Source organism: Panthera tigris, chromosome A1, assembly GCF_018350195.1.
Source record: "Panthera tigris isolate Pti1 chromosome A1, P.tigris_Pti1_mat1.1, whole genome shotgun sequence".
Lineage (NCBI taxonomy): Eukaryota > Metazoa > Chordata > Mammalia > Carnivora > Felidae > Panthera > Panthera tigris.
The window spans coordinates 187483067-187555155 of NC_056660.1; the positions used below are offsets into that span (position 1 = coordinate 187483067).

General features: G+C 43.3%; 1 protein-coding gene across 1 annotated transcript; it reads right to left on the minus strand.

Moving 5' to 3' along the window:
• Window positions 1–30424: 30424 nt before the first annotated feature.
• On the minus strand, window positions 30425–30679 carry LOC107179194 (40S ribosomal protein S27-like). Its single transcript, XM_015535495.2, has one exon. The coding sequence runs from the start codon at window positions 30677–30679 to the stop codon at window positions 30425–30427; it is 255 nt and encodes an 84-aa protein (XP_015390981.2).
• Window positions 30680–72089: the final 41410 nt, after the last annotated feature.

Below are 72089 nucleotides of genomic sequence, written 5' to 3' on the forward strand. Positions count from 1 at the left end.
TCGGTGGCACATAGCAAATGCTTAACAAATAGGAGATATTTTTATAATTATTATTGTCTGAGCTCAGTTTCATCCGAATTACACTAAATTTTTGGAGACTTCCCTCATATTCCTGGACAGTGCTGGGCACAGAGTAGGTACTCCTTAACCACATACTGAATAAAATAAAGATTCTCTGATTCTATCAGAGATCTAGAGCTGGAGGAGAGAGAGGACTTCTGTGCCTGGCTTCTGGGTTTGAGATCATAATTGTAGCTGATGGGGGTGGGAAGATAGGACGCATTATAAAACCTCTCACACCAGAGCCCACATGAAGACACTAAATCCATAGTATTGACAGACTGTTAACTCACTTCCCCCAGGCGCCCAGAGAACACCCAGCAGATGGAAATGTACCCAAGAGACAGCAGCCATGGTATTTTCCCCACATCACCAGGCATGAGGCCAGAAGTGGATTTGGCCACAGCACACAAAGGGATCAATCATCTGTAAATAAGTCGCCTATGTAGTCTCAGAGATGATTCTTCATCTCTAAACGCTGAGTCATCGCCACAGGAGCTGACGTGTAAAATCTCTATGGCTTCTGGGTTTGGGATCCAACCTTGCTTTTGCAAGTTGCTCTCCAACCCAAAGGCCCTGTCTTCCTCCAAGTTGGACAGCATTTGGGAGCTCTCCATCACAGACCGTCTTCAGGAGGGGGCACGGGTGGATTTCAAGAGCTACAGTCATTCACCTTCTCTTGGGAAGGCAGAAAAATTATTCGAGAGGGTTATCATGGCCGCAGCGGACGGGGGGTGTGGAGGATGGCTTGTTTCTTGAGGGCATCCTGATGGAGCTGTGTGACTCAGGCTCAATTAATCTCTCTGAGACTTAGTTGCCTCCATCAGTGAAATAGGAATGGTAAACAGTGCCTATTTTATAAACCTATGGAGATTCACCCATGTAAGGCGAAAGTAACTTAATTTGTTCCCAGTGGAATCATATCACCATGCACCCCTCCTTCTCAGCAGTTAGTAATAGCTCCTTACAATAGCTAACTTTTATTGAGTACTATGTCCCACGCATGCTCTCATTCACTCCCCCACAAACCCTATTACTATTCCCATGAGATGACAGAACTGAGACACAGAGACGTGAAGTTACTTGCCTAAGGTCACGAAGCTAAGAATTGGCAGAGCTGGGATTTACCCCTGGATCATCTGACTGCAGAGCTTGGGCTAATGCCTTGCACCTCTTCTAGAAAATACCTATATTTTAACAAAGATAACGTTTTCACCTAAATAAACAGTGGACATTTCAGATTGTACACCCAACTGGTGAGAGAGACAGCTGGGGACGACAGGGTCTGTACTACACCTCACCCATGATTCTATTACCTCGGTTTGAGAGCTGACTACCTAAAACAGGGAACGGAAAATTAACCTCGCTCATCATTTCTCCCTTCCCAGACATCCTTCCTCAATCTTAAATGAGGAGCTGTAATCTATTTGGTCTGTTAAGAGACTTTTCAGGGTCTCAGAGCTTAGGGAACTGAGATAAAAGGGCAAGAGGCCCCCAACTCTACAGACACCATCACCCGTGCTTTGTTTTTTAAGAAAGCACTATGTATCCCACCCCTACTCGGTACCAGGGCCTGGTCTCAGTACGTGGCACGCTTTATCACTACCCCTCACAAAAGTTTATGAACTAGCAACTAAAACCCCATTTCACAGACGAGCAAGTGAAGTCAGAGCAGTCACGTGGGCTCTCAAGACAGACCACCGGTAAGAGATAGGTGAGGGGTCTGGTCCAGGGCTGCCTGTCTCCAAAGCCAGGACTCCCACGTCACCACACTGTGACCCCAGAAAGCTTCCTTGGGTCTACAAACCTGCTCCTTGCTCCAGAAGGTTTCATTAGTCTGTCTGTTACCGGGTGGCAGCTGAAACTGCCAGGCTGGATAAGAGGCTGTCGAGCTTGGCAGGAGATGGAAGTGGCACATAAAACAAAAGCCTCTTTGGAGACAGAAAGGAGATGCAACCCAGGATGCCAGCTAACATATATTAGGGGTATAATGCGACTCAGGTGGTAAGCGAACTTTTATCACACCCAGGAGGAGTGGAACTAAAAAGGTTCACGGGCCAGGATTCCTACCTCGGATGTCCACCGCAGTTTTGAAGAATGTTCTTATACCACCCCTCAGAAAGGTCACCTCACAGGCCAGCACCACAGAAACCCTTCCACACATGGAAGATTTTGACGTAGTAATATCTTGAGCTAGAAGCCACGGAGATTTAAAAGAAAAAAAGTCCGGGAACAGATTCTGACACCTAACTCTGAGGCAATTTGGGGCCTATTGAATCAAAATTGGCCTCAGCATCACATACTGGGAGAATTATAATCTGAAATAACATTTCCGGAGGGCATTTTAGCAATATGGATCAAAGAGCTTAAAAATATGCATGGCCTTTTATCCAGCCATTCTGCTTCTAGCAGCATATCCTGAGGAAACAATCAGAGATTTGCACAAATGAGTTTATAACAGTATTAGTTTTCAAAGAATAAATAATAATGAAACGATCTACATGTCCAGCAATCAGGGGTGGGTTAGATTGACTCACAGTGGTGAAGTAGGCAGATGCCAGTTCAAAGCTCATGACTTTGCCTCAAGATCCTGCTTTTCCTCTAGTGCTCCCCTGCAGTGACACCCTCATCCATGCCAGTGTATCAGGTAGAAATCTGGGGGTGCTCCTGGATGCCTCTCTTCTTCCCTCCCCTAGCCAATCAGCCCCCAAGTCCCGTCCCACACAAGTCCTAAGAAGATCTCATATCCATCTATTCTCTCTTGTTCCCGTGGCGTAACCCTAGTCCAAACCACCACCCCTTCTCTCCCAATTACTCTGAGGCTTCCTGAATCCACCCATAGTCCCCTTCTAATCTGCTCTCCCTACCATGTCCAGAGTTCTCCTTCTAAAAGGAGAACTGATTGGGTTTCTTCCCTGCTCTCCTGCAAATTCTTCCCATTGCAGTTATAATAAAACAAGTTTATCTCATCCCCAGCTGTAAGACCCAAAGCTGGGGTCTGCAAACTTTTCTATAAAGGGTAGGTAGAGGGAGATAGTGAGCTTTCTGTAAAGGGAGATAGTAACATAAATGTTTAAGGTTTGCGAACCAAACATATGTCTCTGCAGCAACTACTCATTTCTGACACTGTAGTGTGAAAACAACCATAGACATTACATAGATGATTGGACATGGCTGTGCTCCAATAAAACGTTATTAAAAAAAAGCAGGTGGTATGCTGGATTTGACCCATGGGTTGTAGTTTGTTGACACTTACCCTATAGGTTCTGACCCTATTTCCCTCTGCAACCTCCACAAATCTCTCATCTAGTCACTGTCCCCTCATCAGGACCTCAGGCAAGCTGTTCCCTCTACTGGGAGTCTTCCCTTTCTCTGTTCCCTGACTGCTCCCCGCCCCCCCCCTCCCCCCACTATCCCCTTGGTCCAACACATACCCCCTTTTCTGGCCAGCGATTTCTTACCATCCTGACTTCAGTTTCGAAGTTCTTTCCTTAGGTGCACTTCCTGATGCACTCAAGCTAGGGTAGGACCCCTATTCTCTCAACAGACTCAGTATGCCCTTTGTTGACTTTGCCAAGTTTGACATGAAATCCTTCTAAGTGCAGTTGTGTGTTTATGTGTCATTTCTGCTAGACCCAAAGTTTCATGAGATAAAGGATTATGCATTTGACCACAACTGTATTCCTGGTGCCTAGCAAGCTGCCCATACACACAGACAGCAATAAATATTTGTGGAAATGTTGACTGAATAAATGATCACACAACTAGGGGAAAAAATCTGCACAGATCTATACTGAAATATTAGGAGATAAGTGTATAGGTGATTTTTGTTTTCTTCCTACACATTCCTCCATTTCTTGAATTTTTCTCAAAGAGCATATATTACTAGTATATTTAGAAAAATAATCAATGTCGAAAGAGGGGAGGGAAGAGAAAGTGAAAGAGAGAAAGAGAGAGAGTTTGTGCCTGTCTCAGCCTATTCATAGTAATGCCATAGGCTATGAGTACCTAGGCGCACTCACCTGGACCCCAGTGAGCTTCCCCCAGATAGATACTTCCCCTTTCCAAGCCAATGTTACATGAGTGGACCAACCCATATGGTTCTTATTATGGTTGCAAGATGCCCTTCAGCAACAACCATCAAATAATTTTGAAAAAATAAAAGTTTATACTTACAAGACCCAGAAATTATACAGCACACCTGGGGCCACACATCAAGGTTGCAAGTAGAGAGACAGACAGAGAAAAGAGAGAGAATCTTGGCACAGAGGTTGGGGATTCTGCTTTTATTGGGTCGAAGATGGGGGCCTAGTGTTTCACACTCTTTGTTGGTGAACTGAAAATACAAGACTGGAATTTAAAGTATGGGAAGAGAAATGACAAGAAGCCCAATGATCAGCTGCTGAAATCAACTAGGACCTTTAAAACAAAGGGGTCTCAGATGGGGAGGTGGCTTGACTCTTTCTCTAGTCCTGTGGCTGGCAATGTGTTTATTGGAGATAGCTGTCTTACAAGAGAGGGAGTGAGGCAAACCATAAGAGTCTCTTAAATACTGAAAACAAACTGAGGGTTGATGGGGGGTGGGTGAGAGGGGAAAGTGGGTGATGGGCATGGAGGACAGCACTTGTTGGGATGAGCACTGGGTTGTATGGAAACCAATTTGACAATAAATTATATTTAATATAAAAAATAAAAACATAAAGAAGATGTGGTGTATATATTAAAAAAATTAAAAAGTATTTGCTGCTCTTCTGAAATTCAAACAAACAAACAAAAAAGAAGTGGATGCCCCTTTGAAATGGATGCCTCAGCAAGCAAAGCTTAAGTCGGGTACTTGCATCCCAAAAAAGGAAAACAAAACAAAACAAAACAAAACAAAACAAGATCCAACCCAACTGTCAGGGCTACAGAGAGAGAGACAGACAGAAAGAAAGCGAGAGACCCGGCTTCTGGCTTCTAATAACCTGGAAGACTAGCCCGTTATTGGTAGATGCTACGTTTTGGACCATCATTTTTCCTCTGCTTGTTCAGAGTTGCCTAATAAATAGCTCCATGTTGCTCTTGTTGCCTTTACCTGGCCATTCCTCATGCTCTCCAGGTGTCCCCATAAGGTCCAGGAGTGCCTGTATACCTAGACAATGATTTGAGTCAAACCACTGCTTCCAGAAGTGCCCACAGCACATGAACAGCAGTGTCGACACACCTGTGTGGTCTAATTAGCCTTCCAGGGCCTTCCAACTCCAAATTTAGGAAGGGGTTAAAAACCATGTGAGATCATAAGCACCAGTGGCTTTGCAGCACAGAAACTGTCCATGCAGATGGAACGTGTGACAGCAAACTTTTTCATTTCACTCACCAGTGGCTGAGCTTCAAACATCTGGTCATTTCCATGCCAGGCTAGTCTCCAAGTAGTACTTGGGGGCAATAGGCCACATGGCCACCATGTTCCTATTCATTCATCCAGTAATTCCCTCCACACTGACGAGAAAGCCAATAAAGATGAGACTAATTATTATCTCCAAAAGAGAGAGCATTTTGGTCACCATCTGAAAGAATCTGTGGATGGAATAAAGAGAGGGTTACTAATTGACAAAAATGTATGGATTATGTAAAGTGTGGTGGGGCTACAGAGAAGTAAAGGGTCCATCTCTGCCCTTGACGCAGAAAGTTTCCAGACTAGTCAGATATTCAAAATAGTCACATAGAAAGAAAACAACAGTACAAGGTGAAATAAATACCAGCCATAATTGTCAAACAAGTGATAGTGACAATAAGCGACATGCAAGTCACTTCCACCAGTTCTCGCAAAGTCAAGGCCATTGCTTCACATTCTTAAGTTTCATGGCACAGCAGAATGCTACTGGCCCCAAGAAAAATCCTAGCTCAAAATGACTTAAGTAATAAAGGAAATATCACTTCATATTTGACAAAGTCAAGAGGTAAGGTAGGCATTGGTTGTTTAGCAGCTCATGAAGTCGCCCCAGAATCGTGCTTTTTTCCATCTTTTCGCTCTGCCATCAGTGATTGTTTCAATCTCAGATTTGGAATTAAAATGGCTGCAGCGATTACAGGCATGACATTGAGATGTAACAATCCCTTCTTGTGGTTTTCTATTAGGAATGAGAAAACTTTCCTCGGAAACCCTCCAAAAGATTCCCCTAATGTACCCTTGGCTAGAGTTGAATCATGTCCTCCATGAGACAATCCTGGCAAAGGGACAGAGATGAGCCATCGTTGGAGCTGGGGATAGGGTCAGCTTCTCCTGAACTGGTTATGTGGGGGATGGCTTTTGTTAGGAAGAAGGGTAAACGAATGCTGAGCAGGCTACTGATAACGTCTACCATTCGTGGTTAATTCTAAAGATAAGAAACATTTTACCCCTGCAGAACCTGACATTGCAATTACCTTCCCAGATTCATCTCACTACTCCACACCTTCATCACACACGCACACACACATACACACACACACACACACACACACACACTCACACTCTAGGCTAGTCAGACTCCAATTCTCTCAGTTCTTCAAAAGCAACGTGCTTTCTCATACCACTCTGGAATTTTTTCTGCTTCTCAGCTCTGGGCTAATTACACATCTCTATTTACCCAGAGAAGCCGTGGTTTATACCTATTGTCTTGGCATAACTACCAATAGTGGCCTCTTCATTCTTGAAAATGTTCCAACTTGGATAAAAGCATGAACAATATGAAGCAGAACAGTGTTTGGGGGATCAGGTGTGGAAGGTCAAGGAGTCAGAGGAGTCTTGGATGAGTCTCAGGCATCTGATTCGAGAGACTGGGTAGGTGGCAGTGCCAGCCATCAAAACAGGGAATCAAGAAGGAGATGCTTTGGAGGAACATGTTAAGGAATGAAGTTTATAGGGCTACAGAGAGTTCAAACACAATAAGGAACAGAGAGAGTTTATTGACATCCGGAATTCACTGGCTACCTTTCCTAGAGCATTCAGAGAATAGCACAGAATCATCTAATTTTAAGGTAGAGGAGAATGTTATTGATGACCTAGTTTTTAATGGGAAAACAGAGTCTTCACAAGATTAATTAAGGCTCCATGGACAAAAACCTGGACAAAAATCCCTGACACTTGACTCATCATTCATGGAATGGTCTACCATATTATGCTGTCTCTTTTTGTGTGCTGAAACTGTAGAGATGAGTGAAAATGGGAAGGATGTGGGATCAACACAAATCCGTCTTCATCTGTCTAGAAAAATAAGACTACCCTGTGCCTCCACTATTGCCACCTTGGTTGTGGCCACAATCACACTTAGCTTGGACTGCAGCAGTACCCTCCTCCTGATCGCCCCACTGCCTCCAGTTCATTTTCTTCACATCAGCAAGTACATCACATTGCTTCTCTACTTAAAACCCATCAGATAATTACCAAAGCGGTTCAAAGGGAGAAAGGAACGGCTGCTGTAATAACTGGATAATCATCTGAGAAAAAAAGACTCTAACCCCTGTGTGGTCAAAAATATAATTTAAGGTGAGTCGTAAATCTAAACATGAAAACTAAAACTACACTGATTCTAGAAGAAAACTTGGGAAAGTAATTCACAACCTGGGCCCCGGCAAAGATTATTAAGTACAAAACAAAAAGCAGCAACCGCTAAAGAAAAAAGATCAAATGGGCTTCATCAAAATTAAAAACTTAATTTTCATCAAAAGACACAATTAAGAAAATGAAATAAACAAGTCATAAACTGGGAGGAAATGGTTTGATAGATGTGTGGGCATGTTGGTGTGTATGTGTCTATCTACATGTGTGTTCATTTATATATGAAATCAATACCAAAGGCAAAAATCCCCATTTAAGAAACTTCACAAAAAGAAGGCTTATGAATGACCAAAAAAGCAAATGAAAGGTGCTCTAAATCATTAGTCATAAAGACAAGGCAAGTTAAAATTACAGTGAGATACCACTTCGTATCCCGTGAGAATGGCTACGATTGAGAAAGACAGACTGAGAATGTTGACAAGTTTGTGGAGGAAGTAGAACTCTGATGCATGGCTATTTGGAGGACAAAATCCACGACTCCTCTGAAGTACTGGAGGAGTTCCTTACAAAGTTAAATACACACCTTTAAAAAAAGAAAAAGAAGACTGGAAGATTTGCACCATACAATTTCAAGACTTAACTACAACACTGTAGTAACCAAACTGTGACAATGATGTATGGATAGACATATAGAACAAGGGGACAGAAAAAGACCCACAATACATGATAAATTGATTTTTTGACAAAGGTGTCAAGGTAATTCAATGAGGGAGAAGATAACCTTTTTAAAAAACGGTGCAAGAACAAGTGAATATGCATATACAAAACAAATGAAACTTGACTCTTGTTTCACATCATTTATAAAAGGGAACTCAAAAATTGACCATAAATCTAAACCTAAGACTAAAATTATAAAACTTCTAGGGGTGCCTGGGTGGCTCGGCAGTTAAGCATCTGACTTTGGCTCAGATCATGATCTCACGGTCTGTGCATTGGAGCCCAGTGTCTGGCTCTGGGCTGACAGCTCAGAGCCTGGAGCCTACTTTGGATTCTGTGTCTTCCACTCTCTCTGCCCCTCCCCTGCTCATGCTCTGCCTCTTTCAAAAATAAATAAACAAAAAAAAAATTTTTTTTAAATAAAACTTCTACAATAAAATCTTGTGATCTTGGGTTCAGGAAGGATATCTTAGAAAGGACACAAAATATGAATCATAAAAGAAAAAAATTAGAAACTTGGACTTCATCAAAATAGAAAATCGCTTCTTGTCTTTTTTTAGTGTTTATTTACTTATTTCGAGAGAGAGAGGGAAAGAGAGAGGGAGAGAGAGACAGAGAGAGAGAACAAGTGTAAGTAGGGGAGTGGCAGACAGGGAGAGGGAGAATTCCATGCAGGCTCTGGCTGTCAGCGCAGAGCCCAATGCAGGGCTTGATCTTATGAGCCACGAGATCATGACCTGAGCTAAAATCAAGAGTTGGATGCTTAACCAAACGAGCCACCCAGGCACCCCAAGAAAATTGCTTTTTGAAAGATACTGTTACAAAATTGAAAACATATGCTGCAGACTGGGAAAAAATGTTGGCTAAACATGTATTTGATGAAGGATTTGTATACATAATATATAAAGAATTCTCAAAACTCACAGGAAAATAACTTAACTTTTTAAAAATGTATAAAGGTTTGAGCAGACATTTCATCAAACAGTATAAGACTGGCACATAAGCACTTGAAAAGATGCTCAATGTTATTAGTCATTATGGAAATGCAGATTAGAACCAAATGAGGAAAATGGCAGAGTAAGGATCTTTGAGAATTCTTTCCTCAATACAAGCAATGAAAAAACTGGCAAAAATGGTTAGAATCAACTTTTTCAGAACTCTGCAAATTAACCAGTCTTGCAGCAATGTGGGGAGCATTTGTTCAAGAAAAACAGATAAATCTCAGAAAGAACACAAGTTCTGTGGTATTCTAATTTGCCCTGGTCTCATCCCTACTCTCCAGCTCCAGAGTAGTTTTGAAAACCAGCAGCCCTGAATCATAGTAAAAACCAGCAATCTGGTAGCCACCAGAGGGGTTGGAGCTACTTCAAAGCCCCATTCCCAAAGAAATGTCATTATATGATATGTCTAATGATTCCCTGGAGGATCTCATTTGCTATCTGTATTTATTTGACCTGAGTCAGAACTCACTCATGCCTCTGTGTGTGTGTGGGGGGGGGGGGGGGGAGTAGATTTGCCAAAAATAGTTACAGGCAATTGCTTAATTCTATGACTGTCTGATTCCATGAATTGTCCATGATTCCATGACAGTTGGGGCAAGTAACGAACTAACCAAAAAGCTTAAAAGGGAAATTAAGTATGAGATGCCCATAAAGCCTTGGAAAGCTTTGACATATCCCTGAGAATCTAAAAGGCCACGAACATACATGGGGCTGTGTACAGGCACAGGAAAGGCCTGAGAAAACCCTATGCCCGATTGACCTTGAGGCTCTGTGCAAGCAGGAAGTGAAGGATAAGGTCGACATGTCAACTGCCTGGCTGAGCGTTCAAGGCATGTTCCCACATTAATGCAGAACCCTTTGCAAAGACTGGGACTCATATTGGTTCTAAGTGTTTTAAGGAAAACTGTCTAATTATCAGATGATCAGTAAGCTATAAGCAATAACCATAGTGGCCACACTCAACAAAGAATACAAATTTTATAGGAATATGTCAGAAAAGTCACCAAGCAAACTAACAGCAAGAACTACAACAACCAGCAATGACAACACACCCTAAGAGGGGAGAGAACCTGACTTCCAGAGTTGCTACATTATATCATTTAAAATATCCAGTTTTCAACAAAAAATTAGGAGACATGTAAAGAAATAAGAAAGTATGACCCATACGCAGAAGAAAAAACAAAAAGCAAAAAGCAATCAGTGGAAACTCTCTGAGAAAGCACAGACATTGGGCTTTGTAAGCAAAGAATCTAAATTAGTTATTTTAAATATGTTCAAAGAAATAAAGTATACCAGGTCTAAAGAACTAAAGGAAATGATGAGAACAATGTCTCACCAAACACAGAATATCAATAAAAAGATAGAAATTATATAAAAGAGTCAAACAGGAATTATGACATCAAAAAGTACAATGACAAGTGAAATGTCACCAGAGGGAGGGGCTCCACAGCATATTTGAACAGGCTGGAGAACGCATTAGCAAATATGAAGGTAGGTCAATTGAGATGATCTAATCTGAAGAATATGAAGAAAAAGGAATGAAGAAAAATTAACAGAGCCTCAGAGACCTGTAGAACACCGCCCAGTATGCATAATTAGAGTCCCATAAGGAGGGTGGTCATGGTAAGGGGCAGAAAGAATATTGGAAGAAATATTGGTCAGAAACTTCCCAAATTTGAGGGAAAGAATCAACTGACACATCCAAAATGCTCAACAAACCCCAGGTAGGAAAAACTCAAGGAGAGCCATGCCTAGACATACCATAACCAAACTGTCAAAATCAAAACCAAACAACATTCTCCTACACCCTAACGAGAATGGCTAAAATGAAAAAGGGCATGAGGTCACCAGAACCCTTATGCATTTCTGGTGGAAATGCAAAATGGCACTGTTACTTTAGAATATATTTTTTTACTCTCATATACATTAAACACACACTTACCACATAACTCAGCAACTCCACTCTATGTCCCCAAGAGAAATAAAAACACTAGGACCTCATGAAGACTTACATTTGAATGTTTACGGTAGCTTTTTAAACTAACAGCTCCAAACTGTAAAAAAACAAAAGAACAAAAACAAAAAAACAACAAAAAACCTAAGTGTCCATCAACTGATGAGTGAATAAACAAATTGTGGCATATCCATTCCATAAAATACTACTCAGCAATACACAGAAATGAACTAGTTATGCATACATCGACATGGAGCTCATGCTCAAAAGCATTCAGCTAAGTGACAGAAATGAGACATAAAATATTACATAACATGATTTAATTAATGTATGAAAGTCTAAAAAAAGGCAAAACTGTGGTGACAGAGAACAGATCAATGGTTGCCAAGGAAAATGTATGAGGAACTCATTGACTCCAAAGGGACATGAGGGAATTTCAGAAGATAATATAAATGCTCTTTGTTATGCTTATGATGATGTTTTACAGACCATATATATTTGTTAAAACTCATCAAGTAATTTATTTAAGATAGGTGATTTTTATTACATGTAAATTATACCTCCACAAAACAAATTAATTCAAAACATAGAAGAAAAAGTAATCATATACCTACCTATGGGTCACCTGTGTAGCTCGGTTGAGCATCTGACTACTGATTTTGGCTCACGTCATGATCCAGGGTCATGGGATCGAGCCCTGTGTCAGCTTTGAGCTGAGCATGGAGATTGCTTAAGATTTTCTCTTTTTCTCCTTCTGCCCCTCTCCCCCAGCTCCTCCATGCTCTCTCTCTCTCTCTCTCTCTCTCTCTCTCTCTCTAAAACAAAGAAACAAAGAAACAAAGAAAATACTTACCTATAACTCAGCAATTTCACTCCCGTTATTTACTCAAAAGAAGTGAAAATATATGTCATCAAGGAGACTTGTACAGAAATGTGTATGGCAGTTTTATTTATAAAAGTCAAAACACAAAAGCAAAAAGTCCCTCAACAAGAGAATGGATGAGCCAATTGTGGTATATTCATACAATTAAATGATACTTAAAAGGAATCAGTAACTTGGATGAATCTCAAAAATATTATGGTGAGCAAAAAGCTAGATTCGAAACAATATATATTGCATGATTTCATTTGTATGAAGTTAAGAATAAGCAAAACAAATATATGGTGATAGAAAGCAGAAGACTGGTATTATTTCTTAGGGGTGGTAATTGACTCAAAGGGAACATAAGGAAACTTTCTTGGGGGGAATTGAAATATTCTACATCATGACTAGGGAATTTGTTACAGGGTATACTCACTTGTTACTTTTGGTAGAATGCTACACTTGAGCTTTGTGCATTTCAGCATGTATAAATTTTACAAACTTCAAAGGATTCTCATTGCATTTAGGATAAAATTCAGACTCCTTTATGAGGCCTTTAAAATACCCGCCCACTTCTCCAATTTACCTTATTCCACACTTTCCGTTCCTCCCCTTCTTCCAGGCATATGAGCTTCCTTTAGGATGTCAAGCCTAACCTAGTAATCTGGGCCTTTGCACATGCTGTCCTTTTGCCTGGATACTCTCCTCTGCCCCTTCACTTGTCCCAGCCATTCTCATACTTCAGGTCTCAGATAAATGCCACCTCCTCCAAGAAGCTTTCCTTGACTACACCTAAAAGTGGACCTCCTTGGTTGTTTGCCTCTGTCCCTAGTGGTTGCACTCACAGTATTTATTAACAATTCCTCATATTTTGTGGTCTAGTTACCTCTTTTTGCCACCCACAGAGCTGTAAGTCCCCAGCTCTGTCAACAGTGTTCCGTGTTTTGTTTTCCACTGTCTAGGGAAGTGGGGATGGAAGTTGTTTTTATTTAAAAGCAACACCTATCACTTTTTTCTCCAAACCTGTCTCAAGCACTTTTTCATCCCTGTCAGTCCTGACTTTCCAAATTAAATTAAAAATTCCTAAGGGTAGGCATCAGATTTATTTATTTCCAAGGGGGACTCCCTAGACACTCACTTGGTTTGATGTAGCTTCTGCTGCAAAAGCCTTACTTGCCCTCTGTTCAGCTCACCTGCTACTATGTCAGAATATCAGGATCCCCAATGTTAGAGATCTTTGTTGGGTCAAGATAAAAATATCTCTAGGAGGCCCCTGTGGAAATAGGAATACATTCTTTGGAGTGGACAAAATGTTGTCATGTAGGTATCATTAATAATAGCCCTCCTTTACTCTTAAAAGTGTCCCAGTTTGGACATGAAATTCTATAGCCATCCTACCCAGCAGGAAACCTCACTGACACAGCGGCATGGAGGAGAGGTAAGCTGTGGTGGGGGCCGAGGGACAGGTGGCTGGCAGATGAGACAGACAGGTGCATAAAGTTGATAGGAGGTGCCAGATGTGCAAGAAGGAGGAGGAATGGTGAACAGTGGGCGATGAAAGGGGTCCCAGAAAGGGAAAGGAGAGGTCAAGACACGTTTGTTGCCTTGACAATTTTGTCAGGCTCTACTTCAGCCTCCAACACTCAAAACATAATCCACCTTTCCTTGAGGTGAAGGTGATGAGCACCAGTCTTGTCTCCAGGAGAATTAATGCATATTCACAACTTATATTGAACCCACAACCCTTGTTTATTCTAGAAGAGGAGTTAGGAACTTCTCTTTCAACACTTTAATCCTTTGGCCTAATCATTTTCCAGCAGTGGCTGAAGCTGCGTACAGACTAATCACAGAGGGAGGGGTGGCGGGGGTGGGGGTCGATGGGGAGATCCTTTGTGAGCCAAGCAAACAGTCAGTTTGAGCGCAGAATGCTGGCTAGACAGCACCGGTTTCTTGATCCCTCTGGGTTATGTTCGGGCATTTCCCACGAATGCTTATCTAAGGTTCCCTGGCCTGCCTGACAGTTCACTGTTTGCACCTCTTAACAGGGCTGGTCTATGGAGAAAACCCCTTTTCAGATTTCTCTCTCCCCTGAGCCTGGAAAAGAATCTCCTTTTCATTGTGACCTCCTGCCATGGCTGTTGGCCGGAGATGGAAAACCCAGGGCTCATCGGGCAGTAAATGTTTCCGGGTGTTTCCATTGAAGGTCTGCCATGGGTGGAGAGGCTGAACTCGACTTTCTGCAACTTCTCCACCACAGCTGAAAGCAGGGAGCTCCAGCGGTGAGCTGCCTTACACCCATGCTCACCATCTGCCATGAAAAGGGGAGAAGAAACATTGTGGTCTTCATGGACCACGGAAACCTGTACTCCAAAGATGGTCACTTGGCAGCTTTTTGAATCCCCTTTTTCTACCCCAGCTGGGCTCTCTCTCAGAATTGTTTTCCAAGTGGCAGCTTGTGTTTATTCTACTGGGCTTTTGGAAAATTTAAGGAAAGAAAAAAATCAACAAAGTGTAGTTATGTGCATGGAAAACCATATGCTTCATAAAACTGCATATGTGCTGTGTTTAAGATGTACAGGAATATACGCAAAAATAAACACCTGCCAACTTCCCAATCTACCTAGATTAGAAACTTCAGAAAGCCTATGTTCATATGCAAAAAATACAGCCTGACTTAAGTGTCACAGGTTGTTAAAGCTGAAAACTGACAGAGCTCATTCAAAGTTTTCACATTCAGATTCCTATGGGGAGCAGACAGGTCATCTAAGTGAGTGAAATGGGCCGGGTGGGGCCCGTGGGGAAATGGAACAAGATGGGGAGTGCCCAAACTAGTTCCTTCAGGCAATTGTTGCCCATCGAAAGCACAAGGACAGCTAGACATCAAGAATATGTGAATTCTCTTGATCTTTTCAGTGTTGTTGGGTCATTCCAATTAATTTAAAACCATTGTATAGGCCAAACAACACTGCAAATAGGATTTGATCCGTGGACATCCAGGTTGAGAACTCTTCTAGAAAGATTCCATAATTTATTAATAGATGAGTGGTTTGACGTAAAGAAAGACTTCCACAAAGTCACAGTGATTATGAATAACAGATTGTCACCTGGGCACAGCTTTTATAACCGTTGTCCTGGTGGTCTTTCTGCTAATTCTGATGTTGTGTGACCTGCTTCAGCGTGGGATGATGCTTCATGTACATGTTTCCAGAGGATCAGCTGAGTTGTGCATTTTTCCTGCTTATTTTTCATTTGCCCCTCAAGATCCATTCTGCACCCACTTTATCTTGCTCTTTGTCTCAAGAGGCTGACCTGTATTGCCTAGGTCAACGGGCTCCCTGGTCTTTTGGCTTTCAGCGGAGTTTAGCCAATGAGAGGCCCCAATATGAGCTCAAAGAGATGGTGGAAGGACACTGATGTGTTTCCCTCTGCGAAAGGCTCCTATCAGGCAGCATGCTCCTTGGAACTTTCTCTGGGTTTTGGTAACCACACCCTCTCCTTGCCCCTTCAGGCTTAGGGATGGTAATGGTCCCCAATTATTCTTGGGTTCAGAGTGCTGCATTCTTCCCCAATGGGTTCCCTAAACCCTGTCCATAAGTTTCTGAATAGTTCCTTTATTAATGTTTCTTCAATTACCAGTTGATATTGGGTAAGCAACTATCCTGGCTTGCCTGAGACTCTGTTTTAGCACTAGAAAGCTTGCATCCTGGGAAATCCCTCAGTCCTAGGCAAACCATGACGTTAGTCAATCTATGTATGAGCTATATTTGTATGCTTCTTCAAACTCAGCTGCTTCCTTTGCCATTCTATTCCTTCTCTCATATCTTTAATAGTTTCAGATATACTTATTTTATAGTCTCTTAAACATACTTGTATTACTTCTTCTTCTTTCTTTCTTTTTTTGGTGGAGCCCAACACAGGGCTTGAACTCACGACCCTGAGATCAAAACCTGAGCTGAGATCAAGAGTCAAGTGCTTAACCGACTGAGCCACCCAGGCGCCCCGATACTTCTATTATTTCTGAATCTTAGGGTGTTCATTAATCTTTTGCTGCATCCAATGACTCTCACTCATGGTGGCTAACTTCCTTGTAGGAGTCCTGTGTGCCTGTTTGTGTCCCAACAGTTTTACAATTGCTTCTATTTTATTCTGAGGGTTCGGTTGACCTGAACAGCTTGTGCTCACTTGGCAGGAGTACGCATGTGGATACCCTCCCCATATGTGGCACAGACTTGGGATTCTCATGTCTTGGACATAACTTAATTTTCTTCTTTAAACCCGGGCTTTAGACAGGTGGCAAGATTTCTTGCTTCTTTCCTAGACTCAAATGTGGAGTTTTCATAGTTGCCATTTTATAGACATTGTAACTTGTCAAGGCTCACAGCTTTATGCTGAAGCTCAGTTTTGGTTCCCCTGCCCGGCAAGGGCTTGAGGCCACATCTCCTGTAAATCTAGCAACCGTCAGGCCCCCAACCGCCAGCTCTTACAGCCTCTATCTGGGTCAGAAACTTTGCTGAAATGCCAGCCCTCCATTACAAGTCCTGGCTTTGATTTCTCTCTTCATTCCTTGCACCAGAGGAATTTTTTTTCTGCCTTTCATGTCAGAATTTTATAAAATTCTTTTTTTCATTCAGCCTTTCTATGAATCTGGTCTGCCATGCCGTCAGAACTAAAGATTACTTTGAAACCCTGAAGCTCATACCCAGCATAAACTGGAAGGGGGCTTATGTGACTCTGCTTCTGCCCTTGCATAGTCAGTGAGAGAGTCTGGCTCACAAACTGAGGCCAAAATGCAGCCAGTCGCAGGGGCCAGACTTGGGTACCTAACCAAGTGTGAGTCACTTCTGATGCTAATCTAGTCTCATTGAAGGTGATTGGCACCAGGAGGCAAGGTGGAAATGAAATATTCATTGCCTATTCAATATTACCTAATTTGTATGTCCAAGTGTTGACAAAAGAGAGGCCTTTGCTGTCTACTTTATGAGTAATTGTAAATTAATATGCAACCCTGCACCCATTCTAGTGAGAAGAGAATAACTTGCATTTGCCAACTGTTCGACCACATGGCCTGGTTTCAACTGCAGATGTCACCCATCCTGCTGGAAATTCAGAGGGATGGAGAGACTTCCTAAGAGGAGCAACTCGGAATAACATTACAGAATGTGGAATCTAAGAATCTTAACTAGCCGAGGTCAAAAAAACAAACGAACGAACAAACAAACATTCAAGATCATCTTATTTAACAGGTGAGGAAGATGAGGCCCAACTTGGATTTCAGGTTTAGACATCTCTTCCAGCACTTTTACAGCACAGCCACACGGTCATTTTGCTCCTGAAGTGATTTTCTCACTGTATAGCTTGCTAGACTTTGTTTTTCCACTGAAAGGTTGCATTGAACAGATCTTTGAATGTTCAATGCCTACACAGAACTTGCAGGCAGGACTAGCGTGTCACATCAATCAGAATGACGTCCAGCCCAAAGACGGCAACCTGTTCTTCATTTGCATAATTAATACATCAGGCCCTAAGCTTTCCCAGGGCTTGATCAGAGAGGAGATGCCCAGGGCTTTGACACTTTGCAAATGTCAGTTTGAAGTTCCAGACATTTCTGCTAACCTGTAGGTTGTCAGCACAGGAGCCAGCACCCAACCCTCCCCCCCCCCGAAAGCCAGCACAAAGCAGTTCCTCTATCACCTCCCCGCCAGAGCCCTCTTTAGGGGGTTTCAGCTCAAGTCAAGAGCTAGGAGTTCTGAATCTAATTTCTTCATTCAATAACAGAGGCAAGAGCCAGTGGGAGAGGGTACCGGAGGAATAAGGTGATGTGGGTGAAGCAGAAGGGAAAAGCAGGACTGTAATTGGAAAAGGGGAAACCGATCCTGATAAAACTAGTAAGCGTCGTTTGTGTCCTTTGCGTTCATCATCTTATTTAATCATTACTACAATGCTGCGAGTGAAGTACTACTCTTAATCCCATTCTGCAGATGAGAAAACTGAGGCACCAGGTAGTGGAGCAGGAGAACACACAGCTGGTTAAGTGGCAGAACCAGAATTTGATTCAGGCACTTTGACTTAGGAACCTCCAGTCTTAACCACTATGGGTGTTATGTCCTGTACTCTGGGAAGCAACATGGTTCAAACTAATGTGTATCTGTCCTTGTGACACTTCCTAAGCATGCTCCCTTCTCTTAGTTTTAGATTTTAGTAATAACAATACCTAGATACTTCTGACAGAAAAACACTGAGTTGAATAAATGCTTTATACGCACACCTTACCTCATTTGTCCTCACTGCTCTATGAAATATTATTATTCCCATTTTACTGATAGGAAAACAAAGGCTGAAAGGAGGCTAGGTCACTAGCCCAACAGCAGACAGGTAGTAAGTGGTAGAGGCCACATTCAAATCCAGGCCTTCTAATGTCAAAGTCTGATCTCTCGTTGCTATGGCAGTGGATTTCAAACTTCAATGTGTACCCTGAGAGTCTTTTAAGAAAGCAGATCCCAGACCTCTCCTCCCAGATTCTGAATCAGTGGATCTGGGGAAATCCCAGGAATGTGCCTTCTTCAGCTTTTCAGAGTTGAGGACTCTGCTTTTCCAGCCCACACTGTGCCATAATGCCTCTATGACTGTAATAGATCAGACATAAACTGGTCAGTTGGATTTTAGCTCTGACAACATAGTATTGCTAAAGCCTGCTCTCTGCTGCTTGCTGGATTATCCAAACCTTATTGCTCACTGTATTTGCTCAACACATTACGAATGTTCTTTTCTTCCCCCTTCCTGCACATAGCACTGAGTACCAAGGTATCTGTGTTAGCTGGGACATTTTTCATTGAAAATGACAAAAATACAATTAATACAAACTTTAGTGAAAGGGGAGAATTCAGTGGCCCACTGAACCGAAGACTCCAAGGGTGATCTTACCTTCAGGTGTGGCTTGATCCAGGTGGCCAACTGGTGTCACCAGGAATTCATCTTTGTCCACTTTTCAGTATTGTTTTCCTCTGTATTTGCTTCATTCTCAGGTCCAGGCTCTCTTCAAGAACTGATGGCCATCTGAAACTTCAGGCTTACATTCATGTAATTTAGTGACTCCTGTGGAAAGAGGGAAACTCATTCTCAATTGTTTTGGCAAAAATCCCCAGGATGAGTCTCATTAAGCTGTGTTGATTTAAATTCTCATTCTTGAACCAAATACTGTGGCCTCTGGCTGTAAAATACTCCAATTGGCTAAACATTGTCTGCCCCTGGGAGGTGGGGTTGGGATACGCAGGATCAGCTGGACCATAACCACATGACCTGAGATGAGGGAGAGGTGGTTCTCTAAAAAAAGAATAATGAAGGGCATAAAAGGAATAGATAAGAGGCAGGTGAAATTTACCCAGGCCCAGCATTAGAGCAAGATGTCTGATTCCTGGGGCAGAAATAACCAGGCCACAATTGATTCTTCTCTGGGAAATTGACTCTTCAGGCTTTTCCCTTACTCATAAGCAAGTTAGGCTGGTTTGGGGACCCTAACGTTTTGAGTACTAACAAAACAAAACAAAATAAACTTGGCCCTTTACAAATGGAATAGAACACACAATAGAATTTCAGAGTTGAGAAGGATCTTATTGATCTTCCAATCCAGCCATTTAATTTTGACATTTTAAAAAATCAACAGAATTAACCATTTTGAGTTAGAAAAATCAATAAACCATTCACTGAGCACACAAGTAAGGAGCAGGTTTGTTGATGTCTGTGGAAACAGCACTAGAAGGTTTGGAGTCTTGAGTTCTAGTTCCAGATGAAGGAGGCAGGTCCCTTAAGCAATGTGGGTCCCACCTTCTTCCACCTGGTGATTGGTGACACTTTTCTCAGTGACAGTCATATTGGAGTCAGGACCACAACCCACGTCCCCTGGCCTAGAACTCTTTCTTTCGTCTTTGCAGTCCTTTTTTTTTTTTTTTAATGTTTATTTATTTTTGAGGGTAAGGCACACACATGCATGAGTGTGCAGGGCAGGGGAGGAGCAGAGAGAGAGAGGGAGACAGCAGATCTGAAGCAAGCTCTGCCCTGATAGCCAAGCACCAGATGCGGGGCTCAAATTCACTGAACTGAACCAAAGTCTGATGCTTAGTTGACTGAGCCACCCAGGCGCCCCTATCTTTGCAGCCCTGGAGGGAGCTCATGTCCCCTCCCTTTCTTGGTCCTACTTTCTTTGCTCTTTCCTCCTGTTATACTTCCTGCCAATCAAGGGTTTGCATCGCTCATGCAGCCTGCATTTATGGACTTCACAAAGCATGTAAGGAAAGGAGTGACAAGGGAGACGCAGTTGGGCCCTCCAACGTACAACTGGGATGTCCTCAAGTTTCTTGGGAAACGCTTCTTTCCTGCCAGTTCGTCCCCATCTGCCACACAACCCCCTCAGTCTCAACAGTTCAGAGTCCTCCCCAGTCATTCTCATTCCTCAAAACACCTTCCTCCTCAGGGAGGTTGTGCAGAGACCAACTCACTCCCTTTCTTGCTTTCGTGCCCCACGGGCACAGACTAACCTTTCTCCAAGCTCATTCAGCACCACCTCACACCATCCGTTAAAATTTAACGGCAAGTGCTTAGCAAAAAGATGATGAGCTTTACTGGCAATTCAAACCAGGTTATTGGGCACCATCTGCCTTCCTTCAAATTAATGGGAAGAAGGAATGGGTCCTTTGGGCCTTGTTTATTTTTAGATCATTGCAAAGGAACCCAGAGGGCTGCCTCTTGATCATGTTAGTCCCCAGTTTAAATGAGGCCAAAATATCAAGGGGGAGAAGAAGTGACCATAAATAGGTATCTCTTCACATACAGTAGTTGTGGGAAAAGCAGAATAAAGTGTTTCGGTGTCCCTGTCTTCCCTCTATCATCCCCACCCATCCCCGGACTCACTCAGAAAAAAGCAACTAGACGTATAGCCCCAAGGAGGTAGCTGATTGAGACTTTGCTGGAATAACAGGAGTACAGCAAGCACATCCCATCTCTCCAGCAGCCCACATCAAATTCAGGCCAAGTCAGTGGTTATAATTCACCTTCAATGTCAGCTCCTGAGGCAATCAGAACTCCAGAGACGAATCTCTCTGGAAAATGCTAGATAGGTCAAGTTTGGACTTGACTGAGCTTAGAAGGATGATTCCATAGGAGCTGTGGAGGAGACTGGGCTCCCATGGTTTTCAAACACGAGTGTGCACAGGATTCCTCTGGGACACTGTCAAAAGGCAGATCCAGACCACATTTGCAGAGATGTGATACAATGTATCCAAGTGAGAGGAGGGAGTGTGCTTTTAACAAAACCCTGGATAGTTCTGAGGCAGGAAATTATTCTGGGGGCCCCCTTGAGAAATTCTCTCCATCTCATGCCCTCCTGCCCCCAGGCTGCCTTTCTAAAACTCTCCCCCTAGCAGGCATTGGCTCTAGAAGGCTCCCATTAAAAATCAAACAGATTCCCCCAATGATGAACCAGTAACTCGTTAATAAATGCTAACGCTTCTACACAGATTGATGAGCAGACAGAAGCACTGCACTTAGAGGGACCAGTACAGGACTGATCAGGAATGAGCTAGGAAGTCCTGAACATGGGCCTCCCAGGAGCATGAACAGAGGGAAAGGAAGGATGGGGAAGGCTGGGGTGGGGGAAGGGGGATGAAGACACTGGGTCTTATGGGGTTTGGAGACAAAGGTGGAGCCTTGCCAGGATAAGAAGAGAAGAGGGAAGTGATGGGGAGTTGGAAAAGTCATGGAAAGGGATAAGAAATTTCAATATAATTTTGGCTACCTTCCCGTTTCTTCTAGTGCACATTCTCCAGGATTGGAAAGAACAGCAGCGCATATGATATTCCCATCCTTGATAAGTACCAGGTATTTGGGAGGGGGGAATGTCTGTGTTAGCAACATTCACATTAATACATTACTAAGGGGCATCTGGGTGGGTCAGTTAGTTGAGCGTCGGACTTCAGATCAGGGAGCAATCTCTCAGTTTGTGAGTTCGAGCCCCACATCAGGCTCTCTGCTATCAGCACAGAGCCTACTTTGGATTCTCTAGTCTCCTGTCTCCCTCCCCCCACCTCTCAAAAATAAATAAACATTAAAAAATTTTTAAAAATACATCAATAAAATTATCCTATTGGCCTAACATGTTTGTACATTATAAAGTATAAAAACAACTTTTGGCAATTCATTGGCAAATTATTTCATTTATTTATATGGCAATTATTACCTTCGGGAGCATTTTGTGAGATCTACTTAATGCATTATATTTTATAAGCTCCCATTGGTGTCCTGTCAGAACCTCATCATTATAAAATTGTTGCATTGTTAAATAAGCTTGGGAAATGCTAAAGCCCAAATTGTCTTGTTTGCATACACCCAGTGATGGGGAACTCTTTTCCACCAGCAGTGAGACAGCTCAGTGTGCTGCTGGAAAACTCTACCAGGAAGAGCATTCTTTCTTATGTCCAATTAATGGTTCTGAAATTCTAGTGAACACCAGAATTAGTGGCGGGTTGGGGAAACACAGCTTGTGGGCCCCACCCCCAGAATTTCTGCCTCAGTACGTGTGTGGTGGGACCTGAGAACTTGTACCTAGGACATGTTCTCAGCTGCTGCTGCTGTGGCTGCTGGTCCAGGACCACATTTGAGAACCACTGGCCTAACCCTGGGCACCTCCCTGTAATTTCCACTCCCTCTTCCCTAACTGTGATTCCCAGAATGACTGAGCAAGTCTAATTCCTTGTCTAAAACAAAGAACTTCAAACATGGGGCTTCAAACATGCAGCTTCCCAATGCAACGTAAGCACAAGCGTAAGGCTGGGTATGCAGCGTTCTCCTTTCTTTATTCACAGTAGCTCAAACAGTGCTGGCAACTTAGTGTGCGTGCAAGAAAGATCTGTTGATTGACTGGCTGGCAGACAGTAATCACTATATAATTGTAGCTCATTATTCTTATTACTTCTGAGGAATAATAATCTCACAAGGCAGATCTTTCTAGAGGGCTCCAAGATAAGCTATAAATGCACTCTGACCCTGTCTGCTGCGTTTCCAGACCTCAGTAGGGCCTAGAACCATGCAAGGAGTGTCCTTTTGCCTCAGGGTAAGGAATTTCTAGAATTTTCCATACATGGGCCTGGCTCATATTATTCTACATTTCTTTAAAGAATGGGCTCACAAAAGGAATGATGTGATGAATATTTTCAGCAAAGAATTCTCTTACTGAATGGAAGAAAAGTGTGGAAGTCAGCAATCAGATGGGAGATGAAAGTGTGAAACCAGTATCCCACAGGGGATGTCCTCCAGACATCGTCAGAGTGATTTACCTCAACCCTCCACAGCTGGAAAAGAGCAAAAGAGAGGTTGTGCAAAGAGCCAGGGGTGTGTACACAGCAGCTTCTTATTCCTGTCCTTCCCGAGGGAATGAACCTCTATCCAGTGTCATTTGTCATTATCGGTGTTCCCACCCTAGTGTTCACATCCCATTGTGTCCCTCGGTGATGAAGTTGGTTTGCATCTTGTAGCTGGCCTTGGTGGTTCCCCAACCTGGTGCTTCAGTTTAAGGAAGAAGAAATAAAAAGGCTTTCAAATGAATAACTATAAAAGCAATTCATTTTTGTCCTAAAGCATAAGTAGGGTCTGGGAGAGTTGAATGGAAAACTTCCTTTTCAGAGCTCTTCCCAGGCTCAGGAACAAGTTATTCCAAAGCCATCACAGGCAAAGAGAAAAAACAGAAGAAACTATTGCTATAATTATTGCTAATTACAATCTCATGATTCCATTTAATCTCCACAGAAGAAGTTCACCAACTGGAGAATGCCATTGATCCTCTGTGCCCAAGCCAATTAGATATTTTGGTCCAATCCAGAATGGTTACCCAGCCTTTGCCAGAATGAAATTGTGTTTAGAATTTTATTTTTATAGTCTCTGAGGCATCCCAGATTTTAACAGGACATTGGATACCATCCATTTGTGGCACATCTGCTCCAACAAGATCTGCATATTTCAAAAATCATTAAGAAGTTAATACCAAAACCTGTTTTAACTCTCTCTCTCATGACAAGTGGTTTTTTTAATGTTCAAGCGTTTAGATTTCCCTTCGAAAAATGAAAATGATTCCTTTACCTTGAGATTTTGATCCAGATAGCGGAGGAGGAAAGAGATTATAAGTGACATCTTAATTTGGGGCACCTCATTAGTCAGGGGGACTTGGTTTTTGATGATGCTCTTCTAATTGACTATCTGCAGACGGCCATTCTCTGGAGTGTTGGAGAACTCTAAGAATCCCACTTACAGTCCTCCCGAGTTTTGCAGACTCCTGCCTTTCACTGCCTGAGGGTCCCTGGAGCTCCAGAAATCACAGAAGGGGGTGGGGCCTCAGTCATTTACCTCCCCTGTAATCTGAAGCAAGTTGTTTATACCCTCTGACCCTCTGCTTTCTTGAGGTGTAAGATGAATAGAACTCTCCCTGCCTGAAAGTTTGCTGTGAGAATAGAAAATACAGCATTTGTTGTCCTAGGGCAGGGGACAGGGTCAGTGCCCAAAACAAAACTGTGTATTTGTTTATTCAACCAGAAGTTAGGCACAAGAGTGAGTGCACAATATATGGGCCCCGCTTTCCTGGTCATTATGGTCTGTTGGAGAAAACAGATTATGAGTCAAATAATCACTCAGTTTAATTAAAGATGGAAGTAAGTACAATAAAGGAGAATTTACAGCAGAGAAACTGCTACTTAGTTGGGGGTGGACAAGGGGTCAGGGTGGGGATTAGGGAAGAGGAGGAAGTAACTTTTGAGCTGAGATCTGAAAGACAGGGGTGGGGGAGCCACACTGCAGGGCCCCTGGGGGACAGTGTCAGAGAAGCAGGCCCTTGGAGAGAACAAGGGGGTAGCTGCAGACATTGGCCTTAATTAACCACTGGCAATTTCACATAAATCACTAGCAAGCTTTCGCCAGGGAAGCCTTTGATTTAAATGACAAAATTTTACAAGTATGTCTTAAGAACAAACCTTTAATGTTGTGTGAAATAAGATTTATTGACAGGAATACTTCTTGAGCCATTTCACTAATTTCTCTGAAAAGGTAATTAGTTTATATGAAAGAAAAAAAGGAAAAAGCTTATATAGTTATATATAGCTACTTCATTACATACAGTAGATAGATAATGCATGAATGCATTAAAATTTATCATAAGTCATAAGGATAGGTGAACTGGAAGCATTTGGGATAGAGGCTCAACCGTGCTCATTACTGGTTGTATTATCTTTTTTTTTTAAGTTTATTTTTATTTATTTTGAGACAGAGAGACAGAGAGCAAGTGGGGGAGGGGCAGAGAGAGGACACAGAGGGTCTCCACACTGTCAGTGCAGAGTCCAATGTGGGGCTTGAATTCACAGACCATGAGACCATGACCTGAGCCAAAATCAAGAGTTGGACACTTAACCGACTGAGCCACTCAGGCGCCCCACTAGTTATGTTTCCTCAAGCAAGTTGTTTACTTAGGGTTTTCTCTGCTTTTTTTTTTCTGTTTTTCTCTGTTTTCACTGTACTAAGAGCTTATATGACATATATTACCGAAGGTTCACAACTATTCAGTGCTATCAACGTCCTCCTCCTCATCATCATTAGCATTATCTCCACTTTACTGAAGAGACAGAGGTTCAAAAAATTAAGTAGTATGCCAAGTTTTACATAGGTAATAAATAATAAGATTGGCATTTTAATCCTGGCAACCATTTCCCAAATCTGTGTTCTTAAAACCACAGCATCATTTGCTCTGTCCAGCCTGGAAGGTGGTCATGAACATGAAACAGTCTGGAAAGACACCACACCAATGTAAGAGACCACCAGGATGCACATTTCTGCTTTCCTCCCATGAAACCAGACCCTGTCAGGTTTGCCTCAACTTGATTCCAACCATCCAAGCTGGGACTTCAGAAGAGGTTTTTTAGCAGATGTTTCCTATATGCCCAGGGGCTCATGGGTCCACTGGAATCGTTGGCGAGGTATTCAATACACGTGCAGATGTACATTTTTTTTGAGGGCAGTCACCCAAAACATTTACGAAGTTCTGGTAAGAAGATGCCTCTCTCCAAATAATGATCCAATGAAGTGGATTAAGGACAATAAAGGACTGAGTTCAGGAGAGATTTTTAATTCAGTCTGGTCCCAAGCAATAAGCAATAATGACCTGCTCACTAGATATTTCAGGTAGGCCAATAGTGTGCTAGTCCAGGGTTCTAACTGCAGTCAGGCTCCTTTAAAACTTCCTGGCTTACACCCTTAAAAAAACACTTCCTCAGTCCTCTACATAAATTTATACATTTAAGAGTTAGGTAACTTTGCAGAGAAAAAAAGAGCCTAAAAGACATTGAACTCTGAACTATCCACATCCTTCAAATTCTGTGCAGTCTTCAACAATATTTATTAAGATGACTTGCACAGCACTGTGATCAGTATATACATTCCCTTTGCAGTGGTTTTTCATAAGTGGTATTTCACGTGAACACTTTCTTACATTCATGTGGTCCACACACTTGTGATTTTAATAACCTGATAGTATTCCATTCTGTTATCATTTCTTGAATACATTTAGGTCTCTTTACAAAACAGAAACCCTCAATTTTAGATCCTTAACTCATAGGTTTTCATTTTAAGATTTAAAAAAATCTGATATAGAAAATGCTAACAATGTATAACATAATGGTTTCCGAGCATGGGTTTTGGAACCCAACAGACTTGTATTTGAATCCCATTTCTGTTTCTTATGAGTTATGTGACGTTGAGCAATTCACTTAAACTCTCTGGGCCCCAGTTTCCTCATTGTAAAACGAGATAATAGCAATATCTCCCACTTCAAATTGTTGCAAGATTAGCAATATGAAATGCTTAATGTGTTTTGCCGAGTGCCTAGTACATGCTAAAAGCTTGGTAAGTGATAGCTATTGGCATAATAGAAACTAGAGAACAGGGCCCACCTAGGGCCATTTCTTTAAGAGGGGCGAAAACATTATTTTTTCCAAGGTCACAAAGAAAGGAAATCTGGGGAAATAAGGAAGTTCAGTTGGCCACATGTTGGTATAATTTTACTTGCCAATTCCAAGTTTGGGTGTCTGAAACGAACATTTTCAGTCCTAAAATAAGATGGCAAACTTGGGGCTGGTGCACATGAATAAATATAGCCAGAGAATAAATACACCCCGCGTGTCCCTGGCATGGTGCATCTGTTCAGCCTTACCAATCCCCACCTCCCTGCAAAGCAAATTCTTCCAAACCAAGTCAGCCCTCCACCATCAAGGAGGATTTTCGGGCACCTCCCCCAACCAAATGCTTGAACATACAAGTGAGAAGAACCACAGCGATTCTCTCTTGTCCAACTCATTCACTTTATAGACCAGGAAAAGGGAGGCTTGGGCAAGTGACGTGCATTCCCAAGGTTGCATAACTCCTGAAGAGCAGAACTGGTCTAGAACTCCTTCCTGTTATTTTATTTAAGTGTGGACCTCCTAGACTAATATTTACTTAATTTTTAATTATCTTTTTCTTTTTTTTCCTAAAAGTAAATGTGAAAGGGAACTTTATATTACTATTAGTGGAAAATCCAGTATTACTCAACTTAAAAGATAATCATAAAAATAAGTAGCAGAACAGTGACACTGAATTCTAGCTAAAATATACAATGGTCTATCAAAAGATTGCAGCCTGAGGTGAAGCCTCTCCCCCGCAGAAAAGGAGATTAGCAAGAGTTCAAGTGCAGCTGAACAAGGACCACCAAACTTATAAATGAAAATGCCATCAAACTTTTCTCTCTGAGGGGAAAAGGAATGAGAAGGAAATAACTGCCTTGGCATGGTATGGGGGGTGTGAATTTGGAAACACTGGTCTGCTCCATTTTGCTTGGTTTTACTTTCTGGTGTCCCTACACTATTTTATGGGTCACTCAACTTAGAATGTTCCCTGGAAGCCTTGCATTTTGAGGTCGATGCTAAGCTCCAACAAAGCAGTCCAATTCTTTGCTTCCCTTTTCAATCTCAAAGCTCCAGTCAAACCCTCAACATCCCTGTGCAGTTAAATTGTTCTCAGCCTACTTTGAGGCTCATTTTAGCCTCAGGTTAGTCTTGTTTGTATGCATTATTATATTCAATCTCCAATGATTTTTTTCTTTCTTTTTTTTTTTTTTTTTTTTTTTTAGTTTTTTTAAAACTTGTTTAGAGAGAGAGGGAGCATGAGTCAGGGAGGGGCAGAGAGAGGAAGAGAGAGAATACCAAGCAAGCCGCACACTATCAGCACAGAACCTGATGTGGGTCTCAATCCCACAAACCATGAGATCATGACCTGAGCCAAAATCAAGAGCCAGATGCTTAACTGATTGAGCCACGCAGGTGCCCAACCAGTGATACCTTTTTAAGTAGACACTGTTACAATCCTCATTTTACATATAAGGAAATTGAGGCTTGAAGAAATCACTGAACTCATCCAAGTCCTTAGCTGATAGCTCAGAGCTATGTGATTCAATATTCTATGCTCTTCTTTTTTTAAGTTTATTTATTTTTGAGAGAGCGAGAGAGAGAGCATGAGTGGGAGAGGGGCAGAGAGAGAAGGAGACACAGAATATGAAGCAGGCTCCAGGCTCTGAGCTGTCAGCACAGAGCCCTATGTGGGGCTTGAACTCGCAGACTGCGAGATCATGACCTGAGCCAAAGTCGGACGCTCAACTGACTGAGCCACCCATGCGCCCATAATATTCTATGCTCTTAATCACTGTGATATATTACCTTCCAGTCTAACTTCTATTATTTAATTTGCTTCAAAAATATTTACTGAATATTTCTTATGATCCCATCAACAGACTCAGTATAGTAGGGGCGAGCAAAGAAGGGCATAACACAGTCCTGGTCCTTGAGTTTTATATGCCATTAATACATTCAGCAAATACTTATTGGCCTACTGCCAAGTTGTAACCTTGTTGAAGACCCAAGACACATACACATAAAAAAGTGCATGAATAAATAATATAATCAAATACCAATACGTACGAGTAGTTGGTAAGAGTTGTGAGCAGGTCGGGAAGGAGATGCATTATGTGGTCTGGCATTACTGGGGAAGGCTTTATGGAAGACAAAACCCTTGGAAGGAGGGAGGACATTCCTTGTGAAAGTACAGAGTGAGCAAAAGGACAGAGGTGGATGGTACTAAGCCCAGGGCCACAGGAGGCTCCTTTTCTTAATACGTGATAAATTAACAACAACAGAACAAACAAACACACAAACCAGCCACAGGCTGGCAGGGTCTTACACTTGGCTGTAATTTTCAGGAATCAGTTATAATAAACCCCTTGAGAAAAAAAGTTCCTCCGGTCTAAAGAGTAGCATTGGGTCAAAGGGGAGCTTTCCCCAAGGATGCTTTAGATTTCAATTGTGTGCCTGAGAAAGTTCTGCCACTGGCATGGCCTAGAATATAAACTCAGGGGCAGGAAGCTTTCAGGCAGCCTCAGTGCGGTAGAAGGAGGAAAAAAAATCTACTTATTAGGATTGTTCGCCTGAGAAGCCTTGAGGTACACTAGCAAGGCAAGAGCTTAGGAAATAAGACCTGCTCCTTACAGTTAAATGCCAAGTGCTGTCAATGACTTAGGGCTGGCTCATTATGGACCTATTTCAGCTAATCCTCCGCAGGCAACAATCCTCCTCTTTTCAGGGACTATGGAAGCCTGGGGAAGGCCATTTCTTTTCCAGTCAGGTGTGAGGGCAAAGAGCCATCCATCTTTAATAAATCTCTAGGCTCACAGGATTCTTCTCATTGTAGCTAATGCAGAATTTCTAGGTCTCTGAAATGTTCAACATCCATTCTGCCCCCTACTGATTAAACAACAACAGCAACCTATCTGACATCCTATCTCCTCTATTAGATGCTAAGTTTCTAGAATAGTCATCTATATATTCCCTTACCTGTGCATTAATTCGATCAACAACTGAGTATCTCAATTGCATGCACCTTTGTTAGCACCTAAACACTTGATTGTACTCATTGCTATTTGGGGTCTGGCCCTTACCTATATCTCTGGCTTCATCTCCCACTCTCCTGTGCCCAACCATCTAGATTCCAGACACACTGACTCTGCTCCCTCGTCTGACAGCCTCCTGCTTACCATAACCAACTCTTATAAGCTAACTCTTCTGCATGGACATGGAACAAATATTCCTTTCCACCTCCCCACTTCATCTGGCTAGCTTCTCTGTCTCTCTCTCTCTTTTTTTTTTTAAATCCAAAATGTGTTTATTGGGATAGTTTCCCACTCATCTTGAGTCAAGGTGCTTTTAGTGCTGCTTCCGTCTGAAGGAGCATCCTTCTGTGAGCCGTGCTTTTCCTCCTGTAGGCTGGCCAAGGAAAATGGAGCAGCCAACACACAAAACTAGTGTTTGTGCCTGGCTAAAGATGGTGGTGATTTTGTAGCGTCCTGGGCACTTCCCATCCATGGAGTAGGAGTTGGGGCTCTGCACCAGGCGCTTCTTCCTGTGTTTCCTCTTCTCCTCTTCTGGAGATAGGTGAAGGAGGCCCTCTGAGAGGGACATGTTCTTGTGGGGAGGCTATCACTGCTGGAAACTCATCTGGTTAGCCTCTTCTCCTCATTCAAATCAGCTCAGGTCTTCCCTTGTCTCCCAGGCCTGACTCCCAGGCTAAGCCAGGTTCTTGAGTTATAGGCAGGTGAGCCTTTGTGCCCTCACTAGTCTGTGAGCTCCATGAGGCAAGGATCTTGTCTGCTTTTCTTCCCAACAGTTAGTGCAGTGTCTGGCCCATAGTAAGCATTCAACATAATTTGTTGTTTGAAGGAAGGATGGGAGGGAGGGAAGGAGGAAGAAGGGAGGAAGGAAGGAAGGAAGAAAGTACGGTCCTTTCTCCCAGGATTCTGTAAGACCTTAAAGGCAGTGTTGGCATCTCTTGGTCCTAGTGCCCAGCACAATGCCTGGCATAAGAGCACATAGAAAGTATGTGTTGAAACAAACAAAGAAAACTTCCCTGCACAAGCTACCACTTCAAGGTACCATGAAGGACCAAAAGTAAACAAAAAACAAACATTAAAAAGACAGACATATAAATACATGGTCCTAAACCTTATGGGGCTTTTAGTGAAAGAGAGGAAAGGGGGCAAGTACACAAATTAACCATAATACATAGTGAAAATAAATAGGTGTCTCAAGAGGAGTACAGACAAAGGGGCTTGGGAAGTTCAGTCAAGGAAGATAACATCTGAGGAAGGGGTTGGAGAAGGGGACAACACATGGCACAGGGAGATGAATGGAATGAGGCTTTAGGGAAGATGTGGCCCTACACTCAGCAACTGTTCTAGTCTTTATCTGGAGCCATGTGTCCAGTGCGGTCGTGTAGGGCAATTCCTGGTCTGACTTGAGTGGATGGGCTACCCATCCATCACCACCCCACTTCTAAAGCTTTTCTCTATTTTACGAAGGCTCAAAACAGGGCAGACAGTTTAAAAGACTACAGAGGCCAGAAAGTGAAGATAACCACAAGATATAAGTTGGCTCTAGGACCCCAGCCAATTGCAAAGCATATCACTTGCACGACAAGCAGAGGCAACTGATTCTCAAATACTGCCAGTTGTCGTCATGTGTGAATATGGGCCCTCTGGAGGGATGTCTTCCCATTTTTCCCCCAAGGAGAAAACGGAAGTCCAGATTCTTTGGTGAAAGCTTCCGATATTCAAATGTTGGCAACTAATTCCATTTTTTGGTTCAAAAACTACCCTTTGGTCAAACAAAACACATCCATGGATGGCATGCAGACCGCAGGCTTCATGCAGCCATGCACAACCGGTTTGCAACCTCTGGCCTAAACAGATTGGACTCATGAAAATTCAAACTGCCATTTTGCACCCACAAGATTAGCAAATGTTAGGAAATCTGTTCAAATCAAACCTTGCCAAGAAAGTGGAGCAACAGGAACGCTCGGATGCAGCTGCTGTGGGTGGTGACTGGGACAGCTACTCTGGGAATCAGTGGAGTGATCCTGTAAACATAAGGATTTGCACATCCTATTACCTAAAGTTCCATTCCTATGCATAAGCTCCAGTGAAATTGTTGCAAAAGTGCACAAAGAAGCATATATGGGAATATTGATAGCTGCATTATTATAGCAAGAAATTGGAAACAAACCAAATGCCAATTTCCAGAAGAATATATAAGCTGTGGTGCGCTTGTAGAAGAGAATGAAAATAACCAAAGTGCTATGGATTAGTATGGATCTGATGTCTGCAAGAATTAGGTTCATGTGACCTCTAACGTATTTCCATCTCTAAAATGAAGCTTTCCTAGATATTACTAACCTCCTGTTAGCTGAATTTTTATTCATTCAACAACTATGAGCATCTATATACCTGGCACTCTGCTAAATGCTGGGGAAGCAGTGGGGACCAGACAGAAACCGTCCCTGCCTTTACAGTGTGGTGGGAGACAGCAACACACAACCAAATAGGCACATAGAGAGTCCCAACTGATGGAAGAGCAGGGTGCTCTAAGGGAGCACAATAGAGGAGGAATGTGGTGTAGACAGCCGGGGTGGGCGGGGGAGAGTATAGAGAGTCAGGGAAGTCTTTTCTGTAGAAGCGATATTTAAATTGAAACCTGAGAAGTTAGCCAAGAAAAGAAGGCAGAAAAAACACACCGGGACCTTCCCAGGGAGGGAACAGTCCTACAAAGGCCCTGAGTCAGGAAATAGCTTAGATGCTCAGGAACTGAGAGAAGCTCAGTGTGGCTACAGCATTGTGCACTACCACTCCAAGGCCTGCTAGCAATGAGGAATAATCGGTGTTCATTCTTCTACCCATTTTCAAGATGGCTGGCAAGCCAGAATAATGTATGAAATCTAAATAACAAAACAAAAGTAACTGGCTTTACCAGACAAGCTCTTGCTGCCTTAACATGGAATTCTACTAAACTACCCATCAGCTAGAAATAAGAGACTATGAGGTAAGCTCAAATGTCTTCCCTCTGCTTGTGCAAAGGGACCACGGTAAGGCTAAGTCTAGACATTCAGAGGATGAGAGTTCATGACACAAAATAGTTTCAGCTTTTGAAGGTAAACAAATTCATGTGAAACACTCAGCCCCCTGCAAGAAAGGCATTACAACCAATGATTGCTTTTCTCATGGTTTCTAGTTCACAAATTGTTGTACCTGTGCACCATTTCCATATATCTCAACACCCATGCATACACATCTACCACCTATATACACAAATAACATCAGAATCTAATTTAAAATTTTTCTGTCTTTACTGAGGCAGGCTCAGTGATTAAGTGTCAGGTGGCTCAGTTGGTTAAGTATCGGACTCCTGATTTGGGCTCAGGTCATAAACTCACAGTTCCAAGAGATCAAGCCCCATGTTGGGCCCCATGTTGGACCTCATGCTGATAGCACAAAGAGCCTGCAAGGGATTCTCTCCCTCTCTCTCTCTGCCCCTTCCCCACTTGCTCTTTCTCTCTCATTCTCTTCTCTCTCATAATAAATAAATACAATTAAAAAGTTTTCTTCTATCTTCACTGTTTAATTCTTGCTGGTTTGGCCATGAAACTTCAACTGAGCACAGCTCATACTACAGTTCAACTTGTTTTAAAAATTTCATCTCCTAGGTAATAGGAATGGGGCAAGAACAGTGGCCCTTGCAACGGTTCCCCAGGGGCCTCACAGTGTGGACCACCACCTTTTAGGAACAGGCAGGCAGTGTTTTAATCTCAGTAGTGGTTTTTGCCAAAAGCTCTCCATAACTAATTTTGCAGTCAGATTCCACAAGACCTATTCAGTGTCTGGCTAAATCTCATGGAACATCTCATTTCCTTTCAATTTTTCATTAGTTTGAATTAAAAATAAAAAAAGCTAACAAGCGTGGCTTGCATGGATATTTCTAAATTAAAACACAGCAGCATTCTTATTCATTTTGTTGTTTACAGGGCTGACCCCCACCGCCTGCTCTCCCCCAGTCTGAACCGCCTCCAGTTTTGCAGTGACCTCTTTGTGCCCTTGGAGAGTGTGACTTGACTTTGTTCCAAGCGGAAGATGAGGATAGTGGCTTCCTTCCTATCACACAGTTCTTTGATTTGTTAGGTGCTGGGCAATGAGCATTTGTGTCCTAATCTCACATTCATAGCTCCTATTTCTAAGGGATCTAAATGAAACTAGTAAGCAAGAAGGGGTGGGGTTCAGGGAGGAGGCAGGGTAGACGTGTCTTGGAACTTTGGACAAATGAATTATCTTGTAGGATCCATACCTGAAACGGGTGTGTCTGTGAGATTTCCCATGGAAAGAAGGTAGAAAATACTGTGCAGTCTAGTCATATGACCTCAGTGCGTTCATAAAGTCTCCTGTTTTCTGCTCCCAGATTCCTTTTGGAGGTCAAATTTTCCTTGAGTTTCTAAATACTGCGTGTCTTTTGATCTTCTCCTACCTCTCTGACCACGTTCATTCATTCATTCAACAAATTTTTTAGCACCTCTTAAGTGCCAAGGATTGTACTAGGCACGAAGATTATTCTGGTGGGATGGGGTAAATTATTCCCGCCAATCACACACTCCTACCACATCTCTATAAGAGAATTACATGCTCACCTAGCACCCTGCAACTTGCTATGCTTTCTGGAGGTTACTTTGGGCTTGGCTATGGGTCAAGCTCTGGCCAATGGAAGGAGGGCAGGCATGGTATACCCCACATCCAGGCAGAAGTTTTAGAGGCATCGCCTGTTCCTGCAGACCTCTTGCTTCTCCTTTCCTCCCTGAAAACAGCATGTCCCAGCTGGAGGTGGGTTCTCTCCACCAAATCCTGGAGTGGGAAGACACATGGAGCAGATGGCTGCCTTGAACAGAGTCACTGCTGACCTACAGTGCAACATGCATGTTACAGGAGTGAAAAAAAGTGTCCATTGATGAAAGCCACAGAGATTATGAGGTAGTTACTGCAGCAAGCCGGACTAATGCACTCACCAATGCAGTAAAAGCAGATTTGACCCTTGCTCTTACGGATCTAATAGTCTAATCAGGGGAGCCAGACAACAAAGCAGATGAACCAACTAATAATCATGTAAGTATATAATAACATCCCTATGTTCACACTAACTCCTCTTCCTCACCCAACCAAATGTAGCCCCTGGCCCTCCTCTGTTATGGCCACATTCTCTCCTTTGACAACTCCATCTATTCCCATAGCTTCATATCTCTTCAAATGGCCCGTTAATCTAGTTCCCTAGTCTGGCCAGATCCATGTTCCCAGCAGGCAGCTGGTTATCATGTCTGTAGGATCCATTTGTATACCTAACCTCAGCATAATTGGAACCAAATGCATCAATTATTTCTCATGGTTTCTGTGGGTCAAGAATTCAGGAAGAGCTCAGCTGGGTGGCTCTTCTCTGGGATCTCTGAGTGGTGCTGGAACAATGAGGGGCTGCCCCCATGGGCCTGTTCAAGCATTTTCTCCCTTTTTCTGGGTTTGCTCTTAGGGTCTCTCTTTGTGGTTTTTCCATGAGGGCAAGTTTGGGCTGTGAAAGGTGAAATTATTCTAGACAGCAAGATAGCACTTGAGTCACTTTTTATGACTTATGAGCAGTCACATGTGCCACATCCACCATCATTTGCAAGGAAATGATGAGCCCGCTCAGATTCAAGAGGAAGGGAATTAGACTTTATTTTCTTATGCGGTGGGAAGGAAGGCAATGTTGTGGCCATCTTTGGAAAATATAATTTGCCACATCGTCCCTCAGGTGCTTTTCCTGACTTCTTTTCTGTGACTGGTACCAAATTCTGCCATTTGACTTCCACCGCTTCCTCTGTTTTTTATTTTCAGAAGGCTCTCTTCATGATCAAGTTCCAATAACTTTCAGTGTGAGTTAGTAGTGATGCTGTCTCTCTACTCCAATGTCTCTTCTTTCCTCTCCACTGCTACATAATCTCTTTTTCTAAAAGCACCACCTTGATCTTGCCGCACATCTGCAGTGTGACCAGCACACAGTAGGTTTTCCTGGACAAGGGGCTTTCCTGAAAAATCTCTGAGGACCCTCCGTGGTCTGTTGAATTAGGTACAAAGACGTTGTTGGCCTGATACTGAAAGTCTCCATCAGATTCACCAATTTATTCAACAAATATTTATTCAGTTTCCACTCTGCCAGACACTGTGCTAGGAGCTGGGAGAGGAGCATGTTTCCTGCCTTCGTGGAGTTTCTGCGTAGTGGGGAAAAGGGGTAAACCTTCATTCATTCATTCAAAAACTGTTTAATGTGTTGAACATACAACTGTTCCCCAGATACAGTTCTAATCTGCCCTAAGTGGGACAACGTTCATATAACATTAATATGGCCACATTGTATCTGATTTGCCACAGTGAATTGAGTTGAATTGCCTTGAAATACACGTTCTGAATAACCCAGACTATCCATTTATTTTCTTTTTCTGCCCAGAAAGTTTCCATTTTCATTTTAGAGTATGCTGGTCTGTTTGTCTGGAATTCTCATTTCTCCCCAGGCTTCAAATTCTAACTCAAATCCTACATATTGTAAGGTATGTTTTCTCTACTCTGCAGTTGAGTGTGGGCTCTTCTTCCTTTACACCTCCACAGTGTTGTTTACACCTCCTTCAGGCCACCTATGATGTTCTGCTTTATAGGATGGGCAATTATGTATGAATCTTGGCTCCCCTGCTGGTCTAGTAGGTGCTTGAAGGCAAGGAATGTGTCCTACTTATCTTTATTGGTCTTTGTTACCCATACTTACTGCAGATACTCAATATTTACCGAATTAATGGATAGTCTGGGAACAAAGTTGAGAAAGTACCAATCTCATCCCTTGTTTTGAGACAAGGAGTATTATCAGACTTGTTTGGTTCTAAGTTCCCAGAAATCCAATTCCAACTGGCCTTAACGAAAAATGAAAGTATTGGCTGATGTAACTGAGAAGTCCGTGGATGGTTCTGTGCCACTGAGAGTCCCCTCTCTCCCTCTGTTGGTTCTGCTTGTTACTGTGGCACTTTGCTCTCAGACAGGTTCTCCAATTGTCCACAAGGCTTATTATCCTATTAGCTTAGCAACTCCTTAGGAAAGAGAATAACCTTTTGCTAAGTTCCAAGATTCAATGTCATTGGCTCGGCTGAAGTCACATGCACAACCCTGGACCAATCACTGTGGCCCAAGACCATGGTCCTCTGCCTTGTGAAGGTGTTAGAAGCAACACAGGACTTCGAGGCTCTGGAGCAGAAGCAAGATGAATTGTCTAGCAGAGTTGTGGGAAAAACAATCCGATGGGAAAGCGAAAGATGGATTGATGACAATGACAGACAAAAGAGAGGAGTCAGAAATGACATTTTGAACTCCAAGCCTGGGACCTCAATTCCCACTCTGCGGAAAAGACCAGCCAAAGTGGAGGAGCAGGAAGCATACAAAGAGACCTAAACCGAGGGGCGCCTGGGTGGCTCAGTCAGTTAAGCCTCTGACTTCCCCTCAGGTCATGATCTCACAGCTTGTGAGTTCAAGATCCGCGTCCAGCTCTGTGCTGACAGCTCAGAGCCTGGAGCCTTCTTCGGATTCTGTGTCTCCCTCTCTCTCTCTCTGTCCCTCCCCCACTCATGCTCTGTCTCTCTCTGTCTCTCAAAAATAAATAAACATTACAAAGAAACAAAACAAAAAACAAAGAGACCTAAACCAAAAGGCCCTGGGCAGCAGCTGAATAGGACTTACCGTCAGGTCTACACAGCAGCAAGGGAATCATGGATCGACAACAGAACAGGAGGCAGGAAACTTGAGTCACAGCCCTGCCTCTGCCACTAACTCTCATGATCTTGAACAAATCACTTAACCTTTCTGGACCTCAGTTTCCTCGTTTCTAAAATAAGCTGTGAGGATTGCTGGTCACTGACTTCCTTTTCTGTTGTGACATTCTGCATTGCTATTTCTGGAGATGAGTATAACTGATCCTTCCTTCATAATAACTCTGGAATTCACTTCTCCTTGCCCAGTGGCCTAGGTCCTCACAGAGCCATTAAGAGTATGACTCCTTCCACTTACTAGCTGTGGGATCTCAGGCATATCATCTAATCTCTCTTGGCCCCAGGTTCCTCATCTATAAAACTTGGATAGTAACTGTCCCCGTCTCTTTGGGTTGCTGTCAGGATTAAATTAAGTGAAAATGTGTAAAATGCTTAGGACACAGCGAGGCAAATTACTAAGTGCAATATAACTGTGAGCTATTACCAAAATTATTCACTGTGTTGTTTCCTGACTTCTCTTAGGATGAGGGACCCTTGAAGCCAGGACATGGGAAGGTGGACACTGTTTGATAGATACAATCCCCTTGGTCATGTGAATAATTCAGGAGTGGCCATGGTGACAATCTCCTTTGGGCTTGAAGAAGTAAAGCAGCTCCTTAGGGGTACGGTGACCATATTTTCAGAACCTCAAATTAGGCCGTCTGATTTTACAAGTCTGAGTACACTTATTAGGCAAGTGGGAAAGATCATTTGAAAGGAAAACTCTCCTACGTTCTTGACATACTTAAGAGAAGATTTCATTTGCCTGTATCCATGTTCTGTCCCTCAACAAACACTTTAATGGCCCAAAAAGAAATGCCACTTGCATTAGAACCAGACCCAGTCATACTATGCCTTTGCTCCCTGAGAAATGCTTTCTAGATGCTTCAGGGACAGAACAGCACTTACGGACATAAATCACGCACACACACACACACACACACACCCCTCCTTTTTTTCTCCCCAAGGCTGAAGTTCCACCAACTTCAGGCTCCTCCAGCAAATTCCAGATGAGTCATTTTCCAAAATCTCCTCTGTCGGTACTGCCTCTTAGTGCCAACTTCCTCTGTGCAGAAAATAAAATAAAAATAAAATAAAATAAGACATGAAATTGATGGGTCCTGCAGCCTTCTAAAAACAACTCCATTTCATTTACGATGGTTATTGAGAATTGCTTCCAAAACCCAGGTTCTTATGGTAGTGCCCTCTACTACAAAGTTGTCATGAAGCTGAGGGCAGAGGAAGAGAGACCCCGATTGGCCCTGAATGCTGAGGGTCTTGGTCAGAAGAGCAATTCACATCTGTGTTTATGCTTCGAGGGCCTTTCATGTCTACGACTATATCCATTTCTCACATGTACCCTGTGGCTACATGCTATCATTATTGCCATTTCACAAGACAGGCAACTGAGGCTCAGAAAAAGGAAAGGACTTGATAAAAAAAATCCAAGTTTATGTTTCAACTGGACAAAAATCTGTGTCTCCTTGGACTTCTACTTCATTGATTTTCTCAAGAATAGCAAATAGGATTTTCCTCATGTGCCATTTCTAATCTATTGGTGATGGTTGACCAGTGATCTAACATTGAAAAGGATTCAAAGGCCATGCCTAGGCTGTGATTGATTAATAATGTCTGACATGCCCTGGGTAAGAAAGTGGTGGTAAATGTGCCAGACATTTGCCATCTTATGCTGTGTCATGATATCTATATTCTTAAACTGATCCCTGGATTCCAGCAATCTACACAGTTACATCTCGGAAGTGTCTCTTTTCATTGCAAGTAAGTTCAAATACACTTAAACTGAAAAAGGAAATTTTATTATAATACAGAAGTGTCTCTTAGAACCAATGACCAGAAATGCTGACTGGCCTGTCGGTGGACTAAAACCAAGAACTGGATTGTCATTAGGAACCCAGGCAGACTTTGCCTGTTGCTTTCCTTGTCTCTGTCTTGTTCCCTCTCTCTAACTCTTTCTAGCCCCATCTCCACCCCCACTCCCACTCCTTCTCCTTAGTCTCCCTCTTCTCTTTCTCTCTCTCTCTCCTTCTGGAGCCACATGTTCATTTGTATTTGCATTTTTCTGACCATCCTTTTATTCTTCTTTCTCTGTGGATCAGTTTTCTCTCTTTCTCCAGGCACATGGGATAGATTAAGAGAAGCTTTTTCCAATAGAAATACAATGCAAGTCACAAATATAATTTAAAAAATTTTAATAGAAACATTAAAAATTTTTTTTTTAATGTTTATTTATTTTTTACAGAGAGAGAGACAGAGCATGAGTGGGGGAGGGGCAGAGAGAGAGAGGGAGACACAGAATCAGAAGCAGGCTCCAGGCTCTGAGCTGTCAGCACAGAGCCCGACGCAGGGCTCGACCTCACAGACTGGGAGATCATGACCTGAGCCAAAGTCGGACGCTCAACTGACTGAGCCACCCAGGCGCCCCATTGATAGAGACATTTTAAAAAGGAAAGATTAGTTTAAAAAATATACCTTTAATCAAGATATAAGTTAACGTAATCAATATAAAAAATTTAATGAGATGTTTTGAATTTTTTACTTCATGCTAAGTCTTTAAAATCTAATGTATAGTTTACACTCACAGATAATCTCAATTTGAATGGACCATATTTCATATGACCCATGTGTAGTGGCTACCAAACTGGACAGCAAAGACCTAGAGTTCGTATTACTTTGATTCTAGCAACAGCTGGGAATGGCTAGCATCTCTGAATACCCATTTCAGGCTTTCAGGACAGAGATTCTGTTTGGCCCACATTGAGTCAGGTGTCTGTATCTCATCCAATCAGTCTTGACCAGGAAGGGAAAGATCACATCCTATAAATATGGAGGTCGAAGGGGCAGAAAACTTGTTAGAAGAAACATGTAGTGTCACCTGAATTCTCTAGAAGATTCCAGAAGTTCTCAATAATCTTACATTTGGGGGATATAAAACAGAAGCTCCTCAGACAAGAACAACCCAAGAAGAATAGTGTGCTGCCACCTGGGGGAAATAAACTGAGTATGCATCCCTAACTCGAGACCCAGAGCTACCTAGAGAGAAGACACCATCGTGCTGGATAAACTCAGCACTGGATCAGAAGTCTGAGGCAGAGGCTGGGAAAAAGGCAGTATTATGATCACTTTCTCAAATTCAGGACTCATCTTCAAGAGTGAATTTAATCCAGAAAGAAAATCCCATGTAGCTTGGGAATCTGCCCTGGCCCTCTGGCCCCCCAGGCCTCGGGATAGAACATTTGTCGTGCCATTCGCCAACACCCAGAGCTCCCCTTTATACAGACGCCTTTCAGTTACACAAACAATTTTTGTGGGAACATCCAGTAATCTCTGGTTTTGTTTATGGAAGCTCTTCAATATGAAGAAGGCTTAAGTCCTTAATGAGAGCAGAGAAAATAGCTGTTCTTTCTCTCCTCAGGACACTGGGACTCCGAAGGAGCATATGCCCCTTATTTAGTCAGCCACAATCATTTTATGAGGTGATCATGTCAACCGTTTGTCACGGATCCTCACCCAAGCACGTTCACTTAGCCCTCAGTTAATAACAGGGACAGAGAAAGTTAGCCATGACTGCACATTGCTCTGAGGAGAGCAAATGGTGGGGACAGGGTGGAAAGGCAATAAGGTGAGATTCCCGGAAGCCTGTTTCCTTGGCTGAGGCAAGGCCCCAGGGTCAGTGTTTCTCAAAGCGTAGGATTATGGCTTTCTGCTGCTTCACTGCTTTCTAAGGCTTCACGTTTTTCTTAGGGTAAAGTCCAAACTCATCACTGTGGTCCCTGCCTATCTCTCTGACATCATCGCGTAGCTCACTTTAGTCCAATACAGGTCTCCTTTCTGTTCCTTGGACACAGCAATCCATCAGAACCTCCTCTCCCCTAGCTCTGTGTGGCTCTTTCACTCTCATGGTTCAAGAGATCAACTCAAATGCCAGTTCTTCACGGAGTCACCCCCGACCCTCAAGCATACAGTAATCCCCCACCCCTTTCTCCCAGCCATTCTTCAATCTATCACCCACTTCGTAACATTCTCCCCAGTTTGAAATGATCTTATTTATTCATCATTATCTGCTCCACTGCGATAGGTAATAAGGTTCTTCAGGGTAAAGACACGTCTAGTTTATTAGCTGCTCAACCCCAAGGTCCAAAACAGTGGCTGGCACACAGGAGGATCTTAAGAACTATCTGTTCAGTAAGTGAATCAACTATCGGCAAGTACCTCAGACCCGCTAAAGAATATCTTCTGGGAGCAGCGCCTGGAATCAGCATGGTTCACAAGAGCCTCAAACAATTTGTGAACACCTTGGGATTTGAAAAAATTTGTGTTGATTTTACTTACCTAGTCAACAGCCCACCTTTTTTTCTTATCCTCAACTTAAGGGTTCTGTACTACCTGACCCTGGGGAGAAATTGGAGGACATTTAAGTCTCTTCCAGCTTGGTGGCTCGATCTATCCTTCCTCAACTGTTCATTGAACAATGATGCATCAGGAGTGTGGGATAATGAGCTCAATGAGGACAAGAGTCAAGTGAGTATTGTTTATCTTGGCACTGAGAGAGTGCCTACAATAAATATTTATTCAGTTTTATATGTTATATAATATATAACACATGCAATATATATTAAATATATTAAAACATATTATAATATATATTATAAAATCTATAAATATTTTATAAAATATATATTAAATATATACTCTAAAATATATAATATATAAATATATAATATATAAATATATCTCATAAAAATATGTATTATAAAATACATATAATATAGTAAATATATATTCTAAAATATATTAAATATATATCATAAAAATTTATATATTATATATAATATACATAATATATAAAAATATATTATAAAATATATTATTAGATACAGAATAGATATTATAAAATATGTATATTATAAAATATAAACTACAATAAGTATTTGTTAAATCAATTAATAAAAAAAGTCATGAGCACTAGATGACATGCTAGGCACCAAATATGACAGATCTACATACGAGTTGCTCTAAGTCTAGAGGGAAGACAAAAATGAAAATTTGTAATTAGAATATAAGCTCTATGTACAAAGTACTGTGGGCTTCTATGTGAAGGTAAGGTTTGGGCTACATTGTTTTATTTCTTCTGCATCCCCTGTTATGTCAACTGACCTGAAGTAAAATATTTCAGTTTTCTGGAGAGGTAGAGAAGACTGGTAGTTTGCTTCTTGGCTTCATTTTCTTACCAACTGTGGAAAATGAAGCAAACCTCTCTAAACCTTGTTTTCCACCGCCTATGCCAACTTCATAGGGTTTAGGGAAGAGTTAGATAAATTACTTAATACACATGAAATGTTTATCCCAGTACCTGAGACACAGTAAGCACTCAAAATCCATCAGCTGTTATTATCATGTAGTTTTAAGTGCCTCTAAACCCTGTATCCAGCCTCTCTTCATGCACATGGAAAAAATGCATTTTTACAAATTCATTTACCAATAGCTAAAGCAAAGGGGAATATCAGTCCCAGCCTCTGCCCAAGTTAATACAAATCCCAGGTTAGTGGAGTCTGAAATTACTTGGCTTTCTTCTCCTTGTAACATTGTAATTTAGAATGAGTCTGCTCCCTAGATGGGAGAGGAATTTCACTGTTACATCACGGAGAATCAGTATACCCATGTCTTGCAGAAGCATTTGCAAAGAAAAATTCTGTTACAGTGAAATCACATGTTCAAACCAAAATCTTTGGTTATGTGAAACTTTGACTTCAACAAAAAAGAAATCTTAAATAGTTAGATTATTGTCCATGCCTTGGAGGGGCTTTGAATCCCTTGAAATGTGGAGACAGTGGAGTTTGTTAATAGCTCCCATTAGCCAGTAGATTCCCAGACAATAGGATCTGGACTTTGTGGTTACAGAAACCACATGTCCTAGCTTGCCAGAGACAGTCACATTTTATGCCCATCCTTACTGTTTAATTAATAATAGCACTTTTGGGGCACCTGGGTGGTTCAGATGGTTAAGCCTCTGACTCTTGATTTCAGCTCAGGTCATGATCGCACAGTTCATGGGATCGAGCCCCATGTTGGGCTCTGTGCTGACACTGCACAACCCACTTGGAATTCTCTCTCCACACGCCCCCCGCCCCTCCCCTGCTCCCTCTCTCTCTATCTCTCTCAAGACACATAAATTAACACTAAAAAAATAATAACACTTTCTTGTACTCTTAAAATTATCCGTTTGAGTGACAATTATATGGCCACCCTAGTCATGGCTCTCTGTTTCCCCAGTGGAGAACCTAAGGTCCATAATGGAGAAATAATGATGAAAACAACATTTGTAAAGCCTTGCTATGTGCCAGGCATGTCTCATCACTCACCAGGCAACATTTCATTCACTCTCCCCAGCAAGGCTCAGATAAGACTTCCAGAAGACTTGGACACAGAAGAGATTACAGTGGACTGACTGCCCTCCAACCATATTCAACATAAAAACAACTACATGTGGTAAATCAAATAAAGAAGACTGCATGTATCTCAAAATTAAAATAGCTTCTTTCTAGATGTATCATTGCAAAATTTGGAACTTGTTCATCAAAGCTGAACTTTTCACATTTCCTTTCCTTCCTTGCTGGTACCTTAAGCACACATTCAGTCTGCCTGAGCTCACAAATCTAGAACTGCTCGCAATTACCCAGCAAAATAGGTGTCATTGCACCCATTTCACAGATTAGACACCTAAGGTTTGGAAAAATCACCCCACTGGCACACCACTTTCTTGATTCTAAAACACCATGTTTATTCCCCTTCACATTTGAACAACTCTGGAATCAAGATGATCTCACAACCAATGAACACTTTTAGTGTAGCATTACTCCCCTGACCCAGTGATATATCTTATACCTGATGGCTTCTTAGGCTCCAGGATATATGATGAATGGTGGAGCTGACACTTGAATCTGTTCCATCGCCTTACCCTAACCACTGCACCACACTGCACTTAATGAATGTTTATTAAATATCATTATACGTGAAGTGAAAAACTAGTAGCAACACTTAGCTGGCCACGTGGTAGTCCAACAATTAGAAGACTCCCCACCTCTACAGTTCTCATCCTTTCAACGTCTTCTTTCTAGTATTCTGTGTAACCAGTAGGGGTGGGAATAGGAGGAGGGGGCTGAGGAGAGGGGTCCAGAGAAAGCAGGGCATAAGGGCAAGGGTCCCCAAAGGAAGTTTTCTGATCTCACATTTTGCGGGGTACAGACACTGCAAATTGTTAGTAGATTAAGTCCTGCTTGACTTTGACCCTGGTTAATCACTCTGTCCCTCAGTTTCAGCATCTGTGAAGTGGCTATGACAAGAGCTGTGAGCCGTAAAGGAACATTACAGGCAAAGCCCTTAGAACAGTGCCTGGTGTACCATTAAGTCCTCAAGAAGTGTTATCCATTACTGCTAGTCATCTCTTGAGCCTCATTTGGGGTCACCTCCCCAACACACACACACACACACACACACACACACACACACACATACATTTCCCAGCCATATTGGATTTCTTCCAGTCATTCCAACAAGCCAAGCTCTTTATCTCTTCAAAATTTTCATACATCCTGTTCCTTCATCCTGGAATGCTTTTCCTCTCCTCTTTGAAAGGCCAATTCATGCTCATGCTTTGAGCCTTAACTTAATTATCAGCTCCTCAAAGAAGGCTTTCTCGACCCCTCTTCAAATACAGTCTCATTCTGTCCCTTCCTATTATATTTCTCTGCTTATTTCTTTCCTAGCCTTTCTTGGAATCTAAAATGGTCTTATTTATTCGTTAGTTTATATACTTATCACCTGCTACCACCCCTCCCAGGAATGTTAAATGTCTTGCTAGTCATGTGTCTCTGCACCTAGCATTGTGCCCTGCCTGATGGACGCTCAATAAAGATTTGTTGAATTGGATTTCCCAAACTCAATAAATGAAAACTTCAGATTCTAAATCCAGGTCAGGTTACAGCCAGAGGCACGACATAGAAAGGGAAATGGTGTGCTGTACAAATGGTTTTCTTTCCCACAGGAACCTCGGTCATCATCAAGGGCTCTGAGCCTATGACTCAGCATTCCAACCCAGCCACCCTTTCCCCATTTATCTCCTGGCATGCATGCCCTGAAAGTAGAGTTATTGTCGCACTCACGATTCGATGATTTGAGTCCCGTTCTGACACCCTGCGGAGAAACAGGAGCCCTCCGATGGACATTTGCTGAGAAAGCAAGGAAAGCTGCCTCATAAAACTTATTGTCTGTGCTGTTTGGGGAGCGACAGTTTCATAGGACGCATCACCACATGGCTTCCTGAATTGAACATATTTAAGCCAAACGTCTGTGGGATTTGGAAAACTCAGGTTGGCTTGGGGACTTTCCTGTCCTTGACAGAGACAGAGTGCAGGGTGATGAACTTTTGCATTGGTGAGAGTCACCTACAGATCTTAGGCGAAAATGCTCCTGCCCAGCATCCCACCTCCTAAGGAATCAGTGGAGATTTCATTATAGTAGAAGCTATCAGAGTAACTTTTATAACTGCAGACACATAGGTGCTGTGGCAAACAGCTTTACATATATTATTTGTTTTATACAACAGCAGCCCTATGATGTGGGCACTACCTTCTCCCTCTTTATAGATAAAGAACCTGGCACTGAAAGAAATTACTTTCCCTGTGCCCACTGGGAGTGGACTATGCCAAGTGTGGTCTGTGGACCAGCAGCTTCAGCATCACCTGGAAGTTTGTTAGAAATGCAGATTCTTGGGCTCCATCTCAGAACTCCTGACTCCGAAGCTGCATTTTAACAAGATCCTCCACTGACTAATGGCACATTCAAGTTTGAGAACCCTGCTCTAGTTTACTTGACTCAAAGCTGGCATCTTATTTTTTTAATGTTTTATTTATTTTTGAAGGAGGCAGAGACAGAGCATGAGCAGGGAAGGGGCAGAGAGAGAGGGAGTCACAGAATCCGAAGCAGGCTCCAGGCTCTGATCTGTCAGCACAGAGCCTGACATGGGGCTCGAACTCACGAAATGCGAGTTCATGACCTGAGCCAAAGTCGGACGCTTAACCGACTGAGCCACCCAGAGCCCCAAAGCTGGCGTCTTATTAAGAGCATGGGAATTGGAGTCACAGACCTTAATACAGACCCAGTTTTTCTGCTCCTTAGCTGCATAACTTTGGGAAAGTCACAAAACCTACTTAAACCTAAGTTTCCTTGTATGCAAAACAGAAGTCATAATAGTAACAGTCTCCAAATGTTGTAATGAAAATAATACTATTACAATGCATTATTATTTTAAACACTGACACACATTTTTACAGCCATGTTTGGTTTTTCAATGAGCTTGAAGTTGTTTTAATTGTTTTAAAGCCCCCTGAGGACAAGGGACTGTTCCTTGAACTCACTTATCAACCCACAGTTCCCAACTGGATATATTCATGAGCACTTGCTCAGTGATAGAGATCAGCCCCAGTCATTGTTACTATGTTTGCCTACCAAGGGAGGGAAGAAACTCTTCTTCAAGGCATAGTTTCCCTGACCCGTGCCTCACCCTGTTTCTCCATTTACAGAGAGAAGGCAGAAATGTACAGAGAAACTTCTACCAACTGCGGAAGATGAACTTTGCTTTAGAGAAAAGTTACCTTGAAAAAGAATTAAACTGGGCATCACCAGCACTTTTCCCATCTCGGTTTGTGGTCTTGGGCAAATCACTTAGTCTCTTTTGGTCTCTATTTCTCTCCCTGTTAAATAAGCAGGATGGTTGCTAACGTTTCTCTGGGTTCTTGCCAGTACTAACATTCTAATTCTGTAAATCCTTATTCAATGACTCTCAAATTGCCCACCCACCACTCTTAAGCTTCACTGTGGGATATTGATGGACAATGACAAGAGTCTTGCCAAATGGGAGATGTACAAAATGTATTAAATATAATATCTATAAACCATTAGAGCTACTATACATTGAGTGCCTACTATGTGCCACCCAGTAGTCTAGTGCCTGCACACAACTTTCACAGCAACCCTGAAAGGTGGGTTACTACTCTGATTTTGCAGATGAGGAAACTAAGGCTCAGAGAGCATAAGATGCACGCCCAAGGTCACACAGTGACATAGATAGGATTTGACCCCAGTTGTGTGTGTGTGTGTGTGTGTGTGTGTGTGATTCAGGATATATCATGAAGTTAAAAAAAGGCAAAATGGTTAATAATGTGTACAATATACTACAATTTATCTAAGAAAAGGGAGATATGGATACAAGTTAGACACATGAAACATTATTTGTCTGTCAACCTGAAAATAAAGAGCCAACAATGAGAGGCATCAAACATATATTTGGGATACAAAGGTTGCAACTGGGAGAGCACAGATTCCAGCAATAACCAGGAAAGTGTCTCCTGCCTGCAGGGTGAAGACAAGGAGTTTTTAGGAGAAAGAGGGAGGTGGGCAATTACATGACTTGGATAGAAGAGAAACAAATTGTCAATTGGTGCTAACAGGCTGGTAACATACTGATGGACTATACTACTGATATTAAACCATTCCTGGTATGCATTAGTTAGCTATTCTGTCTTCAGAAAGCCTGTACCAACAGTTTCATGGTCAGGAGGCTGCTTGTCCTATTGACTTTATGAACTACTGCCTGTAAAACCATTGCTGCTTCTGGCCTGGTCCAAGGGTCTTTATGCACAGTTCAAGAATCCATTAGCCATCTTTTCTAGCAAGGAAAATGGAGCTTTTGTCAAAACGGAGTCTGTCATGTCCAGAAACTTCATACAATCCCATGTGTCTATACCCATCTCAATATCGATGCAACAGAAAGATCCGCTGTAAAAGTTTTTACGTGATTTCTTACAGGAAGAGGGAAGGAACCGGGTGAAAGTGACAGGGGCTTCTTTTTAATATATCTTGTTTTAAAAAGCACTCCCTAAAAATTCCAAGATCAAATGAAGCAAAGGAATTTAAATGTGTAACCAGTTGTTGGCATAATCATATGACACGTTGAAGTGTCTTTAAAGCACCACTACCTGGCTGCACGTCCCTACTAAGATTTATCCTAAGGACAAAGGACCTGGTGAAAACAACTGTCTTTAGTAATTTAACTGGTGGTGGTAGTGTTGCTAGGGTTATTCCAAGACTGTTGTGAATGTAGTGTGGGATAAATCGAATGAATACTCTTGTGAGTATCATGGAAAACCAGGACTTTCAGCACAGGAGCAAAGAAGTACAGATGTAAGACAGATGGTGGTAAGGAAAAACCCTCTGAATAAAAGCGATCTGTATGATGCATATCAGTATGATACATATTTCCTAGTTCCATCCACTGAAACGGCCTAGGAACAATAATCCAGAAGAAGTGAGCCCCACTTGGTCTAGATTATTATCTCTAAACTCCATTTTTCACTAAAAGAAACCAGGGCTCCTTGGAGAAATGACTGATTTCATGTCCAGGCAGAAAATGTACAAAATAAGCCTGGAAAATTTGTCACACCAGGAAGCAAGGAAGCTATCAAAGATTACTAGGATTGTGTCAAAAGGACTCAGGAACCGACTTGCAGAGGCTCCCATTCACCAAAGTTGGAATAATTTGAGCATCTAACCTGCAAATCACATCTAATGTATTTAAATTCATGATGCTTAAAAATATTTATTAATCACCCTTACACGTTGCTGTAGAATCAACATATTATTTAGAAAACTGGAAAGTAAGAGGAAAGAATTAGCATTAATTATATTTTTTGGTAAGAACTATGCCTTGACATAACCAGATAGTTGATGAAGAGAAGTTTCTCTGCATAGAGGTATTCTAGCTAATTAAAAAAAAAAAAAAAAAAAAAAAGATAGAACTCAGAGTTAGTCCTTCATCATTTTGCAATATGAATCAATGGATCCAAGCAACGATCAATGACTGCTCACATTGCAGAGACAATCAGACGCCGCAATCAAAGCACTACCAATGAAGCAGCCTTGCCAAAGAAGTGATTGTGAACTTAATCAAGATTCAACATCCAACTACCAAATTGCAGTAAACCCAAGGGACAGGGAATCTGCCAAATGTCACCACTGAGAGGCTGTCAGTAAGATGGAGGTACGAGAAACCCTCCAGGACAAACCACGCAGGTTCAGAAAATCGGTTCCCCATGAGCACTGTGGGTCAGAGCGTTTACTTCATTCTTTAAACACGGAGATCTCAGTCTGCATCTGAACTGTCGCATTCAAGGTGACTCTATATCTGAAGTACAACCATCAACTATTTCATAATGCTTCCAGAATAGTCAGGTCTACATTTTTCTATATTGCAATTCTTATTACTCTATCATAAATTATCTTTCTTTTCTTTTTTATTTACATTACAGAGAGGCATTACAATATCTTCTTTAAAAATTATGTATCTAAATGGATATTATGTTTGAACTTCATTTCACAATAACAAAGGGGCTGAGAGATATTTGTGATGAAAGGGTGTTCTGAATCTGGTGGGGTTGAGAGCATGGCTATATCAGAATTGTAGTTACTCGTTCGTGCTCTCTGGCTCAAATTCCACATTCCTACCACTGATATGATATCAGCACCTACCTCACAGATTAGCTGTGAGGATTAAATACTAGCAATAGGCTTAATGAATGCAGTTATTATGATTAGGATTACAGTTACTGTTATTATAACTAATTACATAAAATTTCTCTTCACAGCTTTGTCTAATTGAAATTGGGCCTTTGTGACCTGGCCCCACCGACATTACACTATCCCAACCCTGTGGTCTGACCAAACATAACAACTTCCCATCCCCTGAGTGATCTGAGCAGTTAAAAGGCCTGGCCATGTGCATGCTGTTCTCTCTGCCTAGACGGCTCTTTCTGTGACCCCAATCCTTCCCACTTTTCCCTCAAGACTCAGTTCAACTAACACCTCTTCTGGGAAGCCTTCTTCCACCAGCAAATCTTATGTCGCTCTCTCCTTTATGTTCCAAACACTGTGTTTCCTGCCCCTCTCATAACTATATTATAATTAGTAGTTGATTCATCCATTTCCCGTATTAGACTGTGAATCCTTTGAGAGCATAGAGGGGGTTTTGTGTCTTTGAACTCTGGCACATGAGTTGGTGTTCAGTAAGTGTTTGTTGATTGAATAAATGAGTAAGTGAGTGAAGGACGTGAAGGAATGAATGGTACCCATTGCCTAGAAACCCTTTCTAGGCCTGATAATTAGCAAAGCCAGGCCTGAAATGTGCGTCTTTAAACATCCAACTCAGGGGGCCTTCCTGTAGTAACCCAGCTCACCACAGTGGTTTGGCCTGGTCAACAGAGCAGAACAAATATTTTCCCTCCTGGAAAGTTTTACTTCCAGTTCCAGGATTCCCAGCTGTGTTGGACAAAGTGCTACCTTCAAAACAGTGAGGAAGAGTACTGATAGAAAAGTAGGGCCCAGGAAGTGTAAGGGCTCTCAGGAATCGAACATCCTTGGGCTTCCAATATACCCATCAGCTGTTCAGATTTTCTTCTGAGGGTTTGCCCTGATGAGGATTCTGGCCGCTCCACCCCAGCCTCATATTCCAGGCAATTCTGCCTTTCCAGGAGGTACCTAACGGGACCCACTTAAGATTCTAACTTGACAACCACCATAAATTACCAGGCCCAACCAGGACTTGGGGAAACACCAAAATTTTTGCTTTTCTCACATTTGTGGCTGTTAGGCGATGGGTCAGTAGCAACCAGGTCCTTAGTGAATTCCAGGACCCCAATTTGGTGACCACTGGCAGAGTAGACTTGGCTATTGGCTTCCCCAGGTCAAGAGGATCCTTTTATTTTATTTATTCTTTTATTTTTATTATTTTTTAATGTCTTATTTATTTTTGAGAGAGGGTGAGAGACAGAGTACCAGCAGGGGAGGGACAGAGAGAGAGGGAGACACAGAATCCAAAGCAGGCTCCAGGCTCCGAGCTGTCAGCACAGAGCCCAACGCTGGGCTCCAACTTGTGAACCGCGTGATCGTGACCTGAACTGATGTCAGACGCTCCACCAACTGAGCCACCCAGGCTCCCCCAGAGGCTCTTTTTCAAATGTTCATATTCTAGTGTTTCTGGTACCTGTTTTCAATTCCTTCCTTGCTTCCTGGGGAAGTAGAAAAAGTACCGAACTGTGAGGACCCAGTTCTAGACTTGGTTCTGCCATTGCACACATCTGTGGCCTTGAGGAAGTCACACAATTGGTCGGGGTTCTAGTTATCTAATTTGTGAAAAGATAGGATTCAAACTTATCTCTAAGATTGCTTCTAGTTCTACACAAAGATTGCTTCTTGCTACACAAAGTGTGGTCCACAGACCAGCAGCAGAGCATCACCTGGGAGATGGTAGAAATGCCAAGTCTCACTCAGGCCCCACCTGGAGCTACTGAATTAGAATCTGCATTTTACCAAGATCCCTATACCTTCAAAATTTAGCATGCATTGCTCTAGGAGACCACATGTTTGATCACTAGACTGGGTTTCTCCTCCTTCTAGAAAAGTACTTTTGAATCCGGACAAGAACTGCATCTACCTAAGAGATTAGTGTCACTCAGATAGAGAGGAAAGATGGCTTTTTGAATAGGGTTTGTTCAGCTCATACTGCCTAAGTAAGCTCTAACCAGATTCTTTCTTTCCTTTCCTGACTTTCTACCTTCTTTCCTTCTGTCCTTCCCTTCTCTTCCTTCCTTCTCTCCTTCCTCCCTCCCTCCCTCCCTCCCTCCCTCCCTCCCTCCCTTCCTCCCTTCCATCTCTCCTTCCTTCCTTTCCCACTGGGAAAATGGGGAGAAAAACAAAGGCCTTTCTATCTTCCAACAAAAGAATTATCTTACTCCTGCTTCCCCAAGGCCCCTGATCCCCTCTGGGATAAGCCCTGTAAGTGTGTTCTGACTCCTGCCCAAGAACACAGCCCCCTGTAGCCATCCAGCTGAGGAGGTAGAGGAGAGGCCCTGGAAGTTGGGGAATGAGAAGCAGGGGAGGGACTGAAAGGGCTCTGCAGGGAGCCAGGCCCCACTGAGTGAGATTTTAAAAACAAACATTCCGATGGCTTTTCTCTACTCTTGCCAAAACTTCCCTTCTGGGAATGAGGCCACAAGGACCCTCTATGGCACCCATCCTTAGGCAGCCACAGGGCAGATTCAGAGAGCAAAGCTACCCATTGCTGCATGCTGCTGGTATGCCCAGTCCCTGATAGAAGATTAATGTCCCCTTGCCTGGTGAGAAGTTGAAAATTAACACGTGAGTGTTCCCAGTCCTCTCCTCATCTGCCCGATTAGGTTTTTCCTCTCCACACTCCTTCAGGGAGTCTGCTGCCATTGCCAGAAGGGTTCTTTGGTATGTGCACATGGCCAGAAAAGGGAAAGAGAGGTATGAAATTTAGGAGTCATAAAGAAGATGGTTTTTTAGGTGAGTTTCAAAAAGAGATCATGAGGACAACTAAAGGATGTGAGGGTTGTTGATGGGAGAGAAAAAACAGATGTTGTGTCCTTATAAACCAGTGGTTCTCAAAGTGAGGTCCCAAGACCCCTTGTATCAACATCATTTAAGAATGTGCTAGAAATACAAATTCTCAGGCCCTATCTCAGACCTATTGAATCAGATAGTCTGGGGATGGGGCCCAGCAATCTCTTTTAAAATGTTTTCCAGTTTGATGCCTGCTAAAGTTTGAGAATTATCATTATAAACTATGCATTATTTCCATAGTAAATAAGAATTAGAGAGGAAAAAACGGGTTTATTTGAAACTATCTCACTCTTTCTTTGCCACACACTTTGGCTCTCAGACGGGAAGATGTGGATCACTGACATGATAGGGTTACACTTGTCTTGCTGGTGTTCGTTGCAAGAAAGCATCTTCTCATGCCGTGCATCTTTGTTCTGCTCTTACAAAGAATCATCACACAGGATTTCTATCTCGTCCACTGCATGGGCGTAAGCAACAGGATGGTATGTAAAGTTGAAGGACTGTTCTTTTGCTCTTGGTGTTTCATGCTCAAGAACTGACATCTACAAAACCCTGTTTTCATTCAATAGTGGACAGCCTATTTAACTTGTGCCCCAGACTACAATTTTACCTAAAACTTTAACCAGAACTGACCAGAGTTGGGAGACTGGAGAGAAAGCGTATATTCTCATGATCAAAGTTTTTCTAGATGCCACCAGCCTGTAAGCCCAGGGGAGTTCAACACTCATCCAGATACTTCACTGTCTTCTTCCACTTTGTTCATGGAGGATCAGCTTCCCAAGCCTCCCTCCAGTACCTAATGTGATGTCATAAATCAGGCTGGCATTACCAAGTGCCATCCCTGCACAGGGATCCCTTCTGCTGGGTATCACCCTAACCAGTAAGTTCAGACTTATACGGAACACAGACATGTAAATAGGCTACTGTACTACAGGAGGATTTCTTCAAACCTTAAAAAAAGAAATAAATAAAAGACATGATTTAAAAAAACATAAATATAGTAAAATTGTATGAAACAAAAAGTAAAATTGCTTTCTCTCACTTTTAACTACCTTATTCCCAAAACGTTTTGTGTGAATCTTTCCAGAAATGTTTTATGCACGTGCTAGCATATATATTCTTTCTTTCATTCGCACATGGGACCACTTTGTGCATACAGTTCTGCACTTCAATTTTCTCCATCAATAGCTTGGAAACTGTTCAGCACATTCTTTTTTGTGGGTGTGTGATTTTTTTTAATTTTATTTTTAATTTTTTAAAATTTACATCCAAATTAGTTAGCATATAGTGAAACAATGATTTCAGGAGTAGATCCCTTAATGCCTCTTACCCATTTAGCCCATCCCCCCTCCCACAACCCCTCCAGCGACCCTCAGTTTGTTCTCCATATTTGAGTCTCTTCTGTTTTGTCCCCTCCCTGTTTTTATATTATTTTTGTTTCCCTTCCCATATGTTCATCTGTTTTGTCTCTTAAAGTCCTCATATGATAGCACATTCTTTTTAATGGCTGCATAATATTCCATCATATGGATGTGCCATGATTGTAATAACCAATCCTATATATGGCCCTTTCCCGTTTTTACTTTCTAGAAACAATATTGCAGCGAACATTCCTGTAGTTATATTTGTGAATATATATATGTGGGTTAAACTATCACCCATGGATCAAAAGGTATACGCACTTCCAATTATTGCCAAAATGCCCAACTAAAATATTACATCAGTAATATGCTCACTGACTGTGAATGCGTGTCCCTGTTTCCTTATTTACTCAACAACATGGAGTATTATCAAGCTTTTCAGATTTTTTCCAATCTGATTGGTGAAAAATGGCATCTCATTGCTGCCTAGATTTGCATGGCTTTAATTAGAAGAAAGCTGAACATCTTTTCGTGCATTTATCGGTTATTGCATTTTTTTTTTCTGAACTGTCTTTTATATCCTTTGCCCATTTCTCGGTTGGTTTGTTCATATTTATTCTTATTGGTTTGTATGAGCTCTTTGTAAAGTAAGGAAATGACCTTCTTGTCTGTTCTACGTGTTGCAGATACCATGTACTCTTTTATCATTTGTCTCTACATTTTAATTTGTATTAATTTTTTTTCTTTCTGGAGACCAGCATGATGCGGGAAGAATCGGCAGTGAGATTGTCCATTTCAGAGAGCATTTCTTTGCCCGGCTGGTCCTTTGTGAAGCCGGAGACTCAGAGGTGACAGAGGCTGAGAGAGGGTGGATGGAAGGTGTGTGAGCCTGTGTCTTCCAGCTGTGAGTACCGGGGACGGTGCTGGGTCGGCCACTCCCATAGACCCAGCACAACACTTCTTTCATATCTCACCTTTGTAGCAAAACACAGCCCATCGGTCTGATCTTCACCATCAGAAAGAGTTCTCTTTCTGGGGCCTCGTGGCCCTTTCCACAATGGTGAGGTCACTACAGACCATCAAGCAAATTTTGATAACTCTGAACCTCTAGGAGATTGAACTGGAATTTTTTGTCCCTTTCCTCCCAGGGGGCCACTGTGCTCCTAACTATATGGATGTAAATAGCTCGGCCATCTCGCTCAGGGGAAACCAAGGCCCCTTCATACTAAAAAGAGAGTTAGTAATGAGTCCCTGATTTGACCTGTTACAAAATTAATGAACTAACTGATCACCTCTTAAGCCTTTCAGAGGAATATTGGTGGGAGAGAATCTCATATTGGTGGCATTTCAAGGAATATAACAAGGGAGGTGGAAAATCATTCAGGTTCTGTAAGAAAGGATACCCTTGGGCCTGGTGGGAGGGAGGTGGGTGGTACAGGGATACACTCACCCTACCCCATGGTCTGCCTCTGAGTCAATGCCCACTTCCTAACCCATCCCACCTAACAAGGTCATTTTGACTTTATTTTTTATTTGTTTTTACTTTTATTTTTTTTAAACAGTAAGATTACGTCTTTATTTTTTAATGTTTATTTATTTTTGAGAGAGACAGAGACAGTGAGAGAGCATGAGTGGGGGAGGGGCAGAGAGAGCGGGAGAGAGAGAATCCCAAGCAGGCTTTGTGCTACCAGCTCAGAGCCTGATGTGGGCCTCAAACCCACGAGTTGTAAAAGCTCGACCTGAGCCGAAACCAAGAGTGGGATGCGTAACCGACTGAGCCACCCCGGCACCCCTGATTTTATTTTTTAAACCATGCCCACAGCAGTAGCTGTTGGGGGAAATGCTTAGGATCGCCTGTCAGAATGGAGATGGTGAGCTGGGAATTCTGTGTCCTCACTTTTTCAAGAGAATGGAGGAGAAGCAGCACAGAGCTACCTAAAGGCAGAAGCTTGTATCATTCCTACCCCACTGTAATCCTTATGTGATGATGGCAAGGAACGAGTATGAACTCTGCTTCAAAGCTCAGTTAGAAGGAACATCACGTTACTTCAAGTCTAATTAAGCCTAGCTCTTCAGCCCTCACTCACCAGGTTGATGGGAAATTCAATCTGAGTCATGATTTTGAGAGCCCTTCCACTCCCTGAATTCATACCAGATTCCAGGAACTTATTTGGACGTTGGGTAACAGGAGAAGGGTCCTGAGCCACCTCACCCCAGTGACCCTTCTGATGGCAAGAGGTAGTGTTATCCTGCTCACACCTTTGGGCACTGGGTCTTTCCTGGAAGCTACAATCTGACTGTTCTCTGAGATTCTACAACATTTTCAGGGTGCTGGGTGTCACCAGCTACAGGACTTGCCAAAACCCTGACACTTACCCAGTTGTGGTGCTTTTAACACCCATCTGCAATTTCCTTAACATTCCTCCCATCAAAAGGGAGAATTTAATTCCCCTCCCTTTGAATATAGACTAGCTTTGGTGTTACAGGCTGAATTCTGTCTCTCCCTCCACCGCTGCCCCATAAAATTCATGCATTGAAGCCCTAATCCCCCAGTACCTAAGAACGTGACTGTTTGGAGATAGTGCCTTTAAAGAGGTAAATAAGTTAAATTGAGGCCATTTGGGTGGGTCCTTATGAGAAACTATTAGGACCCAAAAACACACACCAAAGGAAGACCAAATGAAGACACAGGGAGACGACAGTCTCCACAAGCCAAGGAGAGGGGCCTCGGAAGAAACCAATCCTGATAAAACCTTGATCTTGGACTTCCAGCTTCCAGAACTGTGAGAAATAAATTTCTGTTGCTTAAGCCTCCCAGGCTGTGGTGCTTTGCTATGGCAGCACTAGCAGATTAATACATGTGGTGACTAGAACGTAGTCCACAGGAGGCTGCGGGACTTCTCAGGCTAGGTTAGAAAAGGTAACACAGCTCCTGCCCGGCTCTCTCTACCAAGATGCTTGCCCTTGGAACCCAGCCACCATGTGGCAAGGAGGAAGCCCCGGCCATGAGAAGTGTACGTGTTCTGGCAGGCAGCCCCAGTGAAGGCCCCACTGACAGCCAGTATTAATTGTCAGGCATGTGAGCAAACAGACTTGAGAGGACTCCAGCCCTGACCTTCCAGACACCCCAGCTGAGTAGAGACAGAGAGAGAGAGAGAGAGAGAGAGAGAGGTGCATTGTTCCCACCAACCCCTGGCTAACCTGCCAATTCATGAGTAAAATAAATGTTGTTGTTCTAAGCCACCAAGTTTTGGGGTGTTCCTTTAAGAAGCAATAGATAAAAGGAACACCAGTCTCGAGGAGTCAACAACTTCTGGCTCTCTCTAGTCTTAAGAAATATTTCCTTTCTCCTCCTCCCATTGCAAAAGATCCCACATAATCTCCTTCAACTTGACTTTAACTATACAGTGTTGGCTTCTCTTTCTAGGGGGTAAGGGTGGGAGGACAGGTTTATACCAGTTTTTTTTTCTTATTATTTCACACTAATACAGTAATCTGAGTGCTCTCTGTATATCACTTTTTTATTTCCTGTGGATGGTGAGATCTATAGAGGTAAGCAGGTCCCTGCATCTGTATACAGTCTATATGTGCAGGGGTCCCTTTGACTGCCTCTGCTCTGGCTTAAGGCCAACCTTGAGTTAACATTCAGCACTCTGCCACACCCCTCAGAACAAACCTAATTCCCCATACGCTGGAGATTAATGCAGGTGTTGTTGTGAATTGAACTGGGGGGTGGAGAGAGGGTTATAACACATACTACACAGAAAAACTGTTGGTCTACTATAGACATCACTACTTTCTCTTTCCGGTTTTCCCAGGATCTACCCCTCTCCCCTGGTGCCCGGTCCCCAGGGCTCTTGGCTCCACCCCTCCAACAGTGGAATTCTACCTCTCTTTAGCTAGCGTGCTACACCCAGCAGAATACAAAATTTGGGGCAGCCAAACAGCAACAGTGCGGTTCCTGAAGCATGCCCCTAAGGCTTTCAGCTCTTTCCAACACGCTTTCAATCTCATTTTCGTGTTGTTACTCATGTTACTTGTTTCTGTTTCTTTCCCTGGGAGCTCAAGGAAATTGGCAAGGGCTGCGCTGTTTTCTTTCTGTTGCTTTGAAGAATGTGACCATGGCAGCCCTCCTCCAAAGTCCCTGTTGCCAAAGTCAACACCAGGGTGCAGAAGCTAGAGCCGGTCACCAGCGCATGGCGGCCCGGTCCTGCTGTAGCAATAGCCTCACCCGACAAAAGGCACACAGCCCCCAAATAGCAAGGAGCCAAGGCAGACGCGAGAAGAAAGGCTCCCTCTATGTACCTCTTTATTTTTTTTTTTTTGCCAGATAAAGGGTGTTAGAGTCTAGTTCTCACCCCAGAGGTGGAAAACTGCAGCAATCATGCCAGGAGGGGATGCCAAAGATAGTGGTTGAGGAAAGCCAGCCCCTCCCAAAGATGCAGCTATATGTAGCAATTATAACCAGAGTGCACAGCTCCCATTTGTTCAGCACTTACTGTGTGGCAGTCATGTCGAGTTCTTCATGCGCTATCTCACCTGATACTCAGAACAACCTTATGAGGCAGGTACTATTATTACTCCCACTTCACAGATGACAAAACAGAGGCTCAGGCGGTGCTAAGTGGCTTAGCCAAGACTACAGAGCCAATGAGGACAGGAGACCAATGAGCAAGTGAGGACAGGTCTCTTCTCTCATCATCAGTATCAAAGGAATGTCAAACAAATCTGGTCCAAGAGGACAGGGACTGTCATGTTCCCCATAAGAAGAGGCACCATTCCCAAGCACTCACCACGTGCTAACCCTTTAAGGTGAGGTCTCTCCTTTATTACTCATGTCAACCTTAGGAAGTAGATGTGCTCATTATTCCTCGTCTTACTGATGAGGATTTTAAACAAAGAAGGAGCACAACCTGATTTATATGTTGAAAGACCCTCTCCAGGTCTTTGCCCAAATCCCTAAAGTCACTTCCTGCTGTGTGGAGAATGGGTGCTTGGAGGCAGGGTGGAAGCAAGGAAAGCAGTTACAGCATGTGCAATCATACAGGTGACAAGGAGAGGTAGCAGGCAGACCACAGGGACCTTGTGGAGGGATGCATGGTGGAGCCACAGGCCTCCGTGACTCCATTTTCCCGGGCTTGCAGGGAGAATCACCGCTGTTGTAATGATTAGCCAGCACGCCCCACCCTCAGGGCAAATGCCTGGCACAGAGCCAACACTGAATCCGTGGAGGTGGTAATGGTGGCAGGAGTGGCAGCCACATCAGGAGAGATGACGAAAGATAAGAACACAGTGCCTAGAAGGGAAAAAGAGTGCCCAAAGGAAAGATAGATGACAGTTGCCAGTAGGAACCATTTTGCAGAGGCTGATCCTGATGACCATGTGGACAATAGAGAGAATGACAATACCAGCCACCAACTCAGTGTGCGCCAGGGTTCAGGCACCTCGCCTTGCACGTTGAATTCATTCTCTCTGAATCCTCATAAGAACTCAGTTAAGTAGATGCTACTAATACCCTCCATTTATGTTTGAAGAAGCAGGTTCAGGGAGCGGAAGCCAGGAGGCGACACAGCCAGGACCCTAACCCTCTCTGTTTGCCCAAGTAGTGAGCTCTCTGCACCACCTCTCCTCCCCACGCCCCAAACCATAAGGGTGCTGCCTCATCCTGTGAACTCCCAGCCTCCTTCTGGGCAAGGACGCTGGGCAATGCACTCTGTTCTTCTGTCTTCGGGGTCCAGAGGTCACGGCCCTGCAGCAAGCAGACAAGCCCCGGGCCAGGCAGGGCCAGATCTGAAGTCTTGCTATCTGCTTTATTTCATCAGGCTGCCAGCGGCCGAGCACAGGAAATTAAAAGCAACTCGTAGATCCCAGAGCGTGGCATCAAGTGATCTCAGACAGAATCTGTCCCCCTTCCCTCCCACTTCTCGCTTCTGCAAGAAGGTGGCTCTTAGCAGTCAGTAGCTGAACTTTGCAGAGAACCTGGGTGTCCTAGCTGCTGGAGCCCCAGAGGCAAATAAGGAGGCCTCGCCCTCAGTGGGTTCGGAGTCTGGGGAGGCAGGTCCTTAGAGTGACGGTGGTAGTGCATGCGTGTGTGTGAGTGTGTGTGTGTGCACATGTGAGCATGCACATGTGTATTCTAGAAGGAGACACAGAAAAGAATGGTGGCTTTCATGGGGCAAACTGGACTCACAGGTGACGAGAAGCCAATTTTTCTCTTTATACCTTTTGCATAGTTGAACTTTGTACCACGTGCTTATGTTAACTATTTTGATAAACAATATATACTTGGAAGATGAAATAAAATAAAGATATACGTAGAAGAGAGACACTTAACCCATGGGGAAGGGGCAGTCAGAGAAAGTTTCTTTCAGGTGATACTCTTGAGTCTTAAAGAACAAAATGAATTAACAGGTAGCAAAGAAAGGGGAAGGAATTTCAGGCAGAGGACACAGCTCAAGCAAAGGCTTAGAGGTGAGGGGGAGCCAGGGAGCTTACTATAGGGAAAAGGCCGAGCACTGGAACACAAGGGACTGGATTTTCAGCTTCTCTCCTTCCTCCTCCATTTGCCAGCCACATGCTGGAGCATTCCTCAGGTCTAACCATAGGCCTGTTGTGAAATTAATTTCAAGACGTAGTAGGGGGGTTGGGTATCTTACCAATCCACCATTACGTGCCAGCAGTAACATCTCATAGCCGAGACACCCTGTGAGTGCAGACATCTGCTATTTCTGCTTGCCTAACATCCCTTCCTCTGAGTCTTGGCTGAAGTACCCCCTCTCCTTCCTTTGAAAACCCTCCCCTTACTCTCTCATGTGGTTCCAAGAAGGTCAATGATGACACCTCTACTCCATGTTACTCCAGCCAAGTGAGGGGGTGGGTGGTGGCACAGCTGACCCAGACTTGTCCACAGGACTCCCTCTCTCTAGGAGCTGATCTTGGCAGGAACCTCGTCAGCATGCCCAAAGGCTGGGCTGATTCTCTCCTTTGGGGATGCCCTGAAGTGGCAGGTTCCTGTTCATTGGGAACTGATTGTTGGATTTTTCCCTTCACTTCTCTGAACTAAGCCACCTAATAAAGTCCTTTAGTTGCTTTTTAGCCTATTACTTACAACCAAAGAACCCTAGGGAATGCCCCTGCTCTTTGAGAGTCAAATAAAAATTGGTTTGAGACCCCATCCTATATGAGAAGCACAATCCTCATTCCTGTCCACCCTTCTGAGGACTTCCTTAATCACTTGCTTCCACTGAACTATTTTAGTTTATGGATAATCTCCCCATCCTGTGTAAGCTGTCAATGCCAATACATATGAGGAATTCAGCACGTTTTCCTCAATTTCTCTCTTCTTCCCTAAGACCCACTTATACAAGGGATGTGTGTGTGTGGGGGGGGATCTTTATCGGAGAGAGAGAATGGTTTACAGCAATCACAAATAAAAACTGTGCAATCAAAAATTAGACATCCTTGTTCTTAAAATTTCCACAAGAATAAGTTTCAAGTTTCATTTCCCCCTGAGAAGTCCCCTCCTCCTGTACTTCCTCTCCTTCAGAGTCTCTCACCCAAAGTCCCTATTTATTTTTATGCACAAGACACCAGTTCTCTCTTCATCATTTTGTCTCTTGCCAACTTCGCCCTCAGGGTCTCAAGACAGTTCTCCTCCAGAAGAGAATTCTGGGGCCAGGCATTAGAATAGTCGCACCCCACTACAATGATTTCTTCAGACAGAAGATTAGAACCAGGCCAAAGAACTGCTGTGGCCCCTTCCAGTTCCAGAACAATGATTCTGGCCTCTGGAAAGGTCACAATCCTTTCTACTTGAGTTCACATTGAATTGGATGGGGTGATCACCTGCGCAAGAATGCAGGACTCTCTCAAGGGCCACATTCATTTCTTCCCAGAGGCCAAAGCCCCCTAAGGGAAGGATGCTGTGGGAATTAGAGCCACAGGTGGGCTGAGGAAGTGACCAGTGACCAACAGTGATTCTGGTCAGGGAGGGTGTCTCAGTGGTACCCAGTTTCTCCTTCTGCTGAATCTTTGCCATGTCACTTTGTGTGTATCATTCTAGTCACTGGGCACTTGGGGTCCTGAAAACATGAGATCCGCATGGTATTTACTCTTCATGGTGTTCACTCATGATCTCGGTGGTGCTTGATCCATGCCTGTAGAAGTAGCATATTCACTCCCCAGAACTCATACTTCTCACTGACCATTCATTCAATAAACATGTGTTAAATTCCCCTTCTGTGCCAGCTCCTATCCATGAGAGTCTAAGAACCTAGTGGGGGATGTAGGGAAGAAACAGGCCATTATTTAAAAGTGAGATAAGTTCTGGATCATGAGTCCGCTTTATTTTTTTTTAATTTTTTTTTTAATTTTTTTTTCAATGTTTTTTATTTATTTTTGGGACAGAGAATGAACGGGGGAGGGGCAGAGAGAGAGGGAGACACAGAATCGGAAACAGGCTCCAGGCTCCGAGCCATCAGCCCAGAGCCTGACGCGGGGCTCAAACTCACAGACCGCGAGATCGTGACCTGGCTGAAGTCGGACGCTTAACCGACTGCGCCACCCAGGCGACCCTCATGAGTCCGCTTTAAATAGCTATTGAGTATCCTCAGTGTGCTAGGCTTTGTCAAGGGAAATAAGACAGATCTCTGGAAAAAAGGGGGGGAAGAGAAGAGAAGAGAAGAGAAGAGAAGAGAAGAGAAGAGAAGAGAAAACAAAAGCAACCTGTGAGCTCGATTGTGTGTTGGGTGCCTGGAGGCAGGGAAAATGAGCAGGAGAAAATTCACAAGCACCTACCACAGTGCGAAGCACACAGAGTTACTCAGTAAATACTTACTGGATAAATACTGACTAAAATATAATTACAGAACATGGCACGGGCTATTCCAGAAGCAAAAAATCAGAGAACATCTTCAAAAATGGGATGGCTTCCGAACCTTGCCTGAGCAGGGATGTGTGCTGAGTGGAGCACAAGTTTGGTGAGGGTGGTGGGGAAAAGGCAAATGATGGAGATGGAAAAAAGAAGTCTGGGGCTACAGTGCCGAAGGCTGTCTGTGACACAGTCACAGTTGAGAAGCCATCAGCCCCGACTTCCAGGCAGGATTGTGAGCAATTGCTGCCTCTACATGTCTGTGTTTTCACAGCAGAAGGTGGAAGGCGCCACCCACCCACTTGATAACAGAGTAGATAGGAACGCGGGATTTAGAATCAAGCAGACCCGGGTTCAAATCCCAGCTCCACCACCTTTTTAACACCAAGATGTTGAGCAAGTAATTTAACTTCTCTGAGCCTCAGTAGTTTCATCTCCATAACGGGAACCATAATGTCCACCCCCGAAGAGTATTATAAAGGATTACACCAGGTCATGTACCATAAAATCATTCATAGTATTTTTTAAATGGTTGCTTTGTTGCTGTCATTTTGGTAATAATTATTACTACTGTCACTCTTTTTGGAATAATGTTGCTTCACATCCATCTGCCTATACTGCCTATGAGGAAACTTAACTTTGAGCCTCATCTCTTCTATATGGGTTATCTCAACAGAGCAAGTGAATTTAGATCCATCATTTGATGGGAAAGTGTGGATTACTCACCAAGAGAAATCCTCCAAGAGCATGTGGGCCAAGATTTCTCAACTTACCATTGAGGAGACTGAGGCCCACAGAAACTGAAGTCTTGGCCCTGGTCCCACCACGGCTCAGGGGGAAGAGGGGGGCCAATTCCCCGAGTGTCCAGATTCCTATGCTATGCCCCTCTGGTTCCAGCCCACTGTAATCCAGTTGACTCTATTGTTGTGTAGACAGGGCCAAGATTAAAATCAACTTCAAGTGCCAATCTTCCAAAGCCAAGTCCCCTGGAGGAGCCAGATCTCCTGCCCTGCCCCCCTCACAGGGGTGCCTGCTTTCCTCACACTCTTTCTGAAGCCTCCACAGGCAGCTGCTCTGTGTCCGAGAATAGATGTTGCCCTGGAGGCCTCCTGACCCCTGGAGGAGGAGATGAGAGGCCCTTCCCGGCCAGTGTCAGCTTACAGTGGGAACAGGGCCTGGGGACAAGGCCAGAGCTGGGCTGACACGGGGAATGTTATTGCTTCCCCAGGCCCTCATCCCCAGCAGAGGCCGTGTACGAGTCACACTGCGGTGGCCTCACCGTAGCATGGGGTAGGTTTCTCACCAGCAGGCCTCGGTTGGTCGCTCTGGAGTCAGCCATTCTTTGGCAGTTGTGCAGGCTCCCGTGGCTTCCCAGAACTCCTCTCTTTGTCTGGGGTCACAGCGCTCCTCTGGAAGAGAAGCTCAAGGGGAGACCCTCAGCAGGACAGGAGTAGTTTGTCTTTTTCTGGAATTCCCCCAGTAGCTTTCCAAATCCTTCACTGAGGGCTCTAATGGGAGGATTCAAATGGTCTGGGCAAGCCACGTTAAGTGCCCAGCTGCTATTTGGTCCCCTTTGTGAGACTCAGAGAACTTGCCATATCCAGTCAAATTAAAGAACTCTTAACGCAAAAGAAGTGATTTTCTGCATCGTGGATCCCTACCCACATCTGGCCACATCTGACCCATAGAGACCCAGGCTGTGGGCTAACTGAGGCCTGTGTGGGAGCCACTGCCTAGCCGATGGGACCCCCCTGGACTAGAGGATGACTGACCACCTGAACCAGTTAGATCCTCCCTCACTACCCTACTTTACTGAGTAGAGATTGAGGCTTTCTATGTGCCAAGTCCCATGGTACTATGCCAGGTCCCAGTGGTACAAAACTGGGAGGGGTTCCATAACCCCAGATAATTTTGCCCTCTGTAAGAATTCAGTGTATGACTCTTGTGCCATATCAGCAGCTTAGATTAGCTGTCAGGATTTTGTTGTGACATAAACACAACTCTCATTTATAAGGGGGCCATTACCTTAAATATACCAACCCATTTATTAGAATCTTTGACTTCAAGGAACAGAAGCTGAACCCAATCTGGCTTAAGGAAAAGTCAGAACTCACTGGCTGTGAGAGACTACAGCTGTCCCCAGGAAATCAAATGACGAGAGCATCTCTCTTGGCCTCCTTCCCCTGCTCCCTTCTCACCCCATATCTTAGCTCTCTGCTTCTCTCCATGTGTTGGACTCATTCTTTCTTAAGATGAAAGAGGTCTGTCCACACAGCAGAAGGCATGGCAGAGGCAGCTCCAGGCTTCATCAACCCAGATTAGCAACATACACAGAGAAAGAGGATTTTGCTGTCCCAGACCCCGCGGGTAAAACTCAAGGGAAGGACCAAACTTGGGTCACAGGGCCACCACTGAGCCAATCACTGTGGCAAGGGGTATGACATATGACGACTGGTCCAGTCTTGGTCACATGATACCCCTCAGCCCACCCCAACCAGAGGTGAAAGAGGAACAGTTCTGTAAAGAAGAGAGTGTGTTCTTTCAATGGGCAAATGGAGCAGATGCTAAACAGGATGGGGGAGGGGGGAGAAATCTCTGTTACACCAGAAAGAATAAAAGGAAAAGCTATTTCTATACAGAAGAAAAAAGTAGGGAAGGCCTTTACCAAAGAGTAAAGATTATTCCTAATGGCCAGCTTCTTTAGAATATGGAAAACATGAATATATTTAAAAATAGTCCATGGGGCGCCTGGGTGGCTCGGTCGGTTACGCGTCCGACTTCGGCTCAGGTCATGATCTTGCGGTCCGTGAGTTTGAGCCCCGCGTCAGGCTCTGTGCTGACTGCTAAGAGCCTGGAGCCTGTTTCAGATTCTGTGTCTCCCTCTCTCTCTGCCCCTCCCCTGTTCATGCTCTGTCTCTCTCTGTCTCAAAAATAAATAAACGTTAAAAAAATTAAAAAAAAAAAAATAGTCCATGGACTGGCAACTTTTATGGGATATATAGATGTGGTGAGTCAGTGCAGAGCTAATGCCCAGGGTGACAGAAAACAAATCAGGTGTCTTTGCGGGGAGGAAGAGAATTCACATCTACTGAACATCTGCTGGGTGCTGGGCTTTGTGGGTCCATGTGACTCATGAAGCAATATGGCCACCCTATGAGGCAGGCACCATTGTTTCCCTCCATTTATAGGAGAGAGAACCGATGCTGAAAGATATTTTGAAAAGCCCATCTCACTGAAGGCCCCTCAGCAAGTGAGTAGTGAAGCTGGGATGTGAACCCAAGTTTGTCTTATTCCAAAGCTTGTCCTGCCAGCCAAAGGCAAAATATAGCCCAGCTAAAAGGTGGAGGGGCAAACAATGAGTCCCTCCTCTATTTATACACAGAGAACAAAACCAGACTGCATAAAAGGGCAGAAGTGCCAAAAAGGGAAATAGTTTTTCCGGGTCCTTCATGAGGACATTCTTTGCTCCCAAAATGGAGACAGCGCTTGAAAGTAAGCTTACACATTATTCTGTGGCAGCCAGGAGACCACGACCAAGAAAGGATAAGGGATTCAGCAGCCCAGGGGGCGCCCATGCCCTGCAAGAGTCAGCAGTGGAGGCCTGTGTCCAGACATGATATGTAAAGGGACTTAACATCTTAACTGGTCAAGAAAGGGAGCTTTCAAAGGTAAACCTCCTCATCTGAGAAGTGTGGTGATAAATGTGAAGATATCTGCATGTTTTTGAATTACAGGGAAACAATGACTGAAGAGGAAGGGTTAAAAGAATCAGATTTTAATGAAAACAAGTCCTTGCCTTATTACAGCTACAAAAGCACTGGAAAGGACATGGCATGAACAACAGAAATAAAAATCCCAATTAACCTGCCCAGTGAAAACCCTGGGCTAGAAAAACAATGAGTCTGAACGACGACACAGTTCTCTGTTGGTTTGTCTTCCTTACACTCTTTCCCCACTTTTCCTGTGAACAGCAAGTACAGACTGCTACACATAGGGTGCCATGTAAATGCTCTGGCCCCTCCTCATACTTTCTTCCACTGGATGCAGTAGTTGACTGACCTGATGTGACTCAAGCCAAGCCTGATGTTTCCCTGGGATCAACGTAAGAGTGTTAGGAGAGAGCAGTCCTCTCTCTCCACTGGGTTACAACGGCCTCACATATCAGGAAACAGCCACAGGCAGCTCTAGGCTTCATCCATCCAGATTAGCAACAACCCAGACAACGGAGGGTTTCTGTGCCTCAGAACACACACATAAAATTCAAGAGAAGACACCTCTCCTGACCATGTGAAGGGATCCCACCAAGGGGGAGGGAATGAGGCCAGCCCAGAGAAGGGGAGAGAGACAGAGACAGAGAGGCAAACAGAAACAACATCCTTCAAAATTCTGACTCCAGTCATACCTGCTCTCCATTCTGGACTCCCCTCCTGGTAAGACAGCTAGAATTGGGCTTCTGTAACAACAAAAATAGAGCCCACTAACAGAACTCCCATCAAAGCTTCAACCAATAGGATAGGGTACACTGTGAATAGAAATGAAAGTTGTGACCTGCTGGAGCCACTGAAAATGAATATCATAATAATTATAAAAGATACGGGCCCCTGTCCTCAAGGAGTTCAAAGTTATGAGAAGTTCTTTTGCTTTCCTGCTATAGGTAGGAAATCCTTCAGACATGTCATTAATAGTGTATGTGTGGTGGGGGGAGGGGATGACAGAGTCTTGAGTGTTTACAATCTTCCTCCAACAGGAAGATGATAATAACCGAGTTACTGGCTGGACGTGACAAATACACACAGAAACCAGGAAGGTGGCACACAGGGCTTTGTATGTTTCTCACGCTCACAGGGACGCTCTCAATGGGCTTTCATAAAGCCTTCCTCTCAGGCTTAGCTCCTCTTTCCTGGGACTCCCTTGGCATCCTGGCCTTTGGGCCCCTCTGCCCTCCTCCCAGGGCTCCCAGAAAACCAGTTCCACTCACCCCATGAGCAGCTGGAGGCAGTCAAATCAGATTCCTCCCGAGAGGGAGCTCCAGGTCCTTCAGCAAAACATCAGAAGAGCTACAGATTGTTCCTGGATAATACTGTCTCTCTCAGAGCACTTCTTCCGTGAACAACCACTATGGAGGTGTCGATCTTTTCTCTGTCTTGCAAAAAAAGAGGGGTGTGAAAAAGAGGATAATTGTGTAACACAGCACAGGGTGAGGGCCTCTGACAGTCCCCTTTTCCTACCACGGCAGAAACAATACCAGCTCTCATGCTTGACGCACCATTTACAACTACAGACCCACACTATAAAACACACACCACTTTTTAAAATCCTGCTATTAAAGTTTTTTCTGCATAGGTAATAAACCTTCAATAAGGAGGATGTTTACATTTGCAGCTTCCATTGGGTTTGAAAATTCTTTTTCAAAGTCAGAGACCAGCACTCCACCCTCCAACACACACACACTGGCTCACAGACGCTGCTGGTGACAAAATAAATGGATACAACATTAATGGTGAGCTGTCTGGCGATGTGTTTCGAAAGCCTTGAAAGATGTCATATATTTTGACTCAGTAATTTTATTTTTGTGTGTGATTATAGTTGACACACAATGTTATACCAGTTTCAGGTGCAGAACATCGTGACTCAACATCACTGTATATGTTATGCTATTCCCCCTACAAGTGTAGCCATCATCCGTCATCACGAAACCATGATTGGTCCCGTTGACTCTATTCCCTATGCTGTACCTGTTACTCTCGTGACTGACTTATTCCGTAACTGGCGGCCTCCCATTTTGCCCAACTCCTCCACCCATTGTGGCCAACCCCTCACCCCCACCCCACCCTGAACTGGCAGCCATCAGTTTGTTCTCTGTATTTATAATTCACCCAGCAATTGTAATTACAGAGTGTGGACTCTGGAGCCACGTCGGCTTCACCACCAATCAGTCATGTGATTTAGCCTCTCTTGAGTCTCAGTTTCCTCATCTCTAAAGGAGGGATGATAACAGTATCTATCTCTTGGGTTGGTTTTGAGGATTAAATGAAATAAATATATGCAATGCCTTAGAACGGTATCCAGCATAGGGTTACATGCTACATAAGTGTTAGCTAAGTAGGTGATTACAGATGGGAGTAGAAATACATCCCAGAATTATTTTAAACAGCAAAATTTTAGAAAACATCTAATAATGGGAACTGGTTAAAAACAATTAAGGTACATCCATAAGACGGAAAGCTACATAAGCAGTCTTTAAAATCATATTTTAAAGAATATTTATGATTTGGAAGATGTTCATAACATATTGTTAGGCCAAAGAAAACATAATCAAGTTTCAAATAGTGTGTATAATATGGTACAAATATAAAACTGAAAAGTGAAGGAAACACTGTAAAGTGTTATTGGCAAGGGGATGGTTCAACCTTGCCTGCGACGCCAGAATCACCTCCAGAATTAAAGAAAAAAAAAAAAAACAAACCCAATGCTGATGGATGACCCCATTTGTAGAAAATCTGATGTAATTGGCCTGGAATATCACCAGGGCCTCAAGATCTTTATTTTCTTCTGTGTGCTTGTTTCTTTCCCCCATTTTTTCCCCTGAAATTTTCTAAAGTAAACACGTATCATTTTTGTAACTAGAAATTAAGACCATAAATGCTATTTAAAAGGCGCTGCAATTAGTCCCATCAGAGTAGCTAGCCGACTAAGCAGCTATGCCAGTACCTGGTTTACCAGGTTGCCTTCTCCCCGGGGGGTGCTCCTGGAGGGAAGCCGGGGCGGGCCGAAGACGACAGGTGGCTTCGGAGTAGGAGTCAGTGTCCTGCAGAACGGACCTGGGAGGGGGCAGCCGATGGGGAGGTGAGGGACTGGGGCGGCCCAGAATGCTTGAGGGCCCGGGGTAGGGGGGCGGCCGGGAGGCCCCATGGCCGGCTGGCTCTGCTGGCAGAGCAGTCGTGCAATGTTATTTATGGCCTTCCTGCCAGAGGCCTTGCTCGGTGCCCGCTGTGATACTGGGATTTCATTTGCGTAAGTCAGCATCGCGTTTTCTCTTTTCCAGCACACGCGCGTGCTAAGGGCCGAGAGGAGTGGAGAAACAAGGACAAAGGGAGCAAAGGAAGGTCTGCGGCTGCTAACAAATGTAACTGACAACGAGTTCAGGGCTGTTCCTATTTTTCTCCCTCGGTGTCTAATATTAAATGCTCTGGGCCTGCTGATTGAGCTTCTTCATCGGTGATAGCATTTATTTATTTTTTTCCCCCATCATTCAGCAAATCCTTATGGAACTCTGATTATGTGCCAAGCCCTGTGCCAAATACTTTTTATCATTTAATTCTTATCTAGAGCTTTAAACTAATGACTCAGGTACTGTTATTAGCTTGCCTTTTACAGATGAACAGTTTGAAGCTCAGGAAAGTTACTGGCCTAAAGTTACCCAGCAAGTTGTTACTCAACACCATCATCATCAGAGTGGCTACCATTTACTGAGCACATACTATGTGCCAGGCACTATACAAAGAGCTTCATACCCATTATAATTGCCAACCCACCCCCTTACCCCACTCTACCCCACCCCTGCAATAGCCCCATGAAACAATTATTATTATTATTACCCCTGATTTTCAAGTGAGGAAACTTAGGCACAGAGAGAGAGAGCATTACTCACCTAAGGTCACACAGCTTTTAGCAACAGAAAAGGATTTATATCCGAGAGTGTCAAACTCCTGGGCTCCTATTCTTTAGCCATAAATTATGCTGCCCCCACAATTTAGTGCTGAGCTTCAGAAGTCAGGCCAGGCTTAATGCCTTTAGTATGCAGTGTACTAAGAAGCTTACTTACATCAGTTCAAGATGTTCACCTGCCTTGGCCTGTTCTTGCTACCTGGGATTTCTTCATCCTACAAGCAAATCGCATGAGGAGCTAGAAACCTACTCCAACCTAATTTGGGTTTTTTTTTCCTCTTTTAATTCTAATTCTCTTTATAACTGCTATTTCAGGCATGTGCCCATTATCATCCACAAAGCCATGGCAGGAGAGAATTATGGGAAGATGAAAGAGAAGGCAAGAAAAGGGCACCTGCTGGTTGCCACGGTGAAATGTTCAAAGGAAGCAGGAGACAGCCATTAGCATTCAGTTTAATGGTGTGTTTAGCCCCATCCATAACTGGAAGTGTGTTTACTGTTTCATATATCCTTTGTAAGAGGGAGCCACAAATCTCATTCTCCATATTGAGAGCCAGTTAATGGTTCTAATTATGTGTCAGCTCACACTGTTCTTCAACCAAAGGATGGGGCAATCAGAGTTCCCCACTTACCCCAGGCTCTGCAAGCAAACACCTTGCACCTTGGTCCCACGGGACTACCTACTTGCAAATAATCCAGAAGTGCTAGGATGTGGCCCAGAGCACCACCACATGGAAACTGAAATCGGGTCACTTCAAAGCCCCAGGAGGACTTTCTCCCAATGCTTCCCATGTAAAT

Bases quoted from the DNA above. Each gene is read 5' to 3' on its own strand.
- LOC107179194 (XM_015535495.2), bottom strand. From the start codon at position 30,679: ATGTCCCTCTCAGAGGGCCTCCTTCACCTATCTCCAGAAGAGGAGAAG.